General features: G+C 33.1%; 2 protein-coding genes and 1 pseudogene across 3 annotated transcripts; 1 reads left to right on the top strand and 2 right to left on the bottom strand.

Annotated features, from left to right (window-relative positions):
- The first annotated feature begins 6,790 nt into the window (after positions 1–6,790).
- LOC148566612 (uncharacterized) lies at positions 6,791–12,462 on the top strand. The gene has a single exon (XM_088484337.1). The coding sequence runs from the start codon at positions 6,791–6,793 to the stop codon at positions 12,230–12,232; it is 5,442 nt and encodes a 1,813-aa protein (XP_088340463.1). The 3' UTR covers positions 12,233–12,462.
- A 25,293-nt stretch (positions 12,463–37,755) lies between these two features.
- LOC148566611 (uncharacterized) lies at positions 37,756–38,285 on the bottom strand. The gene is made up of 2 exons (XM_088483467.1): positions 38,097–38,285; positions 37,756–37,995 (listed from the first exon to the last, which is right to left on the bottom strand). The coding sequence occupies exons 1-2, from the start codon at positions 38,283–38,285 to the stop codon at positions 37,756–37,758; spliced, it is 429 nt and encodes a 142-aa protein (XP_088339593.1).
- A 5,313-nt stretch (positions 38,286–43,598) lies between these two features.
- On the bottom strand, positions 43,599–47,408 carry LOC107638755 (root phototropism protein 3 pseudogene; annotated as a pseudogene). Its single transcript, XR_015880969.1, has 10 exons — positions 46,963–47,408; positions 46,218–46,899; positions 45,835–46,102; positions 45,433–45,495; positions 44,967–45,072; positions 44,814–44,891; positions 44,653–44,703; positions 44,370–44,445; positions 44,026–44,095; positions 43,599–43,914 (listed from the first exon to the last, which is right to left on the bottom strand). The product of XR_015880969.1 is annotated as a root phototropism protein 3 pseudogene (transcript).
- Positions 47,409–51,771: the final 4,363 nt, after the last annotated feature.

Genomic DNA, 51,771 nt, shown 5'->3' with positions numbered 1-51,771 from the left:
CTTACAATTATGTATTATTTTAGTTGAAAATAATATATTTTGATATTGCTTTTTTAGGATTACTGATATCAAATTTTGATAATTAAAAAAAAAAATTAAAAGCGTTATATTTTACTTATTTTAACAAAACTTCAATCACTCACTCATAAAAGTTAACAGAATATATGGTTATAAGAAAAAACGAGAAAGGAGAACAAGATAATATAATAATGATGATGAGACAATGACATGTATGTGTATAGAAAATAATAGTAAGAGAAAGAATAATGTTTGATATAGTAAGATAATATAATAAAAATATAAATTAATAATTTAAAAAAATAAGGAAATTAAAGAAGATTTAAAAAACTAAATATAAAATTAAAAAAATAAAATATTTTTTATCAATTAAAATTATGCATAAAAATAGAGTGTGCTTTGAATATAAATTTTTATCTCGACTTCAAATTAAATACTATTAAAAATAAATAATTAAACTTAATAACAATTATAAATAGTTAAATTTGTAAATAATGTTTCTAAATATTATTATCATTATTTTTTAAATTATATTTTTTCTGATAATATTTATACTTCTTTATTATGTACTTTTATAATTTAACATTTTAAAAAAATTTTATAATAATTTTAATTCTAATAAAATATGATAAATAAGGTCACGTTAGTATTAAAATGAAAAAAATACTTATCTAATAAATTTAAAAAGTAAATGATATATTAACAAAAAATAAAATTAATTTCTTAAAAACGATAGAAAAGCGGCTGAGTGCCTGTTGAGCCGCTAGTTATAATAACTAGTTTTGTGTACGTGTGTGTGAGAGATTGTGCAAAATTAATTCTTCAAATAATTTATTAAAGAAATTTAGCCAAATTAACAGATTAATAAAATGAAGATATTTTGATAATGATTTTATAACGCACAAACGTTATTTTTTTTTTGTAAAAGATATATTATAAACTAAACGAAATAAGTACTTTTATCTAATGAATTAAATAATAATTAGTGATTAATATATAATTCAACCCAATATTTTATAAAAAAAATGAATGCTCACACAAATAATGCATTTTATAATCAGTAGTTTATTTTTTCCAAAAACTCTCGCAGAAAGAGAATTGATCACTTTTAATGAATATCCTAATTTTAATTTTCGTTTTCGGATCTAACTCTCTCCCACTAGATTGAATTTTCAAACTTATACTTCAAGTGAATTCGTGAGTTAGTGTCATTTATTCCTTTAATTTTTCTACAAGTTTCTTCACTATAATTAAAAGATCTAACATCTATATATTTTTATTTCTATTTTCAGACGTTTAATATAAGTATTAATTAAGTGTCCTTTAATTAAAAATAAATTAATGACATTCATGCACCTCCAACACTATTTTCTACACAGATGATCATCATATTATATAACTAGTCTTTACATTAAAGAATTCTCAATTTTCCATACTATGTGTTGACACATACCAAATATCGGAAAAAATTTGGTAACCAAAATTTTTCAGCCATAATCAGCCAAAACTTTTCATATTTTACTTCATTTATATCACTTAATAACAGTTTTATTTTTTACTTCACTCTCTTATCATTCTACTTATCACCGTTCATTCTACTTATCACCGTTCTTATCAAATCTGCTAATTAATGATATTAATTAGAAAATTATATCCCTTTTTATTAGGCACTATTGTAATTAATACTTAATATTCTTTTTTATAATTTAATTTTTATATATAAAAATACATTAAATAATTGTAATTGATTCTTTGTCCGTTATAGTATTTATCATCAATTATTGGAGATATGAAACATGAAACCTATCCTAATATATACTTTATGTTAATTCAATCATATTCATTCAAAAATCACAAGAATAACACCATTGCAAGCACAATAATGTATAAGCCAAGAAATTTTACAAGAAATTGTTTTTATTATTGTAATTTGTATGGCAATTGATTTCGACCTTAATACAGTACCTATGGCAGAAGGTGCTGAAGAATTTGTATAACAGACGGACTCACCCAATAATTAATATATTTTTACAATTAATATTATTCAATTTTAAACTATATTTTATTATGTAGTTCAAATTATTTTACATATATACTAATAAATCATGATTCAAAATATTTTAATATTTTAATTATTTTTGAAGACATTATACATTTAAATCAATGTATAATTTTTTAAATCACCGTCTTTGATAATTTAAAAATTTATTTCATGTTTTTCAAAGTGAAAATGATTTATTTTAATTCACATATATTTCTAAATTTTACTATAATTAGATTTGAAAAAAAAATGTCAAATACCTAAATTAATTTATTCAATTGACAAATTTATTCATAACATCTATAATTAAGTAAGATACACATAACATCCAAAATTTTATATTAATAACATCCATAATTTCATACTCATAACATTCATAATTTCATACATATAATATTTATAATTAACAAATTTTTACAATTAATATTACCAAATTTTAAACTATGTGTCTTGTTATATATTTCAAATTATCTTACATGTACACCAAAGGGTCATAATTTTAATATTTTTTATTTACTATTCATATGTATACTTATTTATTGATTTTAATACGACGAGTTAATAATTATTTTTTAAATTTTATTTTTAAATTTTAATTTTTTTTTATTTTATAATAGCCTATATGTAAAATATGAGTTGTATACCAGAAGTTGTTAAATTCTCTAATTTAACATCCATATTTTTATACGTATAATATTTATAATTTTATATATATAATATCCATAATCAATAAATTGGTGCTAATTTATTATTATTTATTATTTTATTTTGCAGGTTATGAACCAACAATTTTAGATATTTTTAATTTTCAATAAATAAAAATTGATCAAATTTAAAATATTTTATTTTTTATAAAATGTATTGAGGTAATTTGAGTTTTTTTTAATTAAAAATATAAGAATTTAAAATTTTTATTTGGAAGAAAAAAATTATACAATTATAAATATATGGAATAATAATGAAGGAAAAATTTTCGCAATCTGATTCATATTAAATTTGGAATTAACTTTTTGTATAATTAAATAAGGAAAGATAATTAATGATAGAAAAAAATTAATTGCGTCAATTAAATTAGGAGAGTGATTCACACTCTCTTATCAACGCAAATACTATTAGTCGTATACCTTTATTTATTATCTATAATATTTTGGTTACGTAGCATTGCCCCCAAACATGATGTCCTATGATGCACGGACATTGACACAAACATGGGACACAACATGACACAGAACACGCCGACACGCGAATTTTAAAATTTTACATGACACGGGGACACGAATACATATAAAATATAAAGTATTTTTTAGATAAATCTAATGATATTTTAATATTTTATTGATATTAAAATATAAATTAATTTTTTAAATTATTTTTAATGTCTTATTTTAATTATATCAAGTATTTAAAATATTTTTTGTTTTAATAAATAATAATATATACTATATGTAAATTTATTTTAAGAATATATATATATATATATATATATATATATATATATATATATATATATATATATATATATATATTAAGAATAAGACCGGACTGTCCGGAGAAGAATTTTTTATTTTTTATTGAGACACGGTTTGGATACAGCTGACACGCGTGTCGGACGAATGTCGGTTAGTGTCGTATCCAAAATGTGTCCGACATACAGACACGGCAACTCAGCAAAGTGTCCGTGCAACATAGATTATGTCACACATTCATATTTGGGATGACGTTTTCATTCCAACACTTGTTGTATGTAGTTTTGTTCAATTTATTTGTATTTTCTTTATATGTTCACTTTAAAAATTTTAATTAGGGTTAAGAAAATAATTTAAATATATTAGAGTTATTAAATTAAAAGATAAATTATAAAATTATTTTTATAACAATACTTATTCTTTTTAATTATTTATAATTTTTCTCTCTCATCTATTAATTCAAAATATAACTGAATAAATGTTATAATATTATATTTATTAATTTACTAAATAAATAATTATTTATGAAAAATGAAATTTCAAAACCTTGTCAAATAAGCAATATAGAGTCATTGAGTGCTAATAAATAGGACTTCTCCAACTTCTGAATTTCTACCCAATTCTTGAGTATATAACAAATATGCCAATTGTTAAAAAGTTAAAAAAATAGAAATTTATCTTTTAACATAATAATAAAAGAAATATGTATACTCAATAATATACTAAAAAGATAAATTTTATTTTTTAATTTTTATCAATGATTTTCAATATAAAAAGTAAAAAATATATACATGAGATGTATACAAAAATGATATATATAATATTTTTCCTATAGTCATTCTACGTACGACACATTTGAGAAAAAAAAAGTTGGTAATTTTAAGAAAAAGGCAGCAATTTTTGCAAAAACAATAATGTGATAAATTTAAATAAGATGATTTTTTTTCTTAAAAAATGACAATTATATGAAAGAACATAAAAAAAAATACAATAATAATAATACGAAAAGAATATTGTTAAAAAATAATTAAAAAATGGGGAAAACGAAAAGAAATTAAGAGAAAGAGAAAAAGACAAACAGATGTTAATTCCTAACATTATGATAAAATTCTTACACTATTTGACCCATGAATACACATGAATTAATTTAATGGACCAAAATTTGAGAATATGATTTAGCCCCTTCAATAGTATAATGATCGTAATAAATACTATATATCCAACTTAGCTTGATTCCTTTACCGTACGGCATTGGAAATACTGTAAATCTAATAAGCATCACAAATTGCAAACTAGGTATTGATTTAGTAAATTTTTTAAGAATATATAGTTTATAAAAGTTAATTTTTTTTAAGTTGTTATATTTATATTTGGTAAATTAAATTAAAAATAATTTTTAATGAACACAAATAATAATAATAAGTGTATTTGATAAAATAATTTTTAAAATTTAAAAATACTATAATAAATATTAATGTAAGAATTAAATTTAAATATTAATTAACATATGAGATTATATTAGACTTTTTAATTTTAATAAGCACGGACTAACTTTAAAAACTTCTTATTAAGTGTTTTTAAAAGTACTTCCAACTTTTAAAAACTACAAATATAAATATATATAAATTTTTAATTTATTAAATATAAAATAAAATATTTATACTTTTAAAAAATACAAATATCTCTTTAAAAAAATTTATCAAACTAAGTCTAAGTTATGTTGCTTTAATACAAGTCTTATAACATATTATCAAGCGCCAACTAAGTGATTTTTGATATTTAATTATAATATGTAAACCTGATATTCTTGGTTTTTCATAATACTTTTAGTATTTAGAAGCAGCTATATAGCCAGCCACTAAGCATCAGTTATCTTTCATTAATAATATAAAAATATCAAAAATTTATCTACACATAAATTTATTTGCTATCAATATTTCGAGATTAAATCAAATTTAAAAATACATTGCATTATATTCCTATCAACTCAAATTGCAAAAATAATAATCCAAAACGTGTTTTCGGTCATTGATTTTGATTTCATACACATATGTAGTCCAATTTAACTTATTACCTCTTCCAAAGTACTTGTTGTATAATTAAACTATATTTGGGAGTTAGTTTAAAAGAAGATGAAAGAAAATAATTAGTAAAAAATAAAATAGGAAAATATATAATGGAATAGTACAAAGGAAAGTCACCCTCTTATTTAAAAGTTTTTAATGCAATTGAGTGAAATAATAAAACTATGTACGTATACTTTTTTCTTCGTCTATAATACTACCCCTGTATATTATGAGTGTACTACTATTTTTATGTAATTAAAACTAAAAAGAAAAAAAGGGATGAAAATAATTAAGAACAAAATATTTGATTATTTGTTTTTGAAAAAAAAATAATTAAATTTTTATGACTTTCTAAAATACGAGACATTTAAGTTTTTCAGTCAAAAATATATAAAGATAAATCAATCTTTCGAAAAGATTTAGATACCTCGCATTTTAGAAAATAAATAATATTTTTGTATTTTTTTAATTAGTTGAGGACTTATTTATTTTTAAAATAAAAAAATTAATAACTTATTTATCATTTACTCTTGTTTTTGTCACACATATATAACACTTATTAATTGTATCTTTATGCACAGATATACTTATTTCGGTGGCAATTACGGCTAAACGTGTTAATAAACAGAGGGTAATATTAGTAATTCACTGGTAAATGTAAAACTAGTTACCATAAGTTAAAGTACAAATGAAGTTTAATAAATAATTAAATAAAAAACATAAAAAAGATTGTTAGAGGTAAAATAATTCATATATGCAAAATAACTTAAAATTTGGGGATGGACATGATATAGTATTAGATCATGTAGGACTAAAATAGTTAGAATAACAAATTAAACCAAATTTTATTGTCTAACTCTTTAAAATAAAAATGATTTTTAATATATATAAGCTTGTAATTATTCACACTTCATGTTCAAAAAATTAAAGATTTTACACAATTACATCAGAGAACTTATATGTTAAAATGAAATTATCACTAATTTTTATTTAATAATTTATACCTTTTAAGATAAATGACTCACAAGTCACAACATTAATAACCATCATGGACTATCATAAACACACAAGCAAGAATGCTTGGCCTATAAATTCATTACTTGTAACCCTGGGCAATGTCACCGATTCATAAGAAAAAGCTATAACTTGAGTGCACAATATAAACATAAAATATCCAAGTTATCACTTACAATAAAGTTATGGCCACCACAATCTATCTGATTTTCTTGAACATCCTCCTATTTGCTACTCTGATTAGAAGCTCCTACTCGGACGACGAAAAACCTCGTCCTCCAACATTTAAACGACCACCACCACCTACTTGGTATCGACCAATATCACGGCCACCGCCACCACCTCCTATAAAAAAACCTCGTCCTCCAATATCCAAACGACCACCACCACCTCCTTGGTTTCGATCACGACCACCGCCACCGCCACCACCTCCCAAGAAAAAACCTCGTCCTCCAACATCCAAACGACCACCACCACCGCCTAAGAAAAAACCTCGTCCTCCAACTTCCAAACGACCACCACCACCTCCTTGGTATCGATCACGACCACCGCCACCACCTCCCGTGAAAATATCACCGCCACCGCCACCATTTCTTGTGTCTCAACCACCCCCGCCGCCACCGTCACCATCTTCTGTTGATCGACCACCGCCACCGCCACCGCCACCACCTCCTATTCTGTCTCAACCACCACCGCCTAGTCCAAATCCACCTTCTTCACCACCAAATTTTCGGCCACCACCTCCTAGGGTAAACACCTCTTCTTCGCCATCTTTTTCTCCAAAACAACCCCCTAAGAAAAGTCCTCCTTCTCCGCCCTTATCTCCAACGCAGCCTCCTAAAACAAATCCCCCTTCATCTCCACCTATTTCTTCAACACCACCTCCTAAAACAAACCCTCCTTCTTCTGCACCTTTGTCTTCAGTACCACCTCCAAAAACAAATGTTTCTTCTTCACCATATATTTCTCCAGTTCAACCTCCTAATACAAACTCTTCTTCTCCACCCTTGTCTCCAATGCAGCCTCCTAGGACAATTCCTTCATCTCCACCTATTTCTCCATCACTATCACCAAAGATAAACCCTCCTTCCACTCCGCCTTTGTCACCAGTATCACCTCCAAAAACAAATGTTTCTTCTTCACCATTTATTTCTCCAGTACAACCTCCTAATACAAACTCTTCTTCTCCACCCTTGTCTCCAATGGAGCCCCCTAAGACAACTCCTCCATCATCTCCACCGATTTCTCCAACACTACCTCCTAAGATAAACCCTCCATCTTCTCCACTTTTTTCTCCAATACCTCCTTCAAAAATAAATCCTCCTACTTCACCACCTATTTCTCTAGTAAATGACACATACCCTCCTTCTTCGCCACCCTTGTCTCCAATACAGCCTCCTAAGACAACTCCTCCATCATCTCCACCGATTTCTCCAATACTACCTCCTAAGATAAACCCTCCATCTTCTCCACCTTTGACTCTAATACCTCCTCCAGAAATAAATCCTCCTTCTTCACCACCTGCTTTTCCAGTATATCCTCCAAACGCATACCCTCCTTCTTCTCCACCCTTGTCTCCAACGCAGCCACCTAGGACAACTCCTCCATCATCTCCACCGATTTCTCCAATACTACCTCCTAAGATAAACCCTCCATCTTCTCCACCTTTGTCTCCAATACCTCCTCCAGAAATAAATCCTCCTTCTTCACCACCTGTTTCTCCAGTATATCCTCCAAACACATACCCTCCTTCTTCTCCACCCTTGTCTCCAATGCAGCCTCCTAGGACAACTCCTCCATCATCTCCACCGATTTCTCCAATACTACCTCCTAAGATAAACCCTCCATCTTCTCCACCTTTTTCTCCAATACCTCCTTCAGAAAGAAATCCTCCTTCTTCACCACCTGTTTCTCCAGTATATCCTCCAAACACATACCCTCCTTCTTCTCCACCCTTATCTCCGATGAAGCCTCCTAGGACAACTCCCCCATCATCTCCACCGATTTCTCCAATACTACCTCCTAAGATAAACCCTCCATCTTCTCCACCTTTTTCTCCAATACCTCCTCCAGAAATAAATCCTCCTTTTTTACCACCTGTTTCTCCAGTATATCCTCCAAACAGATACCCTCCTTCTTCTCCACCCTTGCCTCCAATGCAGCCTCCAAGGACAACACCTCCATCATCTCCACCGATTTCTCCAATACTACCTCCTAAGATAAACCCTCCATCTTCTCCACCTTTGTCTCCAATACCTCCTCCAGAAATAAATCCTCCTTCTTCACCACCTGTTTCTCCAATATATCCTCCAAACACAAACCCTCCTTCTTCTCCACCCTTGTCTCCGATGCAGCCTCCTAGGACGACTCCTCCATCATCTCCACCGATTTCTCCAATACTACCTCCTAAGATAAACCCTCCATCTTCTCCACCTTTGTCTCCAATACCTCCTCCAGAAATAAATCCTCCTTTTTCACCACCTGTTTCTCCAATATATCCTCCAAACACAAACCCTCCTTCTTCTCCACCCTTGTCTCCGATGCAGCCTCCTAGGACGACTCCTCCATCATCTCCACCGATTTCTCCAATACTACCTCCTAAGATAAACCCTCCATCTTCTCCACCTTTGTCTCCAATACCTCCTCCAGAAATAAATCCTCCTTCTTTACCACCTGTTTCTCCAGTATATCCTCCAAACGCATACCCTCCTTCTTCTCCACCTTTGTCTCCAATGCAGCCTCCTAGGACAACTCCTCCATCATCTCCACCGATTTCTCGAATACTACCTCCTAAGATAAACCCTCCATCTTCTCCACCTTTTTCTCCAATACCTCCTCCAGAAAGAAATCCTCCTTCTTCACCACCTGTTTCTCCAATATATCCTCCAAACACATACCCTCCTTCTTCTCCACCCTTATCCCCAATGAAGCCTCCTAGGACAACTCCCCCATCATCTCCACCGATTTCTCCAATCCTACCTCCTAAGATAAACCCTCCATCTTCTCCACCTTTGTCTCCAATACCTCCTCCAGAAATAAATCCTCCTTCTTCACCACCTGTTTCTCCAGTATATCCTCCAAACACATACCCTCCTTCTTCTCCACCCTTGCCTCCAATGCAGCCTCCAAGGACAACACCTCCATCATCTCCACCGATTTCTCCAATACTACCTCCTAAGATAAACCCTCCATCTTCTCCACCTTTTTCTCCAATACCTCCTCCAGAAAGAAATCCTCCTTCTTCACCACCTGTTTCTCCAATATATCCTCCAAACACAAACCCTCCTTCTCCACCCTTGTCTCCGATGCAGCCTCCTAGGACGACTCCTCCATTATCTCCACCGATTTCTCCAATACTACCTCCTAAGATAAACCCTCCATCTTCTCCACCTTTTTCTCCAATACCTCCTCCAGAAAGAAATTCTCCTTCTTCACCACCTGTTTCTCCAGTATATCCTCCAAACACATACCCTCCTTCTTCTCCACCTTTATCTCCGATGAAGCCTCCTAGGACAACTCCCCCATCATCTCCACCGATTTCTCCAATACTACCTCCTAAGATAAACCCTCCGTCTTCTCCACCTTTTTCTCCAATACCTCCTCCAGAAATAAATCCTCCTTCTTCACCACCTGTTTCTCCAGTATATCCTCCAAACACATACCCTCCTTCTTCTCCACCCTTGCCTCCAATGCAGCCTCCAAGGACAACACCTCCATCATCTCTACCGATTTCTCCAATACTACCTCCTAAGATAAACCCTCCATCTTCTCCACCTTTGTCTCCAATACCTCCTCCAGAAATAAATCCTCCTTCTTCACCACCTGTTTCTCCAGTATATCCTCCAAACACAAACCCTCCTTCTTCTCCACCCTTGTCTCCGATGCAGCCTCCTAGGACGACTCCTCCATCATCTCCACCGATTTCTCCAATACTACCTCCTAAGATAAACCCTCCATCTTCTCCACCTTTGTCCCCAATACCTCCTCCAGAGATAAATCCTCCTTCTTTACCACCTGTTTCTCCAGTATATCCTCCAAACGCATACCCTCCTTCTTCTCCACCCTTGTCTCCAATGCATCCTCCTAGGACAACTCATCCATCATATCCACCGATTTCTCCAATATTACCTCCTAAGATAAATCCTCCGTCTTCTCCACCTTTTTCTCCAATACCTCCTCCAGATATAAATCCTCCTTCTTTATCACCTGTTTCTCCAGTATATCCTCCAAACACATACCCTCCATCTTCTCCGCCTTTGTCTCTAGTACCACCTCCAAAAACAAATGTTTCTTCTTCACCATATATTTCTCCAGTACAACCTCCTAATACAAACTCTTCTTTTCCACCTTTGTCTCCAATGCAGCCTCCTAGGACAACTCCTCCATCATCTCCACCAATTTCTCCAATTCTACCTCCTAAGATTAACCCTCCATCTTCTCCACCCTTGTCTCCAATACCACCTCCTAAAATAAACCCTCCTTCTACTCCGCTTTTGTCTCCTCCTAAGACACAACCTCCTTCATCTCCACCAATTTCTCCAATATTACCACCTAAAACAAATCCTCCTTCTTCTCCATCTTTGTCTCCAACACCACCTCCAAAAGTAAATCCTCCTTCTTCACCTCCTAAAATAACTCCTCTTCCTCCTTCACTACCACCTCCGATTGTAACTCCTCCTCCTCCACCATCTCCGATTGTAACTCTTCCTCCTCCTCCACCTCTGGTTGTAACTCCTTCTTCTCCTCCTCTACCTCCTCTACTACCGCCAATTAGCACTTTTCCTCCTCCACCACCTCCGATTGTAATTATTTCTCCTCCTCTACCACCACCTCCTCATTTGACTCTACCTCCTCTGTCACCTCCAGTTTTAACTGAACCTTCACCACCTCCAATTGTAACTCCTCTTTCTCCTTCACCACCACCTCCAGTTGTAACTCAACCTCCACCACCTCCAATTGTAACTCCTCCTCCTCTTTCACCACCATCGCCACCTCCAATTATAACTCCTCCTCCTTCTTCACCACCACCTCCGATTGTAATTCCTCCTCTACCACCTCCGATTGTAACTCCTCCTCCTCTACCACCTCCAGTTTTAACACCTCCTCCACCACCACCATCACCTCCGATTATAACTCCTCCTCTTTTTTCACCACCACCTCTGATTGTAATTCCTCCTCCACCACCTCCAGTTTTAACACCACCACCACTACCACTACCACCTCCTCCGATTAAAATTCCTCCTCCACCACCTCCGATTATAATTCTTCCTCCACCACCTCCACCACCACCACCTGAGTTGTCTCTACCTCCACCCCCACCAGCTCGAATTGAATCTCCTCCACCACCACCTAAAACTTGTTCCATAAATACCTTTAAGTTAGGCATCTGTTCGAAGTTGGTGAATCCTTATAGGAAATATGTATTTTCGAATCGAATCATTTCTCACTTATGCTGCAGCCAGTTTCACGGACTTGATAATTATGAGGCAGCTCTTTGCCTTTGCAAGTCAATTAAAAGCAAGTTATTAGGCATACCTTTTGTTGATACCCGGCTTTACCTAAAAATGGTGATGAGAACCTGTGGACTTAAGGTGCCTCGAAACTTCCGATGCACACGTTATTATTAATGATCAGAAATTAAACAACATGGATACAATGTACATGCCATCATGCATGCATATATATTAACTATGTCTAAGTTTTAACTTTATATATATATATATATATATATATATATATGATGAATGCGTAGTAGTCTTGGACGCAGTAACATATATGTGATCATGCATTGTATAATGTCGAAGGAGACTTTTACATATATTACCAATAAAGGTTTTGGATAATAATCCAAATTATATATGGTTGTGTTGGATGTGTGGGAGACTACTCTTACCATCTTTTTACATTTATGTCTTTGTTTGTGTGATGAATAAATTTTCCTACTCTTTCAAAAGTGAGTTTATTGAATTCTTTTTCTCCATTTGTGTTGGAAGTTGTAATCTTTTTCTTCTCAACAATTTGTGTTTCTCTTCAAATATTGATTGATACTACATACGTATAAGAACTACAATACGTTTAATTGAACAAATTGACCTTCGGAAATGAATAAGCAATAATTCACTAAACATTTTTCGTCTGAGACAACATTTAAAAAGTGTTGCCTAAAGATTAAAAAAGAGTTGCCTTTAATCTAAAGCAACACTTTTGGATCTGAAGCAACGCTTTAGGAGGGCGTTGCAAATGTAGCCGATGAATTAGGTCAAAGCAACGCTTTTTTGCTTCAAAAGCAATACTTTTGAAAGCAACTCTTTAAAAGCGTTGTCTATTCTTAAACACAAACAACGCTTTTGGTCAGACTCTAATGCAACACTTACTAAGTGTTCTCTTTTTTATTAACTTTCAACTAGTTAAAAACGTTGCCTATTCTATTAGTATAGCAACCCTAGGCAGCGTTGCATATTGCGCTGAACTATGGCATCACTTTAGAAGCATTGCCATTTCTATTATTACTAAGGCATCAATATAGAGGCATTGACTCTTCTATTATTATTATTATTATTATTATTATTATTATTATTATAGAAAATATTTTTAAAACAATTGCTTTTTCTTGTGATAGTACTAGGTACATTTTGCCACTATTCTTGTATTAGAGCGAAGTACTAGTAGGATACGTCAAACACCAAAACAACAATAAAAGAAAGCACTTAATATTACAATAACTTTTACACAGAGCATAGTTATAGAACAATGAAGATTCTTAATTAACTACCTATTTTTTTCTTACATTTGCACAAAAAAAAATGATCAAATAACTAGAAAATCAGTTACAGAGCAAAATTTCTTTGTTAATGAAGCACTCAATATACCGAAAACTATCAAGTGAAAATCTTCAAAGCTAGCTGTATATATGCCACCAAATCCCGATAAACTATTATCACATATAAGCAACTATGAACAAATTAAAGGTAATCAACCAACATGATTTCTAATTACCACAATGGCATCAGCCCAGCGAACTCAATATAATTCTAGTTTTGCCTCGTCAGTCATTTTTTTAACACTGTTGATCTTTTTCCTCTTTATCAAAATATTTTCAACCTAAGCTACCAAAGAACTATGTGTAGCAACAGCATTTTTAGCCATAGATTCTGCTTCAATGCGTGCAAGCTCTTCACTGACTACGTCAGAAGCATCTCCAATAGCAAGGGCAACAGCCGCTTGGACGGTTACTGGTTTCTTTGGATGGAACAATCGTGTATAACCTTGAATACCCCCACCCCGCCCCCAAAAATGAAAAAACAAATGAAATTGGAAACCAAAAGTAATTAAGAAACAACTAAAGAAGGGGGAGGAGTAACAAGTAGGCAAAATCAAATTTAGTTTGAAATATGACATACCAAATGCAAGAGCTATTATACCCTGTTCACCAGCAGAGAGGTCAGCTACTAGTGCAGGACAAGCATTAGGGTGTATCTTTTCAGTGTCGATAAACCCGAAAACTTTGTATAGTGTCTACACATCAATCATTCAGTTTGATGAACACAAACAGAACAGTTCAATGTAACTTGAATCAAGAGTATAGTTGAGCATATCAAGGAAACAAGTTAAGAAACCTTTTTATCAGCTTCAGGAAGCTATCTCTTCTCCATGGCTATTTTTTAACTAACAAGATCCTGGCATGATAAAGGGCTGTAGAAATGAATGTAGGAGAGAAGGGAGATCATCATTATATCTAATGCTATAGCAAATTCCAGACAGAGGGCAATAAATAAGATGAATATTGCAAGTCTTAAAAGAATATATATATATATATATATGCATTACCAAAGATAGATAAGTAGCCATAAATGCATACCTTTCAGGAGAGAAGTAAAATGGGCCACTGTTTTCATCTGTGGACAACTGTATATCACGTCTTGAATTGCTTTCAATAAGTCCAGCTTCTGCGAAACCTATGACATCAATATTGTTTAGACATGATACTCTTATACAAATAGGTGAGTTGTTAAATATATGTATTAAAATGTCCTATTCTAACCTTGAATAGAAGAAAAATTAGGGTCTTTTGGGGTGATATCATCAAAAGAACAATATACATAAAAAAGGTGCAAAAGAATAACATACACATATAAAAGCAAATAAGTATGAGATAGAAATATCTTACGAGGTCATGACGTAACAATTTGCTATATATGCCAAAGATCCGTAAATATTGTTTATCAATATCCTTCAAGAGAAAAATAAAAACCAAACACCAATATTAACAATTAACCATTTAAAATCAAATAAAAACTATTCAAGAGCACAAACCAAAGCATTAGAAAGAAAATGAAGGATTTTTTTATTAGTATGGCGTAGTTACTTCAAGTACAAGCACAGATCCAAGTGACAACTAACTCTTTTCTGAAAATAAAGGAGTTTTTAGAATTTTTGTGAGAAGGACAGAATTTGATAGTAGTATTAATTATTATATTAGATATATGACATATGTATATACTCACATCATTCCTTAGTTCTGAACACATGAAACTTGCTATAGATATATATTTTATTGGGAAATATAACAAGAAAGAATAGGCTAATTAATTAATAAAAATAATATATAATTGATTTCAAAGCGATCAAAATTCATCATGCATGCAGCATCATATTAATAATGAATCCCCAAAAGAACTAAAGAAATTCACGGTACTTAAAATATGTACTCTGTTTTATACATTTCTAAAACATCATCTCCCTTAATAGTCAAACATGATCTCTATTAAAGATTGATGAATCTATATTTTACGGTAATTTTTTGTTAGAATTGAGAGGATTTCATCCTATAAACCTACACTTGTTCCATTAAATAACATGCTTTTGAGCTTTCCTCCAAATTGTGCTTGATTATGAAAACATGCTCTTTTGTGCCTAATTTAACCTATTTTATTCCATTTACCTTCTATTCGATACCTTGATGTTGTTTGTGAGTGATTTCAGATGTATAAGGTAGGAATGGCTTGGTGAGAATGGAAGAGGAGCTTGCAAGGAGGAGGAAGCATGAAGAAACAAAGAAGAACAGCAAAGTGATGTGTGCGTGCGCACAGTTTCTTGTGCGTACACACAGGTAGCAAAGCAAGGCGAAGTGTGCGCGCACACAGCATCTTGCGCAACGCACGATCATCTAAAGTATCGCGAAGCGTGCGTGCGCACATGTCTGTGCGTACGCACAAGTATCCACGCATGCCTTCATTAAAAACGCACGTGACTCGCGTTTTGAGGAGGCTTGGAGGCCTAATTCTGATGGCTAGAGCTTATATTGCAAGGGACAAACATTGTAGAAGGGAGCATATCATTAGTGTAGTTTTAGATAATAGTAGGAGGCTTTAGGTTTAGTTTTCTTTAAGTTTTCTCTCAACACCATTAGGGTTTATATTAGAATTTTACATTTCAAGTGCCATTTTTCATTTTTGATCTTGGATTTTGCTAGCTTCCATTGTAAGTATCTCTTAATTACTACTCTTTATATTTACAATTTTGATACTCTTTCTTGTAGTTAAAGTCATATTGTTAATACATATACTTTTTACAATTTTGATCTCTTGTTGATGATTTTGATGATTGATGATTGTTATAGGCTTGGTTGAGTTGCTATTGTTGCTTTTGATTAATTGTTGCTCATAGTTTCAAGCATTTTCCCAATTTTGTCATGATTTGTGTTTATGCCCACCAGGTGTTTGTGGAAATGTCAAGTTTGATTATGGGCTAAATTTCCACCTCTTGCCTTGGGAAAAATGAGCATATGGGTTCCTAGAGTGGGAATGTCCAACATTTAGTGATAATTCTTGGATTGTTAATTGTTCTTGATTCCACTAACGCTAACTTGTTGCTAAGGCAATTAGCAAGTGAGTTAGGATTTGTGGATTAAAAACAACTATGCTCACGTGACTTACTCTTCGATGTAAGGTTTAACTAAGTGAGATTAATCCATTACAATTGTCATAGTTGTGGTTGCAACAAGGAAAGGAACCCCTAGCTCATCCCAAACCAAGATTCTATTTATGCTTTGAATCACACACACACATACATACATCAATCACTTTTATATCTTACTTGTTCATATTACATAGCTAGTTCTTTAATTCCTTTATTAGTTCATTACTTGCAATTTTGAGTGTTCTTTTATTCCTTTAATTGTTTATCTCTTCATTGAAAATCCCTTTTGTCTTCACAATCGAAATTGTGCACTCATTAATAACTAGTCCTTGGGAGACGACCCGGGAATTGAAACTCCCGGAATTATATTTGTTTTAAATAGTGACAACTTGTCCTTCTAAACTTTGGTGGTGGTCGATTGTCGGGTTAGGACTATACTTGCAACGCTAATTCCATCATTTTATGAGGAAAATTCCTAACCGGCTTTAAGGCCACGCACCAAAGATCTACCTTATCTACAAGTTTAGCAGCATCGTATATATATGATATACACAGTGTGTTCAAATTTCACTTAATCCTCGTTTCAGTATAGATCCTCAGCTATTCATTTCATAGTAGCTTAGTAGAAAATGTATTATTATATATGGATTGTTAACTCTCCAATACAAAATTTTTTCAGAGACATTTAGAGAAGCTCAAAACTTTCATCTTCTATTTTTTTCCTTTGCCCGGATTTAGTCACTACCACTATGCTTGAAAGTTGAAACATTTCAAAATAAATAAATATCATTAATGACAATTATGATAACTAATAAATAATAGTAATTACTAAAACAAGAAGTACATTGTTAATGACAGAACAAAGTAAAATAGATTTCATTAGTAGTAAGGACCGCATAGAAGAACACACTTTGTTGAAGAAACACATCTCTTCTGCTACCATTTTTGTTCTTCTACAAACAGACCAGCATGAATTTCATAACTACCATTGTCTATAAATTTTATGTATTGCAAAACAGAGAAGGTCAGAGAGCTGAAGGTGGGAGAAAGGCTTGTATGAAGAGTAAAAGACTTGTGAAAGAAAATACAAAAGTACAAGATTAGTAAGAAAACTGGAAGTGGTCCTTCCATTATTTTTCTCAAATAGGTTCAAACTCACTATAACAAGTCATCAAAATCTTCTACTCCATCATATAATCATAATCATCAGTACCTGTGGAAACACAAAGAAAGCATCACGAGCTTTGAGGATGAAACAGAGTCATCATTGAAAATAGCAACAGCAACAGTATCACCAGTATTAGAATTAGGGATAAAATCACCAAAAAACACTAAAATAAAAAAAAGGGAAAGGAAAGAGGCAGCATCATACCAACTGTGATGGCAGTATAGATGAACACAAAAAGAGAGAAACACGATTTTTTCCGTCTCCGAACCACTTTTTCAGCCCCTTATCCGACGTCTCCCATTCCAGCCACCAAGGTTTCCGCAATTCCATGGCCTTAGCAATGATGCCGATTGTGAAGTTGGTGCTGCCTTCGAGCTATACAACGACGACGGTGACAAAACCGATTTACAGCCTCTGCTACCGGCTATTACATAGTTTCTGTTAGGTTCGTGATTGACTGGCTTTTGGAACAGTGAGAGTAGAGCAGAACAAATTTAAAATTAATGCACACAACAACAAGTTTAAGCAAAAATTATGATTCAAAACACAAAAGGTGCTAAAATAGAATAGAGAAAGAATGGTAGAATCATCAGTACCTGCAGAAGAATGCCAAAAATGAGAATCTCCCAAAAAATGCGAGCAGTGATAATCGAACAGTGACCGGCGGTGATAAACACAAACAGAGAGGATCGAAGCTCAATGAAAGAGGAGTAGAGGATCAAAGATCAATTAGTAGAAGATCGAAGCTTAACGAGCAGAGAATCGAAGCTCAAAAGGAAGAGGAGTAGAGGATCGAATCTCAACGAGCAGAGAATTGAAGCTCATTCCTGAACAGAGATTGAGATCGAAGCTCATTCGCGAGCAGAGATTGAGATTGAAACTCATTCGCTAGCAGAGATTGAGATTGAAGCTCAATAAAGGAACGCGCGTCATCATCTAATGGATTGAAGAACCAGAGAGGAATGAATAATTTGGAATGGATTGGGGTTAGGGATTTCGTTAGGGTTGGGGTTTTGCTAGGAACGAGAGACTCTTCTTTCTTCTTGTCCCCCTTTTTCTCAGCACAATAGTTAGCCTTGTTGTTTGGGTTGTTTTTGTTTTTTAAAGAAACATTAAAACTTTTAGGCAATATTTGAGAAGTGAAATTTAAAATAAATTAAAAGACAACTCTTAAAAAGAGTAATATATTATTTTTATAATGGTTGTTTTTGTATATTTAATAGAACAACACTTGATAAGTGTCTCCTAATTTATCAACAACATGACCCATATTGTGTTGATTAAAAATTTGTTGTTATAATTTTATTTTATTGCTACTAGTATAAAGAGTTGCATATATATATATATATATATATATATTAGACAACTTTTTTTAAGTATTATCTTAAACATATGTTGCAATAGCCAACAAATGTTGTAGTGATTCCAAAGGCATGCACGCTAGTAGACTACTACAAATTTTGAACTTTAGGGTTACTAACATTTAATAGTTAAATTAAATTAATTTATATATGTACCTCTGCTACTACGTAATGAGAAAATGTATTTACTTTAACAAGTTGATTTTCTAATATCCATCTAATGGTGATGGATATTTAATACCAAACATTTGCATGCATGCCACGAGATTGAAACAGGTGATAAACGGACACTACCACAAATTTGAGTTGAGACAACTTTTTAAAAACGTTTTCTATAATAAAGAAAAGTGTTGTCTTTAATTAAATGCAATATTTTTCGACAAAACGCAACACTTTTTAGGAGTTGGCTATACAACCATTACCCTTAGTCTAAGGCAATGCTTTTGTGTATCAAAGAGAACTTTTTTTACGAGTTGGCTATACAACAGTTACCTCTTCACGTAAGGGTTGCTTAGAGGACCTAAACACAACGCTTTAATAAAGATTTTATGACAACACTTTTTACAAGTTATATTTTTTAATACATAAAGCAACACTTGTCCATATTTTTTTAAGTTGCCTTTTCATATACCTAAAGTAACACATGTATAAGTTTTCTCTGGTTATTTTTTCATAAACCTAAAGCAACGCTTGTCCAGATTTTTTTAAGTTGCCTTTTCATATACATAAAATAATACTTGTATAAGTTTTTTCTAGTTGTTTTTTATATACCTAAAGTAACATTTATCTAAATTTATTTGTAGTTGTCTTTTTTTAATACCTAAAGCAACACTTTATTGAATTTTTCTTAGGTTCTCTTTTTTTTATATCTAAAATAATATTTTTTTGTTATATTTATATGACATTTGAAGGATATATAGCACACACTAACAATATTTAAATATTTAAATTTAATTTAATCAATATATGGAGAATAAGCTAATAATATATATTGCATGTATATAGAAAGGTGTGCCAATTAACATATTTGCTAAGTTACCATGTCAAATAAATGATAAACATAAGTAAACAAAATACACGTTTTTCTTATGATGAACTTGAACAAAAAAACTATTTTTTTTTTAAAACCAAAGACTTTGTGCTTTACCATTGTGCCAAGAATCGCCTTTATCTCTTCAAAAAATTTCATCCAACCATAAGCAACTACAAGAGACACACCGAATAGCGGCGATTTTTTATGGATTTGCGGCGGTTTTAAACTGCCACAAAATGACATATCGGTGGTTCTAGAAGCATTGCAATTTAGGGGGTGGAGATTTGATTTTGCAGAGGTTCTAAGAAACCATTGGCATAACCGCAACAAATTAGATAATTAATGTTGCGGCGGTTGCAAAACAACCGCTATTTCAGTCAGTGGATTTAAAAAATTGCGACAATTTTAAAACCGCCGCAAATATATGTGATTTTTTAAAAAATGCGATTGTTTAAAACCGTCACAATTTCATACACGAGTTTTTTTTTTTTTAAAAGACCAATTACAAGTGACATTATTTTAAAAGAGTGTAGATTCTAATTGCAAAAACTTTTCAAGAGCCATTTTTTGTTTGTAAATTAAAAAATACATAATCAATTAAATGTAGAACTGCAGCTGTCAACACATACAAAGCAAATGTAAATGGCTTGCCAGCACAACCTTCCGTTTAGGTTCTTTAAGAACAAATTCAGCATACAAATCCTTCAGAGCAATCATGACTATAGTTATCAATGGCCCCATAATAGCTCCCTGCAGAATAACGCACTCCTTCAATCAATCTAACAATGTCATGGAATACAAGAAAAGTCTATCTATACAATTTGACATATAGATTAAACCAAACATGAGTAGAATGATGCCTTCAGAAGTTTCAGAAGTTAGAATCTCTTGGGAATTTAACATTTTATACAGGAAATTATTAGCAAGTCGATACATCCCATTGCCTCTCCAAAAATCAAAATTGAAAAAAAAAAGAGTAATAACATACCCTCCTAATCACTTTCCTAAATATCCTCCTCATTCCTAAATAAGGTTTAAAAAGAGAAAAACCAATATGCCAAAATTATAAAAAGCAACCACACTTTTTTAATCATGGTTACATGAACTATTCATTGGACCCTAAATGCTTGGCATATTATATCTTAAAATTGTTAACAAAAGTATAGTCTACAGAAGTCCACATCACAGTAGCCAATTCCGAAGCTCAAAAAAATAAACATGACAATATCAAATTATGCAGTTAAACTAGTCTTCAAGCCTAAAACAAAATCTTTCAAGCGAAATAAGTTACTGTAAAATGCTTAAATTACTAATACTTGATAATTTTGTTAAATTCTGAAAAAATATATATTCAATTTTCAGTGACGAGTATAATAGTGTTGGATGATTCTTATAATTGGAAATCACAATTTGATCAATTTTAATTATTTCATTTATTCTATTTGAAGAAAGTGATGTTACATTTATTTTCACTCTTAAGTTATAGCCATTAAAATTTTATGCAGAAGATGACTCAAAAGTCAACATATATTGGCTCCATATATTGGCTTTTAGGTGCATGCAAAAAATAGACTGTTAATTCATATGTGAAGTGGTGAATAAGTTTGTACACACAACAATACAAACAATCACAGTTTTCAATCACTGAATCAAATATTCTGTAGAATTTATTAACTCGTTATTTTCTTATCTTCTTAATTTCTTCTTGGTATCATAGAACTAAGGTCACGATTCCATTGCGGCTCTCGTTCCTTTCCACAAGGAAAAAAGAAAAACAAAAAAGAAATAACATTATGTTAAATAGTTTTACAAGATAGACAATGACTTTTATAAACAATGTCAACACTAAATTTTAGAATTGACCCAATAAAGTAAAAAAATACTTCACTCCCAAATTACCTTCTAAACCTTAATATTAGGATAACCATATGCACACCTAGTGAATTGAACATTTAGTCATTATTAACTGTGCATGAGTAAATCGAATCAAAAGAAATAATCATCCAATTAAAAATAATGAACATAATCATCTGCATACCTATTGAATTGAACATCCAATATATCCATTGTTCACATTGTTTTATTCTCGTTGTTTACGTATACTTTTCCTATGTTAAAAATTAGATTGTTGAAAATTCATTCAAATATATTCATCAATTGGAGGCACGTTTCACTGTAACTTCACAAGTTCCCGAACCACGCACTATTTCACAATGCAATCACACTATATATTTGTTGCTGTGAACATTGATCTATACACGTTACATTTCTCACTCAACTTTAGCATAAACAAGTTTTTCAACATTTTCGATTTTAGTTTTCAATTTTGATGTTGAAATTTTAAATTTATTTTTTTAAATATAAAGAATAAAAGAAAGAAAAAGAAACAAAAAAATAGTGTCTAATAAGTATGATATCGAATAGGGCCACATACCCATTAATAGATAATTCCAAATAGATACAGAACTTCAAACCCTAACTTAACTATCTAAAACTTGAGTATTTCATGTAGGTGATACTTAGAAAGTTTGGATATGTTACGTAAGTTTACTTTTATGAGATTCTGTAAAACCATCTGTTCCTGTCCAGTAATCTAAGTCGAGGTATAACTCCTTCTGGTGCCGAGGTATAACTCCTTCTTCCGTGTGTATGGAGTTTTCTGTACTAAGAGCACAGACGCCGAGCTATACTTCAGCCATCCAGGAACACCGGAGGAGGTTGGGACCTGCAAAGAAACTCCAACGCTCAAGTTAGTAAGAGTAGAAGATGAATATCAAATGACTCAGAATGAATAGTATACCTCTTTCATGTTATGAGTGGATATATTTATAGAATTGTTGTGGTTACTTAGTGGGTCTAATATTGTGGTAACTGCTCCTTAATGAGCTTGTTTAGAGAGATTTACAGAGAGATTCCTGTTGGCACGTAGTTGTTAGATTTGATAGGATAAGTCTGTTAGAAGACCAAAGTACGTACTCTCCACGTACTCTTGATATATCACGTGTTTATTTAGTTTTAATCATATTCCGATTTATAGTTTTAGTTTTACCTTAGCCGAATTATAGCCAACGGACGGATCATAGCCCCCAAGCTTGACCTGTGAAAATTTTCAATTAAACAGGTTGAGCTTCCGACCTATAAATCGGAATTATGATTATGGTAGCCTCCAAGCTCAACTTGTTGGATTGAAAAAGAGAGGAAAATGAAAAAAAATTGATAGTCACAGATGAAATAGATAAACATATAAAAAAAGATGAATAAAAAAGATTAGAAAGCGAGATAGTTATGGCTATTCAATGAGTGGTAGCCCCCAAACTTAGCCCGTTAGTCGATATTTATTCAAAAACAATTGAATGGTAAGAGTTGTTCGATCAATATAATTATGTGGGGATACTTTTCTGCTTGAGAACAATTTTTCATGGATGGGATATAGTATTTGATTGACGCGAACTGAAAAATTCGTTCGTATTCGTTGACTGAATCGATTGTATGATCCAAGAATGTAATGATCAATTGTATTTGAGAATTTTTCTGACCCACAATAATTTATTGACGAATTTCTTGCCCAAAGCAATTAATTATTGAATATTGAGTGAATAATAAAGATTTGTAACATAAATAAAATAGGTTGAAAGTAAATATGCAGAAATTATTGTAAAATAGAAAAATAAAAGAGATGAGTCCATCACCCATGTATCAAAGTAACGATCATTGCTAATTGAGTTTTTTTTTCATTGGTATTTTTCGGATTGATTAATTGATTTTGAAGTTGAATGATTGCATCAAAGTATCACTTGTGTGTTGTACTTGAGCTTGAGTGTCCGATCTTTATGGTCGGTTGTTAGGGATAATTGAACATAATAGATAGGTTGGTATCTTGTGCGTTCGGAAATTGGATTATAGTTCGGTTTTGATTTGATCGTGTACTGAATGGCTTATTGATCAAGGAAGATTAATAGAAAAAAAATTAAAAGTAAAAAAGTAAAGATATTTTATTAATAAAAGAGAACACATAACTGTGTTTTGACGTATGAACTTAACTTAAATACACCTTTGAGAAAAAGATATTCCCTGTACTTGTATTGCCACAAAATGTATGTATCTCGTCTGATGAGCTTTGGGTGTTTATCACCGCGGCTTTAGCTTCTGAGGTGAATTATTTTACTCTTTCGCTATTGATTATAACCTGTAAAATAGGATAAATAATTCAGTAAAAAAAATGGTAGTGGGGTTAAGTAAACTTGGCCCCACGGTGGGCGCCAAATGTTCCGTGCGTATGAAGCCGAGGTATAGCAACTCCTTCTACTAGCGACGGTGTCCAGGTGGAAGAAGTATACGTCGGCTGAACTGAAACACCGCGGCGGGAGCACCTGCAAAAAGCACTCCGACGCTCAAGTAAGAATGTGAATTAAGTGAGAAAGTGATAATGAAATTAGAGTGAGTTCTGTGACCTGTCTTACTCCGAGGTTACCTATCTGTTTATATAGGCGTTTGAGATTGCTTAGTTGGAGTTAGTTTTAGGATTCTTCGAGTTTGTCGAAGTTATCCATAAGGATAACGTTTGACCTGTTAGCTGTGGTTCCGAGCTTTACATAGCTCGTCCGGATTTTGCGGGTTGTTATTATTTGATTTTGTTTTGTGCTGAGGTATACGTTATGTACCATGAGGTATGGATATGGTCCGAGAATCTCGTAGAGAATCATTTTGTGACTTCTTCGAAAAGGTCTTTTAAGGTTCTCAACAAGTAACCGTTTTCTTTTTGAATTTGCTGCACGTGGCCGAGTTATAGCACATGCGGCCGACTTATACGGATGGATCACGAACTGCTCTATTTTGAATTTGCAAGTGGCCGAGCTATAGCTTACGTGGCCGACTTATAAGAATAGATCAGACCTAATCTCCGAATTATAGTTTGTATCCGCCGAGTTATAATGACCAGATCATAGCCCCTAAGCTTGACCTGTTTATTTTTAAGAGAAGCATGTTGAGCTTTTATGAAAATAGAGTTATAACTCGGTAGGATATAGAAGAGATGTAATTCTGTTATAATTCGGAGATATGAGAATTAGCCCCCAAGATCAACCTGATAATCTTGAAAATAAAATTGGACAAGCTTGTAATGGGAAAATGGGTTGCTTATTTCAATATATTTTTGAACGAGCTTATAGATGATTGTTTGTTGGACTGATGCCGGCTTATAGGTGATTGTTTGTTGGAATGGCGCCGACTTATAGGTGTCGGTTTGCTTTGATTGATTCAAACTTATAATTATCAGTTTGTTTGGAGTGATTCCGACTTATAGGTGTCGGTTTGTTTGGATTGATTCCAACTTATAGGTGTTGGTTTATTGTATTGATTCCGACTTATGGTTGCCAGTCTATTAGATTGGTTTCGACTTATAACTATCGGTTTATTTTTGTATGCCGACTTTAATATTAGTTTGCCATAATATGTGTAGAGCGTAAACAATAGCTGAACTAAAGGCATGGATAAAAATAAAGAATAATGAAGCTAAAAATAATATACTCTTTATTGAGAATTACCCTCTTAATATAGAAGATATAGGATGAAAGTGCCTCATTAAAAACCTCTCCAAGCAAAATCCGGTGTAGGAAAAAGTCGTGTGAGTAGAAAAAAGAGTACATCTTCGAGTCATAGTTCTTTGCCTGGTAGTGCTTGAAGGGTATAAGTCCCCTGCCGATCAATTTGTTTATTCAAAAAGATCCTCCTGGTCATCTTCTTTTGATTGAGTTGGTTTATTGATTCGTCGAGCTTGTCTAAGCTCTTCTATTTCCATCTGGCCCGCGGCCCTTTCTCGGAACTCCTCCAATGACTTAGGTTTGGTTATTGCAATTGTTTCTCGAAATTTACCAGGTCGGAGTCCGGTCTTAAGCGCATGTAAGTGGACTGCGGGGTCTAAGTATGGAATCTCCATAGTGGCTTCGGCAAATCGAGTCATATAGTCTTTTAGGATTTCATGTTGTCCTTGTTTGATCGTGTCGAGGTAGTCTGATCCGTGCACGTATATCCTTGATGCGGCAAAATAGTCGATAAAAGACCTCGCCAGTTCTTCAAAAGAAAAGATTGTACCTGCAGACAATTTAGAGAACCAGAGTAAAGCAGCACCATCAAGATAGGTGGGAAAAGCTCGGCAAAGTATGGGCTTATTATTAGCGCCATTAAAAAATATCATGGACTGGAACTTTTTGATATGAGCACAGGGGTCACCAATACCCTTATATGGCTCGAGGGATATGGGCAGCACAAAGTTCTTTGGCATTTGGAAATTGGTGATTTTCTCAGAGAAAGGGTTGTCCAACGTCAGCTTTTCCTTTGGCGGAGTGATGCTTAGAGGGTCTGTGTTACCCAAGGCCGAGCTTTTGGAGTTCCCTTCTTCGTTTTTTCTGGCATTATTATGGGTGGACAGTTTAGCTATCCTTCGCACTTCTGCCTGGAGTTCAGCAATTTGAGCTAGTAGCTCGGCTTGTGTGGGTTGATGAACCCCATTATCGGCCATGTTGGAGGATCGGAAATCCTGCAAAAGAAAAGAGCACAGAACTAGGTAGAAAGAACAGTGGGGTTATAATAATGAAAGGCCCCACGGTGGGCGCCAAATATTCCTAAATTTAAGCCGAGGTATAACTCCTTCTTCCGTGTGTATGGAGTTTTCTGTACTAAGAGCACAGACGCCGAGCTATACTTCAGCCATCCAGGAACACCGGAGGAGGTTGGGACTTGTAAAGAGACTCCAACGCTCAAGTTAGTAAGAGTAGAAGGTGAATATCAAATGACTCAGAATGAATAGTGTACCTCTTTCATGTTATGAGTGGATATATTTATAGAATTGTTGTGGTTACTTAGTGGGTCTAATATTGTGGTAACTGCTCTTTAATGAGCTTGTTTAGAGAGATTTACGGAGAGATTCCTGTTGGCACGTAGTTGTTTGATTTGATAGGATAAGTCTGTTAGAAGACCAATGTACGTACTCTCCACGTACTCCTGATATATCACGTGTTTATTTAGTTTTAATCATATTCCGATTTATAGTTTTAGTTTTACCTGAGCCGAATTATAGCCAACAGACGGATCATAGCCCCCTAGCTTGACCTATGAAAATTTTCAATTAAACAGGTTGATCTTCCGACCTATAAATCAGAATTATGATTATGGTAGCCTCCAAGCTCAAGTTGTTGGATTGAAAAAGAGAGGAAAATGAAAAAAATTGGTAGTCACAGATGAAATAGATAAACATATAAATAAAGTTGAATAAAAAAGATTAGAAAGCGAGATAGTTATGGCTATTCAATGAGTGGTAGCCCCCAAACTTATCCCGTTAGTCGATATTTATTCAAAAACAATTGAATGGTAAGAGTTGTTCGATCAATATAATTATGTGGGGGATACTTTTCTACTTGAGAACAATTTTTCATGGATGGGATATAGTATTTGATTGACGCGAACTGAAAAATTCGTTCGTATTCGTTGATCGAATCGATTGTATGATCCGAGAATGTAATGATCAATTGTATTTGAGAATTTTTCTGACCCACAATAATTTATTGACGATTTTCTTGCCCAAAGCAATTAATTATTGAATATTGAGTGAATAATAAAGATTTGTAACATAAATAAAATGGGTTGAAAGTAAACATACAGAAATTATTGTAAAATAGAAAAATAAAAGAGATGAGTCCATCACCCATGTATCAAAGTAACGATCATTGCTAATTGAGTTTGTTTTTTTTTTCATTGGTATTTTTCGGATTGAATAATTGATTTTGAAGTTGAATGATTGCATTAAAGTATCACTTGTGTGTTGTACTTGAGCTTGAGTGTCCGATCTTTATGGTCGGTTGTTAGGGATAATTTAACATAATAGATAGGCTGGTATCTTGTGCGTTCGGAAATTGGAGTATAGTTCGGTTTTGATTTGATCGTGTACTGAATGGCTTATTGATCAAGGAAGATTAATAGAAAAAAAATTAAAAGTAAAAAAGTAAAGATATTTTAGTAATAAAAGAGAGCACATAACTGTGTTTTGACGTATGAACTTAGCTTAAATACACCTTTGAGAAAAAGATATTCCCTGTACTTATATTGCCACAAAATGTATGTATCTCGTCTGATGAGCTTTGGGTGTTTATCACCGCGGCTTTAGCTTCTGAGGTGAATTATTTTACTCTTCCGCTATTGATTATAACCTGTAAAATAGGATAAATAATTCGGTAGAAAAAATGGTAGTGGGGTTAAGTAAACTCGGCCCCACGTTGGGCGCCAAATGTTCCGTGCGTATGAAGCCGAGGTATAGCAACTCCTTCTACTAGCGACTGTGTCCAGGTGGAAGAAGTATACGTCGGCTGAACTGAAATACCGCGGCAGAAGCACCTGCAAAAAGCACTCCGACGCTCAAGTAAGAATGTGAATTAAGTGAGAAAGTGATAATGAAATTAGAGTGATTTCTGTGACCTGTCTTACTCCGAGGTTACCTATCTGTTTATATAGGCGTTTGAGGTTGCTTAGTTGGAGTTAGTTTTGGGATTCTCCGAGTTTGCCGAAGTTATCCATAAGTATAACGTTTGACCTGTTAGCTGTGGTTCCTAGCTTTACGTAGCTCGTCCGGATTTTGCGGGTTATTATTAATTGATTTTGTTTTGTGCTAAGGTATACGTTATGTACCATGAGGTATGGATACGGTCCGAGAATCTCGTAGAGAATAATTTTGTGACTTCTTTGAAAAGGTCTTTTAGGGTTCTCAACAAGTAACCGTTCTCTTTTTGAATTTGCTGCACGTGGCCGAGTTATAGCACATGCGGCCGACTTATACGGATGGATCATGAACTGCTCTGTTTTGAATTTGCAAGTGGCCGAACTATAGCTTACGTGGCTGACTTATAAGGATAGATCAGACCTAATCTCTGAATTATAGTTTGTATCCGCCGAGTTATAATGACCAGATCATAGCCCCCAAGCTTGACCTATTTATTTTTAAGAGAAACATGTTGAGCTTTTATGAAAATAGAGTTATAACTCGGCAGGATATAGAAGAGATGCGATTGTGTTATAATTCGGAGATATGAGAATTAGCCCCCAAGATCAACCTGATAATCTTGAAAATAAAGATGGACAAGCTTGTAATGGGAAAATGGGTTGCTTATTTCAATATATTTTTGAACGAGCTTATAGATGATTGTTTGTTGGACTGATGCCAGCTTATAGGTGATTGTTTGTTGGAATAGCGCCGACTTATAGGTGTCAGTTTGCTTTGATTGATTCAAACTTATAATTATCAGTTTGTTTGGAGTGATTCCGACTTATAGGTGTCGGTTTGTTTGGATTGATTCCAACTTATAGGTGTTGGTTTGTTGTATTGATTCCGACTGATGGTTGCCGATCTGTTAGATTAGTTTCGACTTATAACTATCAGTTTATTTTTGTATGCCGACTTTAATATTAGTTTGCCATAATATGTGTAGAGCGTAAACAATAGCTGAATTAAAGGCATGGATAAAAATAAAGAATAATGAAGCTAAAAATAATATACTCTTTATTGAGAATTACCCTCTTAATATAGAAGGTATAGGATGAAAGTGCCTCATTAAAAACCTCTCCAAGCAAAATTCGGTGTAGGAAAAAGTTGTGTGAGTAGAAAAAAGAGTACATCTTCGAGTCATAGTTCTTTGCCTGGTAGTGCTTGAAGGGTATAAGTCCCCTGCCGATCAATTTGTTTATTAAAAAAGATCCTCCTGGTCATCTTCTTTTGATTGAGTTGGTTTATTGATCCGTCGAGCTTGTCTAAGCTCTTCTATTTCCATCTGGCCCGTGGCCCTTTCTCGGAACTCCTCCAATGACTTAGGTTTGGTTATTGCAATTGTTTCTCGAAATTTACCAGGTCGGAGTCCGGTCTTAAGCGCATGTAAGTGGACTGCGGGGTCTAAGTCTGGAATCTCCATAGTGGCTTCGGCAAATCGAGTCATATAGTCTTTTAGGATTTCATGTTGTCCTTGTTTGATCGTGTCGAGGTAGTCTGATCCGTGCACGTATATCCTTGATGCGGCAAAATAGTCGATAAAAGACCTCGCCAGTTCTTCAAAAGAAGAGATTGTACCTGCAGACAATTTAGAGAACCAGAGTAAAACAGCACCATCAAGATAGGTGGGAAAAGCTCGGTAAAGTATGGGCTCATTATTAGCGCCATTAAAAAATATCATGGACTGGAACTTTTTGATATGAGCACGGGGGTCACCAATCCCCTTATATGGCTCGAGGGATGTGGGCAGCACAAAGTTCTTTGGCATTTGGAAATTGGTGATTTTCTCAGAGAAAGGGTTATCCAACGTCAGCTTTTCCTTTGGCGGGGTGATGCTTAGAGGGTCTGTGTTACCCAAGGCCGAGCTTTTGGAGTTCCCTTCTTCGTTTTTTCTGGCATTGTTATGGGTGGACAGTTTAGCTATCCTTCGCACTTCTGCCTGGAGTTCAGCAATTTGAGCTAGTAGCTCGGCTTGTGTGGGTTGATGAACCCCATTATCGGCCATGTTGGAGGATCGGAAATCCTGCAAAAGAAAAGAGCACAGAACTAGGTAGAAAGAACAGTGGGGTTATAATAATGAAAGGCCCACGGTGGGCGCCAAATATTCCTAAATTTAAGCCGAGGTATAACTCCTTCTTCCGTGTGTATGGAGCTTTCTGTACTAAGAGCACAGACGCCGAGCTATACTTCAGCCATCGAGGAACACCGGAGGAGGTTGGGACCTGCAAAGAGACTCCAACGCTCAAGTTAGTAAGAGTAGAAGATGAATATCAAATGACTCAGAATGAATAGTGTACCTCTTTCATGTTATGAGTGGATATATTTATAGAATTGTTGTGGTTACTTAGTGGGTCTAATATTGTGGTAACTGCTCTTTAATGAGCTTGTTTAGAGAGATTTACGGAGAGATTCCTGTTGGCACGTAGTTGTTTGATTTGATAGGATAAGTCTGTTAGAAGACCAAAGTACGTACTCTCCACGTACTCCTGATATATCACGTGTTTATTTAGTTTTAATCATATTCCGATTTATAGTTTTAGTTTTACCTGAGCCGAATTATAGCCAACGGACGGATCATAGCCCCCAAGCTTGACCTGTGAAAATTTTCAATTAAACAGGTTGAGCTTCCGACCTATAAATCGGAATTATGATTATGGTAGCCTCCAAGCTCAAGTTGTTGGATTGAAAAAGAGAGGAAAATGAAAAAAATTGGTAGTCACAGATGAAATAGATAAACATATAAATAAAGTTGAATAAAAAAGATTAGAAAGCGAGATAGTTATGGCTATTCAATGACTGGTAGCCCCCAAACTTAGCCCGTTAGTCGATATTTATTCAAAAACAATTGAATGGTAACAGTTGTTCGATCAATATAATTATGTGGGGGATACTTTTCTGCTTGAGAATAATTTTTCATGGATGGGATATAGTATTTGATTAACGCGAACTGAAAAATTCGTTCGTATTCGTTGATCGAATCGATTGTATGATCCGAGAATGTAATGATCAATTGTATTTGAGAATTTTTCTGACCCACAATAATTTATTGACGAATTTCTTGCCCAAAGCAATTAATTATTGAATATTGAGTGAATAATAAAGATTTGTAACATAAATAAAATGGGTTGAAAGTAAACATGCAGAAATTATTGTAAAATAGAAAAATAAAAGAGATGAGTCCATCACCCATGTATCAAAGTAACGATCATTGCTAATTGAGTTTGTTTTTTTTTTCATTGGTATTTTTCGAATTGATTAATTGATTTTGAAGTTGAATGATTGCATCAAAGTATCACTTGTGTGTTGTACTTGAGCTTGAGTGTCCGATCTTTATGGTCGGTTGTTAGGGATAATTTAACATAATAGATAGGTTGGTATCTTGTGCGTTCGAAAATTGGAGTATAGTTCGGTTTTGATTTGATCGTGTACTGAATGGCTTATTGATCAAGGAAGATTAATAGAAAAAAATTAAAAGTAAAAAAGTAAAGATATTTTATTAATAAAAGAGAGCACATAACTGTGTTTTGACGTATGAACTTAGCTTAAATACACCTTTGAGAAAAAGATATTCCCTGTACTTGTATTGCCACAAAATGTATGTATCTCGTCTGATGAGCTTTGGGTGTTTATCACCGCGGCTTTAGCTTCTGAGGTCAATTATTTTACTCTTCCGCTATTGATTATAACCTGTAAAATAGGATAAATAATTCGGTAGAAAAAATGGTAGTGGGGTTAAGTAAACTCGGCCGACGGTGGGCGCCAAATGTTCCGTGCGTATGAAGCCGAGGTATAGCAACTCCTTCTACTAGCGATTGTGTCCAGGTGGAAGAAGTATACGTCGGCTGAACTGAAACACCGCGGCGGGAGCACCTGCAAAAAGCACTCCGACGCTCAAGTAAGAATGTGAATTAAGTGAGAAAGTGATAATGAAATTAGAGTGATTTCTGTGACCTGTCTTACTCCGAGGTTACTTATCTGTTTATATAGGCGTTTGAGGTTGCTTAGTTGGAGTTAGTTTTGGGATTCTCCGAGTTTGCCGAAGTTATCCATAAGGATAACGTTTGACCTGTTAGCTATGGTTCCGAGCTTTACGTAGCTCGTCCGGATTTTGCGGGTTGTTATTAATTGATTTTGTTTTGTGCTGAGGTATACGTTATGTACCATGAGGTATGGATACGGTCCGAGAATCTCGTAGAGAATCATTTTGTGACTTCTTTGAAAAGGTCTTTTAGGGTTCTCAACAAGTAACCGTTCTCTTTTTGAATTTGTTGCACGTGGCCGAGTTATAGCACATGCGGCCGACTTATAAAGATGGATCACGAACTGCTCTGTTTTGAATTTGCAAGTGGCCGAACTATAGCTTACGTGGTCGACTTATAAGGATAGATCAGACCTAATCTCCGAATTATAGTTTGTATCCGCCGAGTTATAATGACCAGATCATAGTCCCCAAGCTTGACCTGTTTATTTTTAAGAGAAACATGTTGAGCTTTTATGAAAATAGAGTTATAACTCGGCAGGATATAGAAGAGATGCGATTGTGTTATAATTCAGAGATATGAGAATTAGCCCCCAAGATCAACCTGATAATCTTGAAAATAAAGATGGACAAGCTTGTAATGGGAAAATGGGTTGCTTATTTCAATATATTTTTGAACGAGCTTATAGATGATTGTTTGTTGGACTGATGCCAGCTTATAGGTGATTGTTTGTTGGAATGGCGCCGACTTATAGGTGACAGTTTGCTTTGATTGATTCAAACTTATAATTATCAGTTTGTTTGGAGTGATTCTGACTTATAGGTGTCGGTTTGTTTGGATTGATTCCAACTTATAGGTGTTGGTTTGTTGTATTGATTCCGACTTATGGTTTCCGGTCTGTTAGATTAGTTTCAACTTATAACTATCGGTTTATTTTTGTATGCCGACTTTAATATTAGTTTGCCATAATATGTGTAGAGCGTAAACAATAGCTGAACTAAAGGCATGGATAAAAATAAAGAATAATGAAGCTAAAAATAATATACTCTTTATTGAGAATTACCCTCTTAATATAGAAGGTATAGGATTAAAGTGCCTCATTAAAAACCTCTCCAAGCAAAATCCGGTGTAGGAAAAAGTTGTGTGAGTAGAAAAAAGAGTACATTTTCGAGTCATAGTTCTTTGTCTGGTAGTGCTTGAAGGGTATAAGTCCCCTGCCGATCAATTTGTTTATTCAAAAAGATCCTCCTGGTCATCTTCTTTTGATTGAGTTGGTTTATTGATCCGTCGAGCTTGTCTAAGCTCTTCTATTTCCATCTGGCCCGCGGCCCTTTCTCGGAACTCCTCCAATGACTTAGGTTTGGTTATTGCAATTGTTTCTCGAAATTTACCAGGTCGGAGTCCGGTCTTAAGCGCATGTAAGTGGACTGCGGGGTCTAAGTCTGGAATCTCCATAGTGGCTTCGGCAAATCGAGTCATATAGTCTTTTAGGATTTCATGTTGTCCTTGTTTGATCGTGTCGAGGTAGTCTGATCCGTGCACGTATATCCTTGATGCGGCAAAATAGTCGATAAAAGACCTCGCCAGTTCTTCAAAAGAAGAGATTGTACCTGCAGATAATTTAGAGAACCAGAGTAAAGCAGCACCATCAAGATAGGTGGGAAAAGCTCGGCAAAGTATGGGCTCATTATTAGCGCCATTAAAAAATATCATGGACTGGAACTTTTTGATATGAGCACGGGGGTCACCAATCCCCTTATATGAGTCGAGGGATGTGGGCAGCACAAAGTTCTTTGGCATTTGGAAATTGGTGATTTTCTCAGAGAAAGGGTTGTCCAACGTCAGCTTTTCCTTTGGCGGGGTGATGCTTAGAGGGTCTGTGTTACCCAAGGCCGAGCTTTTGGAGTTCCCTTCTTTGTTTTTTCTGGCATTATTATGGGTGGACAGTTTAGCTATCCTTCGCACTTCTGCCTGGAGTTCAGCAATTTAAGCTAGTAGCTCGGCTTGTGTGGGTTGATGAACCCATTATCGGCCATGTTGGAGGATCGGAAATCCTGCAAAAGAAAAGAGCACAGAACTAGGTAGAGAGAACAGTGGGGTTATAATAATGAAAGGCCCCACGGTGGGCGCCAAATGTTCCTGTCCAGTAATTTAAGCCGAGGTATAACTCCTTCTGGTGCCGAGGTATAACTCCTTCTTTCGTGTGTATGGAGTTTTCTGTACTAAGAGCACAGACGCCGAGCTATACTTCAGCCATCGAGGAACACCAGAGGAGGTTGGGACCTGCAAAGAGACTCCAACACTCAAGTTAGTAAGAGTAGAAGATGAATATCAAATGACTCAAAATGAATAGTGTACCTCTTTCATGTTATGAGTGGATATATTTATAGAATTGATGTGGTTACTTAGTGGGTCTAATATTGTGGTAACTGCTCTTTAATGAGCTTGTTTAGAGAGATTTACAGAGAGATTACTGTTGGCACGTAGTTGTTTGATTTGATAGGATAAGTCTGTTAGAAGACCAAAGTACGTACTCTCCACGTACTCCTGATATATCACGTGTTTATTTAGTTTTAATCATATAATCATATTCCGGTTTATAGTTTTAGTTTTACCTGAGTCGAATTATAGCCAAGCGGACGAATCACCATCTATTATTACTAGCAGCTCACAAGGCACTATCGTGCCTGTTGAGCCGCTTTTCTATTGAATTTAAGAAATTAATTTTATATTTTATTTTAAAATTATAAATTTAATAATAGTTAAAAATAAATTAGAAAAAATAAAATATCTTAAATTATTTAACATGTAAAATATTGAAATGAACAAATTTAAATTAAAAAATAAAATTGAAAATATATTAATTTGCTATTATGTGTAATAAAATTAATATAAAAATTTATTGATATTATTTAAAGATTAGTTATTTATAAATATTATTAAATTTATTTATTTTTTTCAATCCTATTTAATTAAAAGCAAATTTAAAAATTTATATCCAAAACATTTTTTTATCTCCATCCATAATTCTAATAGATAAAAAATATATTTCTTCAATCTTATCTTGAACTTCTTTAATTATCTTTAATTTTATTATTTTTTAAGATTATTAATTTTTATTTTGATTATATTATCTCATCATATTATACACTATCCTTTGTCTCATCATTATTATTATACTGCGTTGTTTTATTCTTTTTTTTTTCTTCTTCTTCTATTCATCCCAATCGTAATTAATTATCACCGTACTATTATTTTAACTCTCATTTTTGTTTATCACTTTGATCCATAACTACCATTTTGTTAACTTTTGAGTTATTAAAAATTTGCTAAAAGAATTTTTTTTCTTCTTTGATTTAGATATCTAGATGTATACCTATTATATAGATTCTTATTATTTTTTCAGACTTACTTGTTAAGTCATATTTTATTGCTTTCAGACAAAATTTAAGATATCAAGTATTCAGATTTTTTGTTAATCAAATTATAAAATTTGCCAACAATTATAAAAAAATAATATCAAATATTTTATATCTTCTTAAGAGAGTAATATTATATGGACATTACTATTTTAGCTACTATTAACATATACAATTGGATATAAAAATATTATATTATCGTTGAATATCTTTCCTATTCTTAACACTTATTTGTAATAATTCTTAATATTTCTCTAGATCTAATATGTCAACTTCTATATCTCTAACTAATAAAATTATTAAGATTTTCTTAAAATTTTATTTAATTTCAAAATAAAATTGTAATTTTTATATTTTTATATTTTTATTTTTTTCTAATATTTTTAAGAAATTAAATTTTATGTTTTTTAAATTATAAATTTGAGATAAAAAATAAAATTTTAATAAATAATAAATTATTAATAAATAAAAATAAAAATAATAATTTTATAAGTTATTTATTTTTTAATGTATAGAATAATAAAATATAAATTAATTTAAGTATGATACTAAAATTATTATGTTGTTATTATATGTAACAATTAAGATAAAATTTATAAATATTTATAAATTTATTTATTTTTTAATCTTATTTAATTTGAAGCAGATATAAAAATTTAAATTTAAAAAACTTTTTTCTTACGTAATTTTAATTGCTATTTTTTATTTTATATTCAATATGTTAAATCATATTTTGTTCCATTATTTTTTAAAAAAAAATTATTTTTATTTTCATTATTTTTTACTATTCTCCATTAGCATATTTATCATTATTTTTTTTAATTAAGTGAAATAAAGATAGGTAGAAAATACTACATGTACTCTATAGAACAGAGAAAAAGACAACATGAGTAAAAGTTATGTGTAGAATAAAAAAGTAACTGTACAAAGAACAAAAAAAAAATTAACTAATAATTATATTTTTTACCAAATTTTAAGACGACAATTATATTAAACACTATTTATCAATAAGATTAAGATGGAAAAGTGAAAATTGGACACCAAACTCTCTTATTCCCTTTATATATTGTTATAGATATTTAATTTAAAGTACATTAAGATATTATAATAATATCTATAACAATATCATTTAGGATAATTATGGAAAGTTTATCGAATCAAAACCTAAGAAATAAATTATTATTAATTAAATAAATATACAAGATTCTTACCTATATTTGGATCATTCGATCTGTTACTTGGACCATATTATTATGAGTATTGAATAAATTTGTTATTAACGTGAAAATATATTGTAAAAGATAATTCATATTGTAAACTGCTTCTGTATTCAAGATCATTTAAGTTAGGCCTAGTATGTTTTTTTGGTTTAAGTGAACAATGTTGTCTGAACTTATGCTTTGCTATTTTAACTTCTGGATCCTTGATCACCCCTGTGGTGTGTCTAGTGTCTACTAAGACAATATGATATCAGTATAATTATGATGTTTGTTATGGATTACAATAATTTTGTCTATTATCATGTATGTTTCTATTTGGTGAATAGATACTTATAATAGTTCAAACATCACCATCATGTATTCAGTGAAACCCATCATGTTAAACAACAAGTTTATGTTAAATTAAACACAATTAAACCATAATTTCATTCATAAGTAACATCATCATTACATATCAACTAATTCAATTTCTCTGATCTAACAACACCTTTAACACACAAGAACATAACACTCCATCTGTGGCTTTACTTGGAGATTAATGTGAACAACAGTGATACACACAAGACAGTAGCCACCACCACTGCAACTGACAGGAACATTATCAGCATCTTCATTGCTCTAACCTCACCCTCCAAGCTACCCAATCTCCATGACACATTCAGTCTCCATTCATCATAGTCCCCACCAAGATCTGCATCAGTTTCCGCCCCTGCTACATACCCATCTTTCTCAACCCAGCTAAAGAAGTTGCAGTGACTTTCCTTCTGAATTTTTCAAAAAAAAAAAAGAAAATCAATTTCAACTACCCAGCAGAATAGACAAAGGAATATGGAAAACAAGCTTAATATATGATAACCTAACTCACCGGGTATTTGGCACAAGTGTGGAACAACCTATCCGGATTCTCTCTTGTGCCAGACTTCTTGATTGTGGTCTTCAACCCACAAAAGCAAGTCTGGTCCTTCATCTTCCTCCTCCGTCGCATGGAAGAGTTCGACTCATGGCTACCGATAGACTGCGACGGCAGGTCACCACTCCGGCTTCCACTCATCATAGCAGTGACTCCTCAAACATACATCGCCATCTACCACGAGGATCACGCACATATATGCTTCAGATTGGGGGTTAGGGTTGTAACATTAGGACTAATTTGACCTAAATAATCAAACATATCTTATCAGCATTAACGGTTGCCATGTTGGACCTCACCCCGCTGGCACTTAACGTTCCACCTCAGCAAACGTTAGCCACGTCACCACCTGAGAGGACGGAAGGACAAACTCGATCAACGTGAGTAACTTTCGGGGACGACTTTGATTAATTTTATCTTTCGGGGACTAAAATGGAGATCGAGGTATCTTTCAAGGATGTTTTTGACTATTAACTCTAATGGGATGTATAACTTAACTCTTCTGGCGAGGTGTTGCTGCCTCTGTTCTTCGCTCATGTTTTGTCTTCGTCATTTGGCATAGTCTTGCCAAATCGGTCAACCACTTCTATTGGTATCCTGTCAACTGTAATTAATCAAAACAAAGAAAAGATGGATAAGAAACGAAGAAAATTTTTCTAGTAACAGCAATAGTGAAGTGAGAGAGAATAAGGAAAGAAAGAGATCATTATTATAGAAGTTACGTGAATTTATAAAATAAGAGAGAGCGTGAATGAAGATGAGGTAGTGAGAGTATTGTAACGGAGAATAACTGATGTGGGGTAAGTTATTAGGAAGAATAAGAAGGATAAAAATGGAAAAAATTTTGGACATCAAAACAGGTTTTCTCATTATATATTGTTATAGATTATTACTATGGTCGTTATCATCTCAACTAGAACTATTTGCACTATATCTTATTGCCAACGGCCATTCCGATATTTTATTGTGGGCGACAAAATTTTTTTTATGCAAACGATGGCCAAATTGTCGATAAAATTTGGTGTAAATTAGCGCCAATAATATTATCTATGGTTAACGATGGAATATTCGTTGGTAATAACTTTACATTTTTTTGTAATTACAATTACCATGCACGCATTATTTATTTTTTTTAAATCAATTTATTATTTTAAATCACGCTATTGAAAGCCGATGGTTGGGTGTTAGTTGGTAATGCGTTTAGGTTGTTTAATTTATTTTTAATTTTTTATTCAATAATATGAGTTTAATTTTGATTCATAAATAATATAAAATATTTTGCTCAGTTATATAATCACAACTATTTTTTTAAATGACTATTTACGTAATTATTGTAAAAAATAGTTATTTTTGTTAATATAAAGTTATATAATTGGATATACATATAAAACAGTTTTACACTAATAGTGTATCAAAATTAAATTCCAATAATATTACCAATATATATTGTCATGGCATCAATAACGCTAAACATATTTTATACTATTTTTATTGGATTATGTTACGTTTATACTAAAATTAATTACCAAAAATCAGCTACCTGCAGTATAAAATATATATTGGAATATAAATATACATTAAAAATAAATTAAATTATATATATATATATACAAATACATTAATGACTAATTTTAATTGCTAATTTTAGTGTATAAATAATATTTTTTATTTTAATTAATTAGTTAACATTACTGAAATAAAACTTATTAGATGTCAATAATGAGTTTACGTTATATTATTTATTTTTTAAAAGAATTTATTAACTTTACCAACGACTCATCTGGCGTCGGTAATTTTAATTAATAAACTATTTAAATTTTGTACGTAGTTAATTTTAGATTAAAAATGTTAAATAATTTTGATACTTATCTCAAAAGATAACGAGATTCTCAATAAAAAAATTTATTTTTTTCTGTTTTTGATCTTTATTTATTTTGGAAAAAGCTCAGTATACAAGCGATTAGGGCTTGTAACTATTACAAGTTCATTAACGCCTAATCCACTAAAACGCGTTGCAACTCCTACGTCACTTACACGCGCTATACAAAGATCCCGCGTTTGTATAACTACCAAATTTAAAAGATTTGTTTCCTTCTTTGTTTTCCTTCTTTCCAAATTTCATCGTTCTTCTTCTCGCGCGTCTTCCCCTGGTTTTTCGATCGTTCTTTTCTTCTCCTTTCTCATTGGTTTGTTCTTCGTCATTGACGTTAGTTCTTCTCTCTGTAACTCCAGCTTCGTTTTCTTTTCGATTTTCTGGTTTCTGAAATCAAAGTTTGAACTCGTTTTGAAGATAACAGATGATTCAACCTCAGATTGTCAGCTGAATCAGGGCGAAGTGGAGCACAAATAGGAAGGAAAACGAGATTAAGAATCAATTGATTACATGTAGCAAAGAGGAAAAATGAAACCCTCATAGCAAAGACTCATTTGATAGGAATTGGAATGATTTTCTGCTAAATTTTGGTCTTGTGGACAAGTGGCTTTCAGGTAATGTTGGGTTAAAATCTGCAGCAGAGGTGTAAATTTAATTTTTTATCGGGTGTATTTATAGTCTGTGTTTGGGTGTATTATGCAGATCTCTATGCAGACCGTCATATATGGGTTCCAATCTATTTGGAATTCTGGATCACCACTTCATATTATAGTACCTGTAAATCAGACATTTTGAATACACCAGAGAGAGTTTAATTAATTTTGGTCTTGTGGACAACAAGTGGCTTTCAGGTAGTGTTGGGTTAAAATCTACAGCAGAGGTGTAAATTTAATTTTTTATCGGGTGTATTTATAGTTTGTGTTTTGGTGTATTATGCAGATCTCTATGCAGACCGTCATATATGGGTTCCAATCTATTTGGAATTCTGGATCACCACTTCATATTATAGTTCCTGTAAATCAGACATTTTGAATACACCAGAGAGAGTTTAATTAATTTTGGTCTTGTGGACAACAAGTGGCTTTCAGGTAGTGTTGGGTTAAAATCTGCAGCAGAGGTGTAAATTTAATTTTTTATCGGGTGTATTTATAGTCTGTGTTTGGGTGTATTATGCAGATCTATATGCAGACCGTCATATATGGGTTCCAATCTATCTGGATCACCACTTCATATTATAGTACCTATAAATCAGACATTTTAAATACACCAGAGAGAGTTTAATTAATTTTGGTCTTGTGGACAACAAGTGGCTTTCAGGTAGTGTTGGGTTAAAATCTGCAGCAGAGGTGTAAATTTAATTTTTTATCGGGTGTATTTATAGTCTGTGTTTGGGTGTATTATGCAGATCTCTATGCAGACCGTCATATATGGGTTCCAATCTATTTGGAATTCTGGATCACCACTTCATATTATAATACCTGTAAATCAGACATTTTGAATACACCAGAGAGAGTTTAATTAATTTTGGTCTTGTGGACAACAAGTGGCTTTCAGGTAGTGTTGGGTTAAAATCTGCAGTAGAGGTGTAAATTTAACTTTTTATCGGGTGTATTTATAGTCTGTGTTTGGGTGTATTATGCAGATCTCTATGCAGACCGTCATATATGGGTTCCAATCTATCTGGATCACCACTTCATATTATAGTACCTGTAAATCAGACATTTTGAATACACCAGAGAGAGTTTAATTATGGAAAAAAAATTTACTTATAATTGGATCAAATATATTTACACCATGTGTTCAATTTCTTACAAGAGTATATAACAGTTACATTAATCAGTGACAATATCATTAGAATCTATCTGACAAAATGGACTCAATAACAATGAGGATGGCCTGGACAGTCTTATTGCATCACTTCTCCTCGCTCATATTTCTGAATTTCTCACTCAACAGATGGGTTGCACACTTTAGGTCCTTGATTTGCTGTAAACAAAGCAAAATTAGAGTTAGATATATTTCTATTATGAAAAACTGATTTGATCGAAGACATATATTTGTTCTTACATTTTTTTCAGCTTGGTTTCTGCCTGCCATTTTTTCTGAAATGAAAAATACACCCATAGATATCAGTAAGATACACCCATAGATATGAGTCAGATACACCCATAGATATCAGTCAGATATCACTCAAATACACCCAAATGATTACAGAAATACACCCAAAGGATTACAGAAAATACACCCAAACGGTTACAAGAATTCACCCAAACGATTATAGGAATACACCCAAAGGATTTAAGAAAATACACCTAAAATTCGTTGAAGTACATCTTATGCATAATTCAGAACTCTTTCTCTTTCTCCTCCTCATCTTCTGCTGCTTCTTCTTCTTCAAAAACGATTTTACCATGAAAAATCGAAAAAAAAAGAGAAAACAGAGAGAAAAGACGTAAATGAAGAAGAAGAAAAAGAGGAAAACGAGGAAGAAGAACGTGCAGAAACGAAAGAAAAGGAGAAGAAGAAGAGTAAGAGGAAGAAGAACGTGCAGCAAGAAGAAGAAAAAGAATTTTAGAAACCATGAAAATCGAAAAAAAAAACGAAGAAGAAGAAGAAGAAGAAGAAGAAGAAGAAGAAGAAGAGGAAGAGGAAGAGGAAGAAGAAGAAGACGAAGACGAAGAAGAAGAAGAAGAGAAGAAGAAGAAGAAGAAGAAGACGAAGAGGAACCGTTTGAGTGGGGCGCGTGTAGTTACGCTCCATTCAAAATGAGTTAATGCGCGTGTTAATGAAGTTTGGGCTGATAACTTGTAAAACTTGTACGGCCTTTTTACTTGTATGTGTAGCAGGCCCCATTTATTTTTTATTAAAAATTTTGTTGTCTTTTAGGATATAATTATCAGAACCATTTATTTTTTTTTGTTATTTTTTTTAAATATATGCATTGACTAAATTTACTTTGTAATACTAAAAAATATTAATTATTTTTAAATTATTTTTACTTATAAAAATTAAATAAAAGATATATTAATAATTAACATGTCATATAAGCATAATATATTTTGAAGAATTGAAAGATCATTGATATGCTAATCAGTCTCACAAAATTAAATATTAAATCAAAAGTCGAAATTGATATTCTAAAAAAATTGTTAGTGGCCACGCTTTTAAAACGTGGCGAAAAGTGCTAAAAAAGGTGCCGACAGCTTTTCGCCACGCTTTTTGAGCTATCGGCACGCTTTTGAAAGGGTCATATTTGCTAGCATGCCGGTTGCTCTATCGCCACGTTTTTTAGATCTATCAGCACGCTTTTTTTGTTGGCACGCTTTCATCAGTTGCCACGCTTTTAGGTTTTAACATATCGGCACGTTTTAAAAATGTACCATAAAGTGAAAGATATGGCCATGCTTTTGAAGCGTACCAATAGTAAAAGATATGGTGTCACTTTTGAAGCGTGCCAATAGTCAAAAAAACACGGACCTATTGCCACGCTTTTAAAGTGTGGCTATATCCCTATCAAATTAAAAAAAAATCTGGCATGTGGTTTTACACGTACTCTAATAACACTCCAAAAACAAGAAAAAGCATTGACAAAAATATGTGAATATTATTTTAAAAAATAAATTAATGAAAATTAGTAATAAAATTCAAACCAAATTAGCTATATCGATCTCTTATAACCCAAATAGTTATAAAATACATTGGGATAAAAAATATCAATCTCTCCCTCTTCATTGTAGCTTCATGTTGCTTCATCTCATGACTTAACTGGATTCTACGAGCCCTTACTCTTGCTTGAACTCGACCATAGCCAAGGTTGCTTGAACTCAACCATAGCCAAGGCAGTGAAGGCACGTAACACGCTTCCATCTTTTCCTCACAAGTTTATGGACATTAGACACACTGCATTGAACCAACATACAAGTGTGTTAACATTTGAAGACACTTATTTGGGAATGAAACTATGTAGATTATACAGAAATCAAGAAAATTTTGAACTTGAAGAAAACATACTTGCCAAAAACTGTTGGTCCAACACCAAATACCATAAGCAAAGTTAAAACAGCTTTGTATGTTGGTATCCCTGAAATACAGTAAAAATCAAACAACTAGTTATTAAGAAAGAACCTATTCAATAAAAATACAAGATTCTACCATCTTTCAATAATCAACACTGCCCCAAATTTATCTAATGCAGTCGTTCATAATCCTATATAATCTTGTGTAACCAACCATCCATGTAATCATCCTAATCTTTGCAATATAAAGTTCATGTCCATGTGGGATTTTACCACCCAGAATTCAGTCCCACACATAGCAACAGTTTCAAAATTATAATACAAATGCTACTAAAGTACCAGTTCCATTTGCTTTAATGCGCTTATTTGCCTCTTCCAGTATTTTATTTACAGCTTCAACCGACTCCATACGAACCTAAAAGGAAATCACAGAAGAATGTCATGAAACATCATAATAACATCATTCCTTTTAGTTATAATAAATAGTTAAAACAAGCCAGCAATATCAAATTATTTGAAAGATATGGTCAATCAAACTTTCCACTAGGACTTTCCAAGTTCTTCAAGAGAGTAGAAGTAATCTTTCCACTAATGTCTTCACGAGGCAAGCTATCCAACCCACCAGCGGCAACTAAGGAAGATGAGTCTGATGTTTTGACTGATCTCTTGGGAGCTGCAGATGCTCCGTGAAGCAAAAAAATGAAAAAAAAATAAAAAAATCGGACAATTGGAAAATTAAGAAACAAAAAAGATTTAACAGAAAATACATCATGAACAGCATACCTCATGGATTCTTCTCATACTCAGTATCAAGAGCCCTGAGCAATGCAGGCTTAACATCAGTAGAGAACCCTTTAATATCTGCACAGGGAAAACTTTAGAACCTTGTAACAAATAAATAATGAGGGAAGGACATTCAAAAGTTAATGTAGTAACCTGGACCAACAAATCTATGCAGAACACCCAAAAGCTTAGTTGAAGCATTTCTAGTGGCAGCTGCACTTGACTCCAGCCTAGTTTCTTTCAGAAAATCAATTAACTCCTGCAAAACAGGATTGCATCAGAACATACAAAGTATAACTAAGACTCAAAGAGTATCTGTAAGACCATAATGCAAAATCAATAAGCCACTTTACTTTCTTATTATATAACCTATGAAGCATGAGTACTAATACATGGCATGGACATAATATAATATTGTTGCAAAGATACAGCAATATTTACAAACTCGAAGAAGTAATACAGCTAAGTATAATATATATATTTAAAGAATGATGACCTACAGTGCCCTTAAAGTTGCTTGATTTTCTAGCAAGAACAAATCATCCATGGTCAATAATCTAGGGAGGACAAGTAAGAAGATAAGGATATTGAAGAATAAGTGTGAGAAACTGAAGACAACCTCATGAATATGTAAGCCCTGCTGATGATCCATAGAATTTTGCTGATGATGATCATGTAAGCCCTGCTTCAAGCAAAATGGCTCAATCATCTTCCTTAATGCTTTCCTTCCCCAACTAATCAAGATTAGTGTCTGAATTTTTGCAATCCTCAAAGACAAATTACTAAGAATCAGTAATTTTCTAAGAGATTTTTTTATGCTTTTCATATCTCAAAATTTTAGAGGGAGAGGTTAAAACCATCAAATACAAGTCAGTAAAAAAGAGTATTATATCTAGTTTAATTGGAGAACGTGCAGGTTCAATTTTTGTGTGTTTATTTGTGAATTATTATTCTCTCCGAAGAAGAACAAGTTAAAAAATGGAAAACATAAGATAATTAAGGAGTAGAATCTAATAGCTACCTACAAGTGACTCTTGACATGAGTAATGCTTAGGCCTCTGACATTCATTATTCGCCTAATATGTTATTCTTGAATTGCATGCAGTAAACACCAAACACAATGCAGTAAAGCACCAGACCACTGAAGCAAGAATCCAAGAATTGCCGAGCCAAAAACCACGGGTGTGTTTCCGAAGTTCCAATCAAAGGAGAGGACACCCGGAGGGTCTAAGCAGGGCATCATAGCGGCCAGGAAAATCAATGTAATAGGTGGTGTTTTCCACATCAGTCTGTTAATGAATGCATAAATTAGGCAAAACAAAGAAATAAATCATTTAATGCAGAGAAATAGATAGGAAGCACAAAGAAATTGGCATTAAAAGGAAGTAACAATGATAAAATTACTCATGATAAAGCTGTCCAGTTTTCTTGCTGCTGCAGCCGAGACCAAAGGATTTTATTTACAGCACTCAGTACAATCCACGCCAATGCCACACATGCACCAAAAAAATGGAACTGCAGATCAGTCACCGTAGCCACAGCAACACCGATAGATACCACCGTTAATGCTATAGCCTGTAAAGCGACAAATAATATACTAGGCATTTCAATCTAAAATGAGATGAGCAACAAATAATGTACTAGGCATTTGAAGAAATCATGGTGAAGTGTGCTTCTGCTTGAGCATGAGCTTATCAAATTGTTTCTGAAGATTATCCATGTCATTCTGAAGCTCCAAATACTTGGTCTTGATAGTCTCAAGCTCAAACTTGAGTGTGTTAATGTCTTTCTTGGCTGCTGTCCACCCTTCTTGGAACGATTGCGGCGTCCCTTCCAGAAGCGTTTTCCAGTTGGTGAGTACAGGAGGTTGATACTGATGAGATTCAACACCAACACCTTCTTTCAAAGTAGTGTTGGCCAGTGCATTGCTTATCTTGACTTGCTCAGAGAACAGAACTTGGACTACTACTCTTAGTGGTAGCCTCTCATTTTGAGCAGCATGCATGCAAGCATCAATGGACAGTTTCTGGCAATCCATTACTCGGCACAGTCGCTTCCTTTCGTGCTCGCTAAGCGTCGGATGTGCCTGTTAAATTCAATTCATTAGAACATTGCATACTAGTTTAAGAATGAATTAATAAAAAGTTACCTTAAGATAAGAATCAAGTGCCCTGTAAAGGCCATCATCAGATGTCCTAGCTGAGTCAGGCAAAGCTTCTGCAAGAACCTGAAACTTTGTGAGGGAAAGGTTCCTGTCTCTGGAAACTTCAGTGAGATAACTGTCAACAAGCCTTGCAACTCTTGCCTTTGCATTCATCTGCTTCTCCAAAAATGATTCCCTATTTGGACTAACACTCTCAGTCTGCTCCTGAACAAGAAAATGCTCCAACACCCTCTGAACATGATCCACATCATACACAGTCTCACTTTTTTCATAACAAGGTATCAAAAGATCACCAAGTGTTGCTTGCTCAACTGCATTCCCACCCTCTTCTCCAACTCATTCACCAATGCAGGTGCCACTTTCTACATGTTTGCCATCCTAAGAAGCCTCAGCAAGAAGCTGCATGTAACACTGTCCTTCTGTTGTGGAATTTTTAGGCCACGTATTATGAGAGGTTTTGTGATTTATTTGTAATGGAACTCCCTGGAGAGAATACAAAAGAAAGAAATCACAATCAACTTCGAAAAACCTGAACGAGGCATAATTTGAAGCTGAAAAGAAACTTGAATACCTTAGTTAGGAGAGGCCTAATGTAATTATCTGCTGCTGCTCTAAATTTGTCACCTTGCAAAAAATTTAGGGGTATTCTCTGCCAAACGAGATTCAGCAAAGAATGAACTCAGAATGAGCACCACATATCAGTAGCTGAGCACTACCACAGCTGCAGCAGAACAGAACCAAATGTCAAGAAATTTAGAAAAAATCCCTAAACCAAATATCATATATAGAAATTTAGAAAAATCAGAAATAATGAAGAACCAAGAAAATCAAAACAAAAAATCAAATTCAAAAACAAATAATCAGATCAAGGAAAAATTGGACCAAATAATTTACCATGGCGCTGCGAACGCTGAAGGTGGCTGACGGAGGTGCGACAAGTGACGGAGAGAGAGACGGCGGAGCGACGACTTCACAGAGGGAGACGGCAACACGACGGGTGCTGAACCATGGAGGGAGGAGCGACGATTGAGGGTTTGTGATACAGAGTGAGCGTCGACGGAGGGTTTGAGATAGAGAGTGAGCGCCGAGGGAGGCCTTAACAGAGTGAGTCACCGCCGAAGGAGGGATAGGGGTTTACAGGAGAAATGGAAGGAGCATCGACGCAAGGAGCACCGGCAGAGGTGGCACCTACGAAGGGGTTGCGAGAGAGGGTTGGAACGAGGTTGACCAACGAGTGTTATTGGGGAGAGAGTAAGAGCACCGGTGATGAGCTCTATGTTAGTTGAAGAGCGCCGCCGCCGTTAGGGTGATGAACTCAGCTTTTCACTTTTCAAGGCATTGTTAGGAAGAAGAGTGTGTTTCGAAGAAAGGAAGGAGTGTTGTTAGGGCATTGTTGTGTAAAACTGTGTGTTTCGAAGAAAGAGGGGGTGGAAACTTTCTTTTTTTGTTTTAGAACTTTATGGCCACGCTTTTAAAGCGTGCCGAAAGAGTTAGAAGAAATGGCCACGTTTTAAAAATGTGACGATAACGAAATCATTTTGCCACGTTTTTTCAACGTGCCGGTTTTTCTCGCAAAAAAAAGTGGCCAAATTTTAAATCAGTGGGCACCCTTAAAAAAATGTGCCAATTTCTTTCTATGGCCATATTTTTCAAGCGTCGCAAAAAAATGTGGCCAAATCACAAATCAGTGGCCACCCTCGCAAAAGCGTGGCTATTGACCACTTTTAGACACGTTTTAAAAGCGTGACAAGAAAAAAGGGTGCCGATAGACTTTTTTTTGTAGTGGGACCAGAATAGATATTCACTCTTAATTTTACTAATGGCTCAATATTTAATGAAATACATCGTTTTTTACAATGGCCAAAGGCGCTTCCTCCACAAGTGGGTCGTTGCATACTAGCGGGTAGATTCTCTTTTTTTTTTTTTTTAATTATTTGATAAAATAAAATTTTTAATCATTTAATATCTTCTCTTACATGTATTTTCTCTTGATTCCGCTTAAAGAATAATATACTATAAAACATCACACATTACCAAACAATCAAAAAAATTGAGATGATTTATTCTACAGACAAATTAACAACTCTGATCCACTACATATATATGCTGCTATGTTAAATATGGTATTTTAATTTTTATAATTCTTGCATTTATTTACATATTAATAATCTCTTTATCTTAAACGCTTTGTTAAATAAACTCTTCGAACTCTTTGAGTATGATTTTTGATAAATTTTTTTGTTATATCAGTGTTATCTTAATATAGTAGGTTTAAATTCTAAAAAAATGAAATTCAATATTACCAGGGACTAGGCAATGGATAAAATTTAAATATTAAATTTACTTTTTAATTATTACAAACGACTTTGGCGTTAATAATAATAAAAATAAATCTTTTATTATTTACCAATGGCAATGATGTCACTAATAATAAAAATAAAATGATTCAAGAAAAATCAATAAAAAATTACCAACAACTGGACATAAATGACATACATTTATCAATGTTCTGGCCGTTGGAAAAATAGAATACCAACGCATGTGGTTGGTAATTACGAATTTTTTTTTATAGCGTAAAGTTCAAATTTTTTAGCCAATATCAACTCATTTTTTTAAAATTATTTGTTTACTTAAATTTTAAATTATAAATTTTGAATTTTAAATTTTAAATCATAACTTAATTAAACCATAAACCCTCTAAAAAAATTAAAAATAATTTTATGATAAAAAAAATTGACTAATGATAATTAATTAAAAGTTTGTTTTTCATACTTATTATTTTTTCTTTTCTTTAACTACAAATCTAAGATTTGAGTTTGTTGGGAAGAGAAATTTTTTCATATAGGAATATCCTTACCTTTTTCGTAAAGCCTTATTATTAGTCTAGTCTAATCGTATTTGAGGTTAAAAAAGGGTAATTTTTACTTAGATTTCAGGTTTTTGGGTGGGGTTTTCTTAAATTTTAGTTAAAAATACATAAATGAGTCGGTATTTAATTAATTAGTTAATTAAGTTTGAATATTTTCAGTTCTACTGCTGTAGATGTACTCATGAATAATCATGAGGGAGGCTATAGGTGGGAATGCATTTTCTTGCATAAAGTTAATGAAAGCACTAATTAATGATTTATTTTAGTGGGAAAAATTATACACTGCGCCTAACATATATATACATATACCAATAAAGTACAAATATCATAAAGTATTTTGAGAATACTTATTAGCTTAATTAGTACTTAGATTTGATTTAAGTGCATACATATGTACATAATTAATGGATGGTTTAATTACTCTATTAGTTCTTATAGTTTCGTGAAATTTTTAATTAGGTCTTTATACTTTTTTTTTAATTGGGTTCTTGTACCAAATTTTTTTTTTCAATTAAGTCCTTTTTAGTAGTAATTAGCTTAATTTTATAGGGACCTAACTAAAAAAAAAAAGAATTGGTACATAGACCTAAATAAAAGGAAAAAAAGTGTAGGGATCCAATTAAAAAAAATTGGTGCAATGACTCAATTAAAAGAAAAAAAAAGTATAGGAACTTAATTGAAAATTTTGCGAAATTATAGGAACCACCGGAGTAATTAAACCTTAATGGATCATTCTAAATATACACTTATATCCAACTTAACGCAAGTTTATCCAAGAATCCAATCCTAACTAAATCTAATAATGGGCATGTATGTCAATTGTAAAGTTGTGATGTGATGATAGGATAATAAACAAGGAACCTTAATTATATAGTATATGTTCAGTTCGGGATAAAAATGAGGTTAATATTTTTATGAATGAATTTCATGTAGTCTTATATATACAATTTTGTTTATAAAATCTTTTACATTATTTTTCATTTCCAAGTAAATAATTCAGCATAAAAATGAAATTTAGAAAATGTGAAAAGATAAAAATGAGACGCAGAAACAACTTTTTGCTCCGCTAGTAGCTCTCCTCTTGTACTATATGTTTTCATCACATAGCACTTGTAAATTCTATCATATATATATGTTTATTAGAATGCTACCTTGCCTATATGTGTATTAGATTACTAGAAATGCTATTTGACCAGTAATATTTAATTTTTTATTAATATTCAGTTAATAAAAATATTTGTGTATTAAATTTTAAATTCTAACATATAGTATGAAAATAAAATAATAGTTCAAAGTATTGGCTAAAATAAAATTAAATATATTAGTCTCCTAATATTTTTCATGGATTATTAGATTAATTATATATATTAGGTGTATATCAAAATCAGTCACTAATATAAATATATATATATATATATATATATATATATATGTCAAAATATAACACAAAATACATAATGACAGGTTTTGATAGATAATTTTAGTATATAAATAATATTTTTATTATTAGATATATCATGTGCATAATTAAACCAATATTTTTTAAATTATTTTATTTATTTTAAATTCTAAATAATAATAACCCTTAACTCTAGGTTATAAATTATGAACCCTAAAAAAATTTAGTTAATATTAACTAATTAAAATTTGGTTTCCTCTATTTTCTTTTAAACTTAGTCCATTAAAACAACTTTCAACTATTTCAGAGATGATAAGTAGTGTTTAGTAATTTCAAAATATCGGATCGGAGTACATATATTATTTAAAATGTCTATTTCATTACATTAAAAATTTCAATTAAAGAGTTAATTTCTTACCCATATTAACCAATTTTTTTAATTATTTATTTTACTGTAAATTTTAAATTCTAGATCTTAAATTAAAAAAAATTAAAAAATAATTTTACAATAAAAAATTAGTTAATA

The sequence above is a fragment of the Arachis ipaensis genome, chromosome B4 (assembly GCF_059453495.1).
Source record: "Arachis ipaensis isolate K30076 ecotype BB chromosome B4, ASM5945349v1, whole genome shotgun sequence".
Lineage (NCBI taxonomy): Eukaryota > Viridiplantae > Streptophyta > Magnoliopsida > Fabales > Fabaceae > Arachis > Arachis ipaensis.
The sequence above is the reverse complement of the archived record's forward strand: the minus strand, read 5'-3'. Positions and strand labels throughout refer to the sequence as shown.

What these genes read in the sequence shown, in the direction of transcription:
- LOC148566612 (XM_088484337.1), top strand. Translation starts at nt 6,791, where the DNA reads ATGGCCACCACAATCTATCTGATTTTCTTGAACATCCTCCTATTTGCT.
- LOC148566611 (XM_088483467.1), bottom strand. Translation starts at nt 38,285, where the DNA reads ATGATGAGTGGAAGCCGGAGTGGTGACCTGCCGTCGCAGTCTATCGGT. An exon ending in ACACTTGTGCCAAATACCCG is followed by an intron (nt 37,996 to 38,096) that starts GTGAGTTAGGTT and finishes TGAAAAATTCAG; the next exon opens with AAGGAAAGTCACTGCAACTT.